Source organism: Vigna angularis, chromosome 4 (genome assembly GCF_016808095.1).
Source record: "Vigna angularis cultivar LongXiaoDou No.4 chromosome 4, ASM1680809v1, whole genome shotgun sequence".
NCBI lineage: Eukaryota > Viridiplantae > Streptophyta > Magnoliopsida > Fabales > Fabaceae > Vigna > Vigna angularis.
Window position 1 is genome coordinate 1,476,522 of NC_068973.1, and position 64,360 is coordinate 1,540,881.

At 31.5% G+C, this 64,360-nt stretch overlaps 3 protein-coding genes across 3 annotated transcripts; 2 read left to right on the top strand and 1 right to left on the bottom strand.

Moving 5' to 3' along the window:
• The first annotated feature begins 3,493 nt into the window (after window positions 1-3,493).
• LOC128196116 (uncharacterized) lies at window positions 3,494-5,899 on the top strand. The gene is made up of 2 exons (XM_052875956.1): window positions 3,494-4,591; window positions 4,703-5,899. Exons 1-2 carry the CDS (start codon window positions 3,494-3,496, stop codon window positions 5,897-5,899), a joined length of 2,295 nt encoding a protein of 764 aa, XP_052731916.1.
• An 18,151-nt stretch (window positions 5,900-24,050) lies between these two features.
• Window positions 24,051-25,229, top strand: LOC108321062 (uncharacterized). The gene has a single exon (XM_017552706.2). The coding sequence runs from the start codon at window positions 24,057-24,059 to the stop codon at window positions 25,110-25,112; it is 1,056 nt and encodes a 351-aa protein (XP_017408195.1). The 5' UTR covers window positions 24,051-24,056; the 3' UTR covers window positions 25,113-25,229.
• Window positions 25,230-39,731: 14,502 nt separating this feature from the next.
• Window positions 39,732-42,723, bottom strand: LOC108321149 (galactan beta-1,4-galactosyltransferase GALS3). The gene is made up of 2 exons (XM_017552815.2): window positions 41,457-42,723; window positions 39,732-40,239 (listed from the first exon to the last, which is right to left on the bottom strand). The coding sequence occupies exons 1-2, from the start codon at window positions 42,638-42,640 to the stop codon at window positions 39,894-39,896; spliced, it is 1,530 nt and encodes a 509-aa protein (XP_017408304.1). The 5' UTR covers window positions 42,641-42,723; the 3' UTR covers window positions 39,732-39,893.
• Between the last annotated feature and the right edge of the window lie 21,637 nt (window positions 42,724-64,360).

Consider the following 64,360-nt stretch of genomic DNA (forward strand, 5'->3'; position numbering starts at 1 on the left):
ACGCAATTAATTGATGAAGTAGTGATGTGCATTTGCATGATAGCGTAGTAATTACAATCATTCTCCAACATCTCATCCATATTGTTTCATTATCCATTAACCATTTTCCAATCTTTTAGCCTCTAAGACGTTCATTTTATCACTTATATTTGAATTGGAATTTTATTACACTTGAATCATACCAAAAGGATGTATTCTTAGTCTAAGTTAGTTAACTTATTATACGGTTTTAAAGTATTACACGAGTCTCTTGGGAAACGATATCCGGTCTTACCGGTTTTATTACTTTGAACGATTTGGTACACTTGCCAAAGAGTTAACAAGTTTTTGGCGCCGTTGCCGGGGATTCGGTGTTAGTACTTTACTGTTGTGTAATTCTTAACCAACTTAGGCTTTATTCTTTATATTCTTTATACTGTGAATAAAATTGTTTTAGTGATCTTAAAGTTAATCTTGTGCTCTAGTATTGTTGTTTTAGTGAATGCAGAGAAAAATTCGTACTAGAAGCACACCATCACTTGAACCTCTTCTATTGGATCCTGAAGTTGAAAAGACAGCAAGAAGAAACAATAGCCAAAGAAGGAGAGAAAACAGAACTTCGAGAGACATTTCTCCCGCACTTGTAATCTCTGAGCAACCAAACTCTTCCACAGCTAATCAGGAAATGGGGGATATGGGTGATGATATGAATGGCAATGGTGATAGACAAGCAAGGCGCACCTTGGAAGACTACTCTACTTTTGCAGGACCGCTCCACTTTAATAGTATTGCTCGACCACGGGTAAATGCTGTGAACATGGAAATGAAGCCTGCTCTCATCCATCTGGTGCAGAGTAATCAATTCAATGGCCTATCACACGAGAATCCTTATAATCATTTAGCAACTTTCTTGGAAATTTGCAACACTGTAAAGATCCATCAAGTGCCAGATGAGGCAATAAGGCTCAGTTTATTTCCATTCTCCTTGGGAGGTAATGCGAAGATGTGGCTGAATTCTTTCCCTGAAAATAGCTTCACTACGTGGGAGGATGTTGTGGCAAAATTCCTCAACAAATTCTTTCCACAGTCCAAGGTTAACAAAGGGAAACAGGAGATTTCATCTTTTCAGCAGGATGTCAATGAGACTCTGAGTCAAGCCTGAGACAGATTCAAAGGGCTACTGAGAAAGACACCCACTCATGGGTTTGATGAACCTACCGTTCTCAACATGTTTTTGGGAGGATTGAGATCCCAAACCAAATTGATGTTGGATGCCTCAACTGGAGGAAATATCCGTTGGAAGACACCAGAAGAAGCTCATGAGCTAATAGAAAACATGGCTGCAAATGACAGTGAATTGCAGAATGAAAGGGCTCAGCAAAAAGGAGTGTTTCAACTACAATCTCAGGATGCTCTATTAGCCCAAAACAAGATAATGACCCAACAGCTTGAAGCTCTCATGAACAAACTCTCGCAATTGCCAAAAGAACTCCAGAATGTTTCACAAGCCCAACATCAAGGGTGTGAATTGTGTGGTGGAGAACATGCTAATGGTCATTGTGCTATGCAGGTCAATACCCAAGAAGACGTGAATTATATGGGTAGTCAAAACCGTAACAATCACTTTAATCAAGGATGGAGACCGCACCCAAGCATGGGCCAAGGACAAGCTGGACCTTCAAACAGACCACCTCAACAACAATACCAACCACACCCCTCTTTATCAGACAGGACCTCTAAATTGGAGGACACTCTTCAACAATTCATGCAAGTATCCATCTCCAATCACAAAAGCACGGAAGCATCCATAAGGAATTTGGAGATACAAGTTGGCCAACTGGCCAAGAAGCTAGAAGAAAAACCTGATAAGAGTTTTGGAGCTAATACTGAAACCAACCCAAAGGAGGAGTGCAAGGCAATCACTACAAGAAGTGGTAAGTTGTTAGTGAGTGGAGAGAAAAAGAACTCAGAAGAGAGTGATGAAAGAAAAGATGAAAATGAGACAAAGAGTGAGAATAGAAAAGAAGAGAATGAGAGTAAAGAAAATGAGAATAGTGTTAGTGGAGAGAAAGAAAAAGAAGAAGAGGATGAGAGAAGAAAAAGAAAAGAAAAAGAAGTTGAGAGGCCCCTTCCCTATCCACAAATATATACAAGAAAGGATAAAGAAAAGCAGTTTGGACGGTTTATGGATATCTTCAAGCAATTGGAGATAAAAATACCATTCTCAGAAGCACTACAACAAATGCCGGCCTATGCAAAATTCATGAAGGAACTCCTCACTAAAAAGAGGAAATACATTGAGGAAGAGACCATTGAAGTTCAAGGTAACTGCAGTGCCATTATCCAGAAGCTCCTCCCTCCTAAATTCAAGGATCCTGGTAGCTTCACCATTCCCTGCACTATAGGTAAGCTAGCTATTGGAAAAGCATTGATCGATTTGGGTGCAAGCATCAATTTGATGCCTTTCTCTTTATTTGAGAAAATTGGAGAGCTTGAACTCAAACCTACTCGGATGAGCCTACAATTGGCAGACAGATCCATCAAGTATCCACTTGGTGTAGTGGAGGATGTTCTTGTACGAGTAGATAAATTTGTGTTTCCAGTGGATTTCGTTATCATGGAAATGGAGGCGGATGTGGAGGTACCACTCATCCTTGGAAGGCCATTCATGAAGACGGCAAGAGTACTCATCGATGTTGATGATGGTAAGCTCAAGGTGAGGGTGGAAGATGAAGAGGTGAATTTTAATGTTTTTGAAGCAATGTCTCACCCCAGTGATGAGGGAGCTTGCTTTCAAGTTGATGTGCTTGACGAAGCCTGCGTAACGGTAGAAAGGGAGATACATGTGTCGTCCCCGCTGATAAAAACACTCATAGATGCACGTGAATCTCTCAATGAAGAAGAAGAGAAAATGATTGAAGAACGTTTAACAGATTTGGATGTGCTGAAGGAGATCCCATCTAATGAGGTACAGATCGAAGATATAAAGACTGATGTCATGATGGAAGAGAAGAAGCTTGAACTAAAAATTTTACCCTCTCACTTAAAGTATGCTTTTCTAGATGAGGGTAACAACAAGCCTGTGATTATCAGCAGCTCCTTATCATCTGCTGAAGAGAAAAAGTTGATCGAAGTGTTGAAAAGAAACAAAGGAACTGTAGGATGGTCTATCTCTGATTTAAAGGGGATAAGTCCAACCTATTGCATGCACCGTATTTTTATGGAAGATGATTTTAAACCAGCAACTCAACCTCAAAGAAGGCTAAATCCAGTCATGAAAGAGGAGGTGAGAAAAGAGGTTCTCAAGCTTCTTGAGGCAGGGATCATTTATCCTATCTCTGATAGCACATGGGTAAGTCCTGTGCAAGTGGTCCCGAAGAAGGGCGGCATGACAGTTATATGTAATGAGAAAAATGAGTTTATACCTACACGAACTGTCACTGGTTGGAGAATGTGCATTGAGTACCGGAAGTTGAATTAGGCCACAAGAAAAGACCATTTTCCACTCCCCTTTATGGATCAAATGCTGGAGAGATTAGCAGGGCAAACTTTCTACTGCTTTTTGGACGGTTATTCTGGCTATAATCAAATAGCTGTAGATCCAAAAGATCAAGAAAAGACCGCATTCACGTGCCCCTTCGGTATATTCGCTTATAGAAAGATGCCTTTTGGGCTTTGCAATGCCCCTGCCACCTTTCAAAGATGCATGCAAGCTATATTCTCCGATCTTGTGGAGAAATGTATAGAAGTCTTCATGGACGACTTCTCAGTGTTTGGAAGCTCATTTGACTTATGTCTGGCTAATTTAGAAACGGTGTTGAAGAGATGCATCCAAACCAACCTCATTCTTAACTGGGAGAAATGTCACTTCATGGTAACAGAAGGGATTGTTTTGGGGCATAAAATTTCTTCCAAAGGAATTGAAGTGGACATAGCTAAAGTGGAAGTCATTGAAAAGCTTCCACCACCAACTAATGTGAAAGGAATTCAAAGCTTTCTTGGGCATGCTGGCTTTTATAGAAGATTCATTCAAGATTTCTCCAAGATTGCTAAGCCCTTAAGCAATCTCCTTGTAAAAGATACACCATTTGAACTGAATGAGGAATGTTTGAAGGCATTTGAAGCATTGAAAGCCAAGCTAATTTCCGCTCCGGTGATCATATCTCCTGATTGGAACAAAGATTTTGAATTAATGTGTGATGCTAGTGACTATGCTATTGGTGCAGTGCTTGGACAGAGAAGAGAGAAAGTGTTCCACACAATCTACTATGCAAGCAAGGTCTTGAATGGAGCTCAACTAAAGTATGCAACCACGGAAAAGGAGTTTCTTGCCATAGTGTATGCATTAGAGAAATTCAGACCCTATCTCATAGGTTCAAAGGTGATTATTTACACTGATCATGCTGCTATCAAGTATTTGCTTACCAAGCCTGATTCCAAACCAAGATTGATAAGATGGGTTCTTATGTTGCAAGAATTTGATTTGGAGATCAGAGATAAGAAAGGAAGCAAAAATGTCATTGCTGATCATCTCTCAAGACTTGTCAATGATGAAGTTACAACTAAAGAGAGAGAAATCCGTGAAGAGTTTTATGATGAGAACTTGATGATGGTCCAACAAAGGCCCTGGTTTGCTGACATAGCTAATTTCAAAGCTGCGGGAATCCTTCCAGATGATCTTTCATGGCAACAAAAGAAGAAATTCTTAAATGATGCTAAGCAGTTTGTTTGGGATGACCCCTATTTATTCAAACTAGGAGCTGACAATCTCTTGAGGCGGTGTGTTACTGAAGAAGAATCAGCAGGAATCTTGTGGCATTGCCATAATTCACCCTATGGAGGACACTTCAATGGTGAAAGAACAGCTGCCAAAGTCCTCCAATCTGGATTTTACTGGCCTACTATATTCAAGGATGCTTATGCCCACGCCAAGCGTTGTGATAAATGTCAAAGAGTGGGCACTATCTCAAGAAGGCATGAAATTCCACTACAAAGCATCCTGGAAGTTGAGGTTTTTGATTGCTGGGGTATTGATTTTGTCGGTCCCCTACCTTCATCTTATACTAATGAGTATATTCTGGTTGCAGTAGACTATGTTAGCAAATGGGTGGAAGCAGTAGCATGTCAGAAGAATGATGCAACCACTGTCATTAAATTCTTGAGGAAAAACATATTCTCAAGATTTGGGGTGCCAAGAATTCTTATCAGCGACGGAGGATCACATTTCTGCAACTATCAGCTTGAAAAGGTACTAAAAAACTATGAGGTGAAACATAAAGTTGCTTCCCCATATCATCCTCAAACCAATGGGCAAGCGGAAGTATCAAACAGAGAAATCAAGAGGATTCTAGAGAAAACTGTTTCTTCTTCCAGGAAGGATTGGTCATTAAAACTGGATGATGCTCTGTGGGCCTACAGGACTGCAATGAAAACACCTGTTGGGATGACTCCCTTTCAACTAGTCTATGGCAAATCTTGTCATTTACCGGTGGAGATGGAGCACAAAGCTTATTGGGCCCTGAAGTTCTTGAACTTTGATTCTACCTTGTCTGCAGAAAAGAGGAAGTTACAATTACAGGAGTTGGAGGAAATGAGATTGACAGCTTATGATAACTCCAAGAATTACAAAGAGAAGGTTAAGTTGTATCATGACAAAAAGCTCTTAATGAGAGAGTTTCAACCTGGCCAACAAGTTTTACTCTTCAATTCCAGATTCAAGATTCTTCAAGGCAAATTGAAATCAAAGTGGTCTGGACCGTTCATCATAAAGGAGGTAAAGCCCCATGGGGCTATTGAGTTGGTTAACCCTGCAACAGATGATCCAAACAGAAGTTGGGTGGTAAATGGACAAAGGCTGAAACAGTACCTAGGCGGTGAGATTCAGCGTCTCACAACAATCATTCACCTCTCAGATCCATGAGCATCAGTGTGTCAAGCTAATGACGTTAAACAAGCGCTTACTGGGAGGCAACCCAGCTTTCTAACCTTATTTCGGTGTTATTTTGTTATTTGTGTGTGTTGTTGATTGTTTGTTTGTGTTTTAGCACTTGTTAAAATTTTGTCTGTTAGGAAGTATGTTACTGTTTTGTGTAGCTTGAGATGTGAATGGTGTGATTGTGTTGTGTCTTGATTTTTAATTGCTTGTTTTGGAGAATGTTGAAAATTTGTGAAATTGAACACCTTCAAATTGATTCTTCAAGTGAATTTCCCTTATTGAAGATTTAAGCAAACGCGTTTGATAAAAATAAGGTGTTCTGGGGTGTTTTGAGAGCTAGAGAATGCAAAAATTAGAAAATGGTACTGTGAGTTGAGCCATTCTGCAGTCTGCTGAAATTCTGCAGAATTCACGCCCAAGCCCCCCTGACCAGGCGCGCCCAGGCGCGAGACAGCAGCGTGCTGGTCGCGCCCGGGCGCGAGAAAGAGGGCGCCCGGGCGCGACATGTGCAGGCCCAAATTTTTTCTGATTTTAAGTGCACAGGTCTGATGTCCCTCATTTTCAAACCCTAATTTCCAGCCCCCTCTCTCTCTCTCGTGCCTATTCTCTCAAAACTTCCACAACCACCATACCCTTCCATCTAAGCCATACAAACTACACCACTCAACAACCACCCCACTCACCATTGTGAACTCTCTCACTTAGTAAACCTATTCCCAACTCAACCCACCCACTCAACTTTATCACTTCCATTGTGAACTCTCACACCCACTCATTCTCATCACCAAAAATCTGTTTTCTTTGGGTAATCAAGGTCAAGCTCTCAACTCTCTCAAGATCCCCAAATTCAAATTCAAATTCAATTCTCCAAATCAAGTAGGTTTTGCTTTCGTTTGCTTGTTTTGAAAATCCTTTGCTTTCTTGTGTTGATTGTTGTTTGATTTAGAATAGGTTTGTTCAATTAAACTGTGTGAATGCGTGTTTGATCATGGAAAAGTGGAACCAAACCACTGCCACTGAGTTCTGCACTCTGCAGAAACTCGCGCCCGGGCGCCCCTTGCAGGTCGCGCCCAGGCGCGACTGGCTCGGCCAAGAATGTGGCCCATGCTTTGATCTTCAATTGTTTTTCCATTTTCTCTGTTTCATCCATGCTTTGACTGCTTTGTTTTAGTTAGTGTGTTTAATTGAATTGCGTGTATGTTGGCTTGCTTTCTAAAACCACAAAAATCACCAAAATAGGTAACCAAAAAGGCAAAATTCTGCAGAAAATTTCTTGCAGAAGTCGCGCCCGGGCGCCCCTAGCAGGTCGCGCCTGGGCGCGACTGGTTCGGCCAGAATTTGCCAATAGTTGAGCTTTTCATGCGTTTTGTTTATTTTTGTCTTTTGATTTCCTTGTAATTGTTTGTGATTGAGTGTCCTAATTGTTTGTGTTTGCTCGTGAGCCATGAATGCACAACCGATGCACAAACGTTACATATCACTTTGATTTTTCTGTGTCTCCTCCTCGCATTAACAATCCTTGCATGTTTGTGCAGAAATGGCCTCTGTTTCAGGAACAAAAAGAATCAAAACCACAGCAACAAAGAGGCAGAAGCAAAAGAAGAATTCCAAACCTCAAACCTTCCTCTCTCAGAGACATAAGAAAAATTTTGAGGAGTCTCAAAACAGACGGCTCCTTATGGAAAGAGTAGTAGAACAGCTACCTCGGGAGGAACCACAATTTGCCCAAGAGGTGTGGCGTCGACACTGGAGCAATCTTATCTCCTTCCCTGAACCGGCTAATATTGATGTAGTCCGGGAATTCTATGCTAATGCTCGCAGCTATTTAGACGAACCACAACCGTTTACAAGTTATGTGCGAGGGAGGCCAGTGGCTTTTGATGCAAATACAATCAACTCTTTCTTGAACACTCAGTGGCCAGGGGGCAATTCAACATGTCATTATTCAGACGCAAACAGAACAAATTTTGCAGGGATAGACTATGAGGAGGTGGAGAGGACCTTGTGCCTCCCAAGAGGACACTTTCATAGAAACAGACAGGGACAACCATTGCATATCAAGCGTTCCTTTCTTACACCTCTCTCCAAATATTGGATGGCATTCATACATGCCAACATCTCTCTGTGCTCCCATATGTCTGACCTCAATGTGAGTAGAGCACTCCTCCTTTTCTTTATATTGCAGGGTAAGCCAATCAATGTGGGTAACATTATTGCACTCCTCATTACTGCACTGAGCAACACTCCACTAGGCCACCCATCTCTGATCACTCACCTATGTGAGATTGCTGGGGTTGATACTTCACTGCCTCCATTTGAGAAACCAAGGAAAACCATTGATCGGTCCTATTACCTGCAATACTGCTTAATTGATGAGGACGGTCAGAACATTCCTGCACCCCAACCACCAAGAAGGCATCGGAGAAATCAGCCTGACCCACCTGCACAGCCTGAAGAAGACGGCCCACAAAACCCCTTCAATATGGCTGACCTCAATGCTAAGCTGGAAGCACTCCACAGGATGGGCCTTGCTCACGCAGACATGATGCGTCAGGTCTACGCCTCCTCTCACCCAGGTTTCATGACTTCTGAGGAGTATGCTGCAAGAGTAGCTTGGCCTGGGGACCAGACCTCTACTGATGGGGGAGCTGGAACATCTTCTGGAGCTCAAGCAATGGAAGAGGATCAATCTGAAGAGGAAGATGAGGAGGAGCAATCTGAAGAGGAAGAGGAGGAGGAGCAATCTGAAGAGGAAGAAGAAGTGGAGGACACTGAGAGTGATTCTTGAGGAGACAGAGGAGACAATGAGACGGGCAACTTTCATCTCTTTCATAAACAATTACTACTTTCATGCTTTAAATTCCGTAGTTAATTTTATTTCAGCACTCGTACTTTTGAACTTGGTTGAATGAACATGTTGATGAAAATGTTTCGAACTTGACTTGATTAGAAATCGCTTATGTTTGCTTTTACTCTGTGAGACTTTGAGAAATTAGGCTCGAGTTGGGTAGTTTCTTTTCACTGTGGTTACGCTCGACTGAATGAATTTCATGCGCTGTTCTTCTTGTGATTAATATGCATGGCATTGTGTTTGAAAACAAATTTGGAACCCTAAGTAACCTAGTGAGATTTTGTGCTCCAGAATTATTGTTGAATGATATCACTTTAGAAGCATAATTGAGTTTTGCCTGATTTTCTCTGAAGTGGATCATTTACTTGTTCAATACACATGATCAAGGTTGTTTTGTTCTCCCTTTGTTATCTTAAGTTCTTGAACTCAAAGCCTATTGTAACCTTATGTAGCCCATCCATGAACCTTAAAAAGCAATCCAAAAAATTTGTAATCCCTCTACCTTAAGCTAAGATGAGCATTCAAGTGGGGTACAGGAAAATGGTTCAAGTTTGGGGTATTTGAGGTGACATGAGAATAGACATTAAGAGTCAAAATAAAAAAAATAAAAAAAAATTATTTAAAATTAAAAGTATTACAAAAAGGGAAAAAGAAGTAAGATTTGCTTACAATTGGTGGAAGTACGCGAGACTTTGTTATCTTGTGCTAAAATGAATGCTCTCTTAGTATTAGTTTTGCCTAGAAAAACCAAAGCTCCTTCTTAACCTAACCCTTGTAAAGCCTTGAATGTTCTTGTACCTCAATTTTATAGGTAAATGTGTTCATTGTAAAGGAAATGAAAGGCAAAGTTCAATTGTGTGATATTGTGATGTTTGAGTGAGAGACACACATCCCCATACACCTATGAGAGTGAGTGAAACAGTTTCTTTTCAGAGGAAGGGTTCCATGTTAGTTAAGAAAATACTTTTGTCATGTGTGTTGGTCCCTCATAGAACATAGCTGTTGTTTAAATTCTGTAAGTTTGTGAGTACCACCAGTGAAAGTTTCACCTCTTGTGACAAAAATCTAGTCAACATGATGAGCAAGCATGATTGAATTTTATTCTTGTTTAGTGATGAAGCATTAGAGTTGTTTGTTTGTTCAAACCAGTTCATTTGTTTGTTTTTCTGCTTGAGGACAAGCAAGATTTCAAGTTTGGGGTTGTGATAACGGTAATTTTTACCATTATCTTTGAACCAATTCTTGTACCAAATCTACCCTTTTTAAGCTTGAAACATGTTTAATCCTCCCTTTTCATCTAAGTTTGCGAATAAGTCTAGCTTAAGCGTTACATACAAGTTTTCATCATTAATTCCTCAAATTTGTAGGCGAATTGCAAGCTGTTAGAGAAGTACTGTATTTACCAAGAATGGGAGCAAGAAAAGGATTCAAAAGCAGGATCTGATGGAGCAGGAAAGGAAGTTCACGCCTAAGAGCCCAAGAAGAAGGAAGCAGGATACATTTTCTGCGCAAGCCTCGCGCCTGGGCGCGGCCAAAAGGGCGCTTGGGCGCGACCATATGCGCGAGCTCCGCGCCTGGGCGCGACCAAGAGGGCGCCCGGGCGCGACCATCTGCGCGAGCTCCGCGCCTGGGCGCGAGAAAGAGGGCGCCCGGGCGCGACCTTCTGCGAGAGCTTCGCGCCTGGGCGCGACTGAGGAGGGGCGCCCGGGCGCGAACTATGCTGACCTGGAACCCTAGATCTATTTAAAGCATTCTGTAACTGAGGGTGGTATCTTCTTGGCGGCTGAAGCTTGGAACACCATTTTCGGACCTAAGGGAGCTGGTTTTGGGCAGTGGAAACTCTCCATCCTTCCTCCTTGGATCCCCATTCTTCCAATTTTCTCCATTGTAAGCTCAAGTTCTCCATGACTATGGAGAACTAATTTCATTTTGTTGGGGAATGATGTAGTTACGAAACTTTCATGTAAATGCACTTGAGTTTAATGAATTTAAGCTTCCTTCAATTGATTGTGAGTGTTTAATTTCCTTCTCTTAAAGCTTGTTGTGACTTGATCAACCATAACATGATTCTAAGATTTGCTAGATATTGGAAAGTATTGTGTGGATCTTGAACTGGAATTAACACCTAAAGGAGATTGTATCTAGGAATGGAGCTTGATGCTTTAGTTGTCTTAAACCTCTAATCGTAATGCAGATGAACTTTCTAGGTTACCAAGGAATTGGGACTGAAAGAAGTGAGTCTAGGCTTTTTCTACCAAGGAATTGGGTCTAAGTATAATAGGAAGGTTGACAAACGCAATTAATTGATGAAGTAGTGATGTGCATTTGCATGATAGCGTAGTAATTACAATCATTCTCCAACATCTCATCCATATTGTTTCATTATCCATTAACCATTTTCCAATCTTTTAGCCTCTAAGACGTTCATTTTATCACTTATATTTGAATTGGAATTTTATTACACTTGAATCATACCAAAAGGATGTATTCTTAGTCTAAGTTAGTTAACTTATTATACGGTTTTAAAGTATTACACGAGTCTCTTGGGAAACGATATCCGGTCTTACCGGTTTTATTACTTTGAACGATTTGGTACACTTGCCAAAGAGTTAACACACAGCGCACCCAGATCGCTATACGAGAGCTTAAACAGAGAGCACACCCCCAAACATCTTCGCTTTGCGCCCTTCTCGTCTTTCGAATTAAAATGGCAGTGACTCTAGGCCACCACCAGTCGCACAACGACTAAATTCGCTATGCGAATCACCAAACAGAGAGCAGCACCCTCCAGTCATTCGCACAGCGCACCAACTCGCACAGCGAATGACCCAGACAGTGAGCACTCTTTACAGGGACTCACTATGCGAGACAGCTTGCATAGCGACTCTGCATCATCTACAGAACACAAGTTCTGCAGAATTAGGCCCTCACACACCCCTCTACCATTTTTAGGCCATTTTGCCAACTTCTAAGACCTCTAATTCGTGATTTAGACCTAATTAAACTTGTCTAATTAATTATAAACATTCTCTACAACAATTCTAAAGAGATTTTGACTCAATTTCTACTTTAGAAATCCAAAATCAACAACTTAGTGACCCAAATTCAAGTTTTACTCCTAACAAGTCAAAATTGACCTATATGAGCTACCCAAATAGCCCTAACAGACACAAGATCTCCAATGCCCAAAATCGCTACCTCACTACCTCCAATTTGCCCCAAAATACTACAGTTTCACTTGACCCCTTATCTAATAACCTTCATAACATCTCTACCTCACCAATGAACTCAATCACAACAATACATTTTCCCCATATCAGTTTACAACATCAGTTCACAGTTCCACGTTTGCTCATATAGATGCATACAAAACAAGGTCACTTTAAACACAAACTTGTTCATCAAACAACAGAATATTACAGATTTTAGCACATGCATTGTTCATACAACCCATAGAAAAAATATCTATCTCCCCTTACCTCAGAGTTGAACAGTCCAGCTCACAACACTGCTTCCACAGTACCCTACTCGGTTAAGAACCTAACAGTACCCTACAACCACCGAAATGGTGATGGAAACAGCTCTTAGAGCTCGAAATTTAGCAGAGAACAGAAAAGGGAAAACACAAGACGCATGCAACCAACAAAGATTGCATGTGCTAGGTTTAAGAACGGAGAAGAGGTTGCATGCAGGGACTTACTAGCCTAGAACCCAAAACGAATCGGACGGTTGTGAAGCCCTCTACGTCGCGGACGGTCGTGAAGCCCTCTACATCGCGGGCGTTTGAGCGCCACCTAAACAGAAATCCAGTAGCTCAGTGAAGAGGACTAGAAGAGAGAAGACAAAGATGTGGTAGAAAGAAGGCAGAGAACTTGAGGAACTGAGTTTTTAGAGAGAGAATGGAAATAGGCTAATGAACCAGGCTGTTCAGAAATTCATATTTATATTAAAATACTAAATCTGGTTCTATTAATCTAATGCAGTAATCCACTCTTTTAAATCCCAAATTTTTTTTAGGTTCAAAATGAGATTTTCAAATTAGTTCAATTACTCAAAGAAAATAATATGAAGAATTTGAATAATATTGGGTTGATTTTAAATGTTAATAGAATGATATTTATATAAGAAATTAATTCAGGTTATAAATCTTTAAGATAAGACGTCATGATGTATGATTAAGTACTTTCATCTATACTTAACATATATATTTTAATTAAGTAGGTAAATTGAATAAAAACATTAAAATTAAAGGGTGAGAAGTTGAGAAAAATCTCTCTTATGTATATAAATGTTGAAGTTTGGATAAAGAATACCCTAAAATTACATTTACTATTAAGACTAATATGTAAATTTGAAAGTTTGAAGTAGCTCTCATATATTAATCTTTGATAAAATATATTTAACATATATGTATTTTATGTATGAAAATGTATTGAATTGTGTTATGATCTCGGCAAATGTACCGAATCGTATCAAGTAATAATAAATGGCAAGATCAAGTATCGTATTCCAGAATACTCACAACACTAAACAATCGTGTAATTACTTAACTAATTAAGACTGAAAAGCTATTTTGTTGGTGTTTAAATGCAAATGCAACAAAAGTAAATATGAATGCAAATTGAACAGTTGAGGCTTGACACAAGAATGAATGGTCTTAATAATATGAGATGATTATGTTGTTGGGGTTTAGATTTCACCTTCCTTACTTTCATGTATATAAGAATTCATCTTCTTCATTAAATTGTTAACGTCACTTTCTAAATTACTTAAAACCTGATCCCTCAACGTAAAAAGCCTATCCTTAATTATTTGACCACAATCTCTTGCATCTCTAATAATCAATTCTGCATTACGAACATAAGCTTAAGACAACCAAACATCTTATCCCTATCTCTAGACAATATTTCTTCTGGGTGAAATTCTCCAGATCAAAGTTTCTAGGTATTTCCCAATAACAAAGAAATCCAAACATCATGCTATGAGTGAACAAAACATAACAAGCATTAAGCAAAGGAAGAAATCACTAACAATTAATGAAAGAAGCATAAAATAATTCAAATCATATTCAAATACATGAAAGTTTAGAGGTTACATCTTCCCCAATAATAAATGAGTTTAGTTCTCCATCATCGTGGAGAACCTTGGTGTGCAATGGAATGAAAGTGAGATAAAAACCCTAGAAAACGAAGAGGAGAGCTCCCGCATCCAAATCTGCCTCTAAACGGTCGAAAATGGTGTTTTTGCGCTTCAGCCTTCCAAAGATGTGAACCCTAGGACGTGCAAATCCTTAAATAGATCAAAAATAAGTCCAAAGGCCCAACACGCTAGCGTTCAGCGCCCCTACTTAGGGCAATCGGGCGAGCTTACGAGATAAGTGACGCTAAGGGCCTTGGAAGGGGCAACCAGACGCCTTGCGGTACCTGAAGTCTGGCGCTCAGCGCCCCTCAACGGGCAAGCAGGCGCTGGTGCGTGATTGCTGGCGTTGAGGGACCCAGAAAAGGGCAACCAGGCATCTTACGACCTTCTGTAGCCTTCTCTTTTGGTGTTTTTTCTGTTCTTTCTATGTTTCAACTCCTTGATACTTTAACTCCTCTTCCAAATCATTCCAATAACCTACAAAATCAAGGGAATTAGTGATAAAAGTCATCAAGTATAACCTCAACTCTTTTATTCACACAATTAAACTCAAATCGAAAGATTAAACAAATTTCTAAGTCAAAAATGATTAATTTACTATCAAAATTGAATCACAGATAACGGTTAAATCAACCATTATCAAATTGTAGTATTATTAGAGAGCAGTTAAGAAGAGAAACGTTTTTTTTTTGTCATCATTTTCATATTGTTAGATAATGAATAATGATATTAAAACGTGGTTGTTGAAAAAAAAATGTACGGAAAAGGATAATTTCTATGTTTACTTGTTTTTACCGTACTTAAACTTAAATAATAATTTTGAATCCATAAAATAGTCTTGTTTCCATATTTTTTTAATCACTGATTCTTAAAAATGGTTGATTGGGAGAAAAATATGTTAAATATTTTAGACAAAGATAATTTTATCTAGCTTTTACTTTTATTTCTGATAGGCTTCATAAAATTTTCATAACTTTAATTACTTTTGTAATAGAGTAGTTGTTTTTCATGAATTAGTTATTTAATCAAATGGTAAATCCATTTTAAAAAAAATAAATAGTGCAACACTTTAATATAATTATTTCACACATTGAAACTAAAGAAACTAAATTTCAATTATTTATATATAAATTTAAAATTACATTTTTTTATTTATTACAAGAAAAACAAGTAATTTATCAACCGTTAAAATTTGTTAAAAATGTCAAAAATTTGTCCGTAATAATTGTTTTTTATGAAATTTTTACGGGTTAAAATCTTTTGGTAACAATGCAGTTGATAAAACATTCCTCAATGAATATCACACTCCGGTTCATCTTATTCCTCTTCTCTCCTTTTTCTTTTTCTTAGTTTTTCAACCAAAATCAAAATGCATCTTCATTTCAAAACCTAAACTAACAATCTGATTTACTGTAACGTATGAACCCTAATTGTTTCAGAAACTCTAAAATTAAAAAAATTCCCAATCTGTTTTTCGAGCTGCCTTCCTTTCTTCATCTTCAACGGCATACCACACCACACACCACGACCATGCCAATCAAGCGAATTCTAACCATGGGTCTTTTGTCCTCCTTGTAAGTTTTGATATTAATTTGTGGCCTTATGAACTACATTGTGGTCCATCAAGCATTGTTCAAATGGCTTAGCGAGAGCTCTTATGACTAAGCATAACCCAATATATCCCTAAAAAAATTGGATTACGTAGATTCTGATAAATTCTCCCGTGTAGTGACTGTATTATGAAATAATTATTACAACGCAAGGAAATTTATAAAAAATGTATCTTCAGATTTTATTTTATTTAATTATATTTGAAAATATCAATAGATAAAAATTACAAAGTGCTTCCAAATCTTTTTAACTCTCCACAACTACCAAAAAGATAAATGAAGATATCAAATTTATTTGGAAATATTTGGTAAAGATTACATCAATAGAAACTACGGTCAGCCTATGACCAAAAAGAGACTAGTTTTGGTGGATCAAGTGAGGAGCTCACACACCGTACGTAAGACAACTCCTTCATGTTTTCTTTCATTCTTTTACTTTATCATCCATTCTTGGTGTGTATAATGCCTAATTCATGTAGTGTCAATCATCTGTAGGTTTCTACTTTCTTAATGAATTCTGAGGTTAGATAAATAGTATTGGTTGTGCTTTTGATTTTTGTGTGGATTTAATTATATATATATTATCACTTAATCAAATAAAAGCAATGATTGTTAAATCTAAATCATAACTAGTTATATGAGTAAAAGGGTTTTCAAAATTAAATGAGAAGTCACTTTATTTAACTTTATAAACTTTACGTGATCGATTAAATAGATTTTAGCCAATAATTTAGAAGTTACTTGAATTGAAAACTTTAACTAAAATTAATTGATAAATTACTTTGATTAATTAATTTTTATTTCGTAAAAGAAATTAGAGAATAAATATGATATACTAACATTTAATTGAGAAGTTATTTTAAATTTGTTATGAATAATCTACAGAGTTTTTACTTTAATAAAAAAAGTTAATTTTAGTTAGTAGTGAGAATAAGAATAAATTAATTAAGAAGCTATGTTCATTATTTTGAAATATAAGACAAGAACTTGAATTAAAAATCCAACGATAGTAACGGCTATGAAATTAACCTATTTTCTTACGTTTGTTTCAAATCCTCTTTGTTTATTTGCTATATGTTTCTTATTTGATTTATCTTTTTGTTATTTAATTTAAATTTATTTGTTTATTTTTGCATTAAAAAAATTGAATCTTTGTAGTTTTATAGAATAGACAAATGCATGAGATTAATTAAGTGCATTATATAACCTTTTCGTTTGTCAACTTTGTTTTAGATAATTGCTTGCTTTTAATTATTATATAAGTTTGTTTTAATACATATAGCTTTTGAATATTATATAAACACTACAAAAAAATAGACATTATCAACCTTCAAAATTTGTCAAAAACATAAAAAATTTGTCTATAACAACTTTTTTCTGGAATTTCTGACGGATCAAAATCTGTTGATAAAAATGTAATCGATAATATTTATCGACATAAATTTATTTTTGTCGATAATTATCGAAGAAAAAAATTATTGATAAATTTCGTCAATATATACTACGATCTAGTTCATATTCTTCCTCCTTTCTCTTTCTTTTGCTTTTTCTTAGGCATCCGTTTTTTTTTTATTTGTGTATTTTCAAGACAATAAATCAAATCCGCCTAGCCCTACCATCATTCATTGTCTATTTTTTTGCATTTTCAAGTGGGTCGGTAGAAGAAGTTACTCTGTGCGCGAGTTGATGGTGAAGTTGATGATTATGTGGTGTGCAAACTGGTTATAGTGTTGGATATGCAAATGGATATTGCTTGAATGGTGGTAAAGGACGTGGATCTGCATTCGTGTTTGCGTGATTTCGAGGTCTACCAGTTTCGTGGTGGCTTTTGTTTGTGTCGTAGTGCATGATGCACGATCTACTCACATTTTGGGTTACTCATATGCTGACGCGAGAGCTACCAACTTCTGGTTGAGCTTCAATTTGCATTGCTAATGGTGGTTAGAGGTGTTGCAAGTTGTGGCCATACGAGGAGATCCAATAAGATTCACGGTGATTGCATGAGTGATTGTTCTTGATAGGACAATTTCAAAAGTGATGGATTGATGCCATGTAATTGGACGCAATATTTCGATGAGAACTGTGCTGCTCTTTCTGTCGATAATAAATTTGTTAATAAAATTTGTTAATAATTAAAGTTTTAAAATCTGTCAGTAAAATTCATCGATAATTAAATTTATCGACATATTTATTTTTGTTAATAAAATTTCATCGATAATTTCATGAATATTTGTAGTGAAAGGATACACAAAAATTAGTTTAATTAATTAGGCAATTCAAATATTTAATTTGCTTACTTTGGATGTTATGTATGTTATGTTGTTTAATTTAGTCTTTTAGTTTATTTTTGTTTCTAGCTTTTATTTAGTGTTTCTACTTTTAACTTCTTTTGTCATTACTATTGTAATTACTTAACTCGTTAATGTAAGTCTATAAGAACTAATCTAATTAGAAATTAGTTTTGTGTTTGTTGAAAAATAATTTTGATGTCACCTAACCCATACTAGTCTTTTGGATTACTTTGTTAGCAAAAAGAAGAAGATAAACATCTTTATTCAATAAAGAGTTTTGATGATGATGATGATTTATGGAGAAATGTTAAAGATTTAAAGAATGTTTGGATTCAAGATATATATTGAAGACTTAAGAATTTAGTTGTTAAAGTTTATGTATTTTATTTAAAATTAGTAGATCGATATTGACTACCGTTCTACTAATAGGAAGAACCCAAGCAACTGAGCACTCAGGAAATGTTTTATTACTCTAAACACCTTTAGAATAATTTATTGTCACTTATTATAATTGATTATCACAAAGAGAAAATAATTTTTGAAATAGTTTTTGGAATAACTGATTAACACTTATGATAATCAATTATCAGTGACAGATATGAAATGGACTCTTCAGTTTCTAACCTGATTTTCAAAATATGAGTCTATAAATATTTAACTTAAACCTCATTTCAAAATGACAACAAGGAGATTGAGCGAAGGAAAGATAAGTTGTAATGGAACAAAAAATAGTGGTGCTGGAATGCAAAACAAAAAAGGGTTGCAGATAGTGGTGAACTAAAAATGGGAAATGGCGAGTGGAACGAAAAAAAGGAAGAGAAGGGAGACGAGCAGTTGCAAACAATGATGAACATAACATTTGCAAAAAGTGGCAAATGGAGTAGAGAATGTCCGAAAAAAAATGACGTTGCATAGATCGAATAATGATGAGTTCGTAAAAATGAGTTGCGAATAGTGGTGAAGGAAACAACGGATAGTGGTGGCAGAATCCAAAAAAAGGGGTTGTGGATAATGGGGAATGAAAAATGGGAAATAGGGGAGTGGAACGAAAAATAGAAGGGAAGAGAGACTAGAGTAGTTTCAAATAGTGGTGAATGGAGCAGTTGCAAATAGTGGTAAATGAATTAGAAGATGCTTAAAAATGGTGTTGCAAAGACCAAACAATGATGAGTTCGTAAAAGTGGGTTGCAGATAGTGCTGACAGAAACAACGAACAGTGGTAACGGAATGGAGAACGAAAAAGGATTGTGAACAATGTTGAATGAAAAATGGAAAATGGGAGAGTGAAATGAAAAAGGGAAGGGAAAAAAAGATGAGAGTAGTTTCAAATAGTGGTGAATAAAGCAGTTGCAAATAGTGGTGAACGGAGTAGAGAATGATCGAAAACGGCGTTGCAGAGACAAAACAATAATGAGTTTATAAAAATTACGCCTAAATTTACCCTAGGCAAACTTTTGGCTTCGGTTATTCATAAAATTGAAGCAATAATACCTCTATGGCTTCAGTTCTATTAAAAATTGAAGCCTAATGTCCCAATTAAAATAAAAAAGGACTTTTTTTTGCCTCAGGTCTCAAAAAATCAGAAGTCATAGAGATATATGACATTGGTTCTCTTGAAACCAAAGCCAAAAGTCATAGAGGTACATGGCTTTGGTTCTATTGCAACTTAATCCAAATCCTTTTTCTAGATAAAATATTTAAATAAAAAGAGTGACAATTTTTAAAATTTTATTTAAATTTTTTGTTTCAAGTTTAGAAACTATAAAGTCATAGATATATATAGTCTCGATTATCTTGGCAAAATATCCTTTATTAGATAATATATTTAAATAAATAACGGGATTTTGAAAATTTCCAAAAAATTACGCAGCTTTCAACCTCGATTCTGCTGTAACCAAAACTTATATATATATATATATATATATATATATATATATATATATATATATATATATATATATATATATATATATATATATATATATATATTGCTTCAGTTTCTTTGCAATCCAAACCTACAAGTTCCTAATGTTTTTAAAATTATTACTGCATCTTTATATATTTTTTTCAAAACCAAAACATATTACATGAATTAAAAAACCAAATCTACACTAATAGTATTAAGTGACCCAAAATTTGTATCTCAATAAATACATAATTTATTTATAATTATATTAATTATTATAAACATACACTATCACGTTAGGCAATTACAATAATAATAACAAAAGAAGTTAAAAGCATAAACTTTAAATAAAAAGTTGAAAAATTGACCATATACACTCTAACAAATAACTTGTTCGCTCGTGATTTATTTATGGTTGATCCGACCAAGTTCATCTAATTAACTTGTATTTATCATAATTAATCATTTAAAAAAGTATTCTATTCAATCATTTATATATTTGTTCTTGTTTCCCGTGAGAGTATGAAATATCTCACCCTAATTAACCACAATCTCAACACATATCTTTCACTTTTTCTAGTAACCTAAACCATTTCCTTTCGAAGATACTTTTCTTTTTCACAAAATCTTCTATCTGTAATTATGGTGATTTTTTTTAGTAATTTATTAAATGAGTATTAATTAATTTTTTCTTATTTTCAGAGTTTTTTTTAGGATAATAAAATGGATTGGCCAACAGATGAAATTAAGTGTTTCAACTACCTTCATATATGCCTCTCTTTAAAAAATTAAGAGTCTTGTAAATGTTTGTTTACATTTATTGTTCATATTCTCTGACGTAGATGTTTTTGTATGCTTTGACATATCACTTTTTTTTTTCAATTAATGTCACCACGTATAAAGTTTAACTTTGTGATATAACCTATTTATAATATAAATTTTTAATTAAACATGGACCATGACTTTGATATATAATAAAATTTATTTTTTCTTTAGACATTAATATCTTAATGCTTGTTGTGCCACAAAAATAATCCAATTCTTCAATTCCTTATGTTCTCTTAACAAAATTATAGTCAATAACTCGAAACTTATATTTTCCAAGTTCCCATGAAATTATTTGTTACTTTCTACGAAATAAATATCAGTCACCCAAAAAAAATAGTTTTAAACTTACTTCAATTTATTTAATACATTTTGTTTTCATACTAAACAATATTTGTGTACTATGATTTTGGATGTAAGTGTCAGTTATCTTTTTAATAAAAAAATTTTATTTAACAACTAGGGAAAATTAAAGGATTAAGATAACTGAACAATTAGGAAATTCATACATTTGTAAATTATATTTGTATTTTTTTTTTATAAGAAGTGTACTATATCAACCTCTCTCTATATATATTTCAAATTGATGTTGAAAGAAACTGATGAGTGTTGATTAGATAATAATCTAATTAAGTTAAACACGTTATAATAATTAAGTTTAATAGAATTAGATTGTGATTCAAAAATTCATATGAAACCTATAAATACAAGTTAAATATATGATTGTTAAAATGTTAAATCAATCAAACACAAATTAACTTAAATATCATAATATTTTTAACAAGATCAATTGATGTATCCAGAAAAAAAAAATGAAGCTAAAAAAGTAAGGAAGATTTCTTGAAATGAATGCTGGACTGATATATCTGAAAGAGAAGTATTATGATTAAGGAGGATAATAATTTAGTATGTATAGAACATATATTGTTCCTATTGAAAATGTTGAAAAAATACATGACAGCCGAGTTTTACATAGGGAAAAACTAACCATTAACTATACACAAAGATGATATATATATATATATATATATATATATATATATATATATATATATATATATATATATATATATATATATATATATATATATATATATATATATATATATATATATATATATATATATATATATATATATATATATATATATATATATATAAGGTGATTAAAATCAAAGAGAATGAAATTTATATTTAAATCATATGTTTATTCATATTGTGATATGCTCTTATCGAAAAATCATTGAAACAAACTTTAAGAACTAAATACTCTCACGATATTTAGGGTGGGCAAATAGAACTGAACTGCACTGTACTACTAAAATCTGGACTGAACTAAAAACTAATTTGTCTAAACTGAACTGTAAAACAGTTCAGACAAACTGAACTGAACTGTTTTTTGTTTTATCAAACTGGACTGAACTGAACTATACTAAATTGTACTAAAACTACAATATAAACTAAACTGAACTACTAACTATACTAATTTTAAACTGAATTCTACTAGTTTATAAACTGAATTGTACTAGTTTTTAAACTGAATAGTATAACAATACTTATTCTTTTTAATTGAAATTTATTTTAATATTTATTTTATTTTATTCATAAGTGTCTTACAAATTAACTTTTTAATTATTTGATATTATTATTTTCTATTTTATTTATATTTCTTTTATTATTATATGTGTATGAAAATTATTTTATTATTTATTTATTTTTATTTTATTTTATTTTTTATTTTTTTACTTATATTTATTTTGTCATGAATATTATTTTAATTTTATATTTATTTTTTTAATTTTTTATTTATATTTTTTTGTTTTATATGTGTATATAATTTATTTTATCTTTTTATCTACTTATTTTATTTTAAAATAATTTTTTATTTATATTTATTTTGTTCCCTCGTAAAATTGTTTTATTAATCAATTATTTATTATTTATATTTTATTATGTAAAAATTAAACTAATATTTATTAATTATTATAATATAATAAAAGATGATACTAGAAAAATTACTTTTAATAAACGTTTGTTAATTTTTTTGTCATTTGATATTTCTATAATATTAATTATTTTTGCTACATTACTATTTTTTTATGATATTTCATTATATATTCATTTAATAAAATTTAACGTTAAAAAATATATTTTAGTTTTAGTATGTAAAATACTATCATTTAAAAATAATAATATTGATATTTATTTTAAAATAAGTTGATTTTTAAAATAAATAATTATTTTAGTGTGTGCGCTTACACACATTTTAATATCATTAAAAGTTTTCTTAACATATTTTTACATATTTAATAATATGTTAAAGAATATAATATATTTAAAGTATTATTTTTTTTATATAATCTTTTTTTTTATGATTTATATTACTTAATCATTTAATAAAATTAAATTTAAAAAAATATATTTTACTTTTATTACTTAAAATAATATTATTTAAAAAATAATATATGTTTATTGATAAAAGAATATAAAAATTTGTGATAAAAAAATTTTGTCTTAAAAAATTTATTATTAATTTTTTATTTGAACGGTTTCTTTTATTAATATTAACGTTTTTTTAACAAAACGGAGCAATTGAACGGAACTAGAGAAGAGAAGTGAGTAGATACAGTTCTCACAGTTAAGTGAACCGTTAACTATAGTACAGTACAGATCAGTTATTTTTGTCTAGCCTTAACGATATCGATATATCTGTCATCTTATATCTTTATTTATGGACCGATAAATTGATTAACTAAATTTTGTATTCTGTATATTACCACGAAATAATTAAAATATTTTTCACATATTTTTCTACAATCATTTAAAGATTTATCTCGTTAAAAACATTTTATCGGATATGTTTGGACAACAATCTACATAGCATTTTTTATTTAGAGAAAAATATTAAAGAAAGAAAAATAAAATACATTTTTCCTTAAACTAAAATTAGATGGATAAAATTAAAAATAATAATTTAAAAAATTATACGAAATTACTTCTACATATTAGCTCAAAGTTAATTTTAGCTCAAATTAATTTTAATTTATAAAAATTATTCATTAATATTTATACATTTCTTTTTTGTTAAATGTTTAGAAATTATTTTATCCATATATATATATACTTGCGAATTATTTTCTTGAGACGGTGATGTGTGTTTGTATCTATAGTTTACTTTTTTTTTTTTCAAACAATGCATGTGCTACAACTTATACAACTAAAGGCACGGTTGACCATTATTATTATCATCATCAGTTTCTCAAAATAAAATTCTCATTTTACATGAAAAGTCAACTGATACACATGACAATATATATATATATATATATATATATATATATATATATAACAAGCAAAGGTTGAGAACATGTCATCACGACCATGATGTTGATGAAAACATGCAGGCACGCTAACACATTCTTCACATTCTACGCCTCACATCTTTATAAGTAATGAACTACTCTTGTGGTTTTTCACAAATCAATGTTGAGTTTCTGACCCAGAAAAGAGAAAGAAAAACATGGCTTATGTGCAAGTAGATAAAACCAACATAGAAGGTGATGATTTCCTCGTAAGAGAGATTGAGAAACTCAAAAACTCAATCATGGAGAGCTTGCAAGATGAGAAGCAGATTATGGTGGATCCACTTTCATTGAAAGATTCTCCTACTAAACAAGGCTACCTTGAGACTACCACCATGCTTCCAACTATCATCACAACTTCATCATCCATCATTCTGCACCCTCCACCCCTTCAACCTCCAAAGCCAAGATTCTTGAGCAGGAGTCTCCCAAATTCTGCAACTTCATCACCTCGCTTTGCTTCCAAGAAGAAACCAAAAGGAGAGAGCCCGGAATCACAATGTCAAGCTGGTAACTTGACTCACAAGCTTCAGCATTTCCCTGAAAAGGTGCATTTAAAGAAGAGCAATTCATTTGGTGAAGCAACAGCACATGCTCCCTCAGATGAATTTGATCACTGGTTGAGTAAACTGAGTGCATTGGAGCATGACAAGTGGTACCATGACAACTTCTTCAAAACTGAAGTTCTCAAAGACAGTCCCAAGAGTGTTAAGCTTAAGCACGTGAAAACCCCAGATGATGGATTCAAATGCAGTGCTCTTTGCCTTTACCTACCAGGCTTTGGAGCTGGTAAAGAAAAGCTGGTTAAGACAAAGAGGGAAGAATCATACAAAGGTGGTAAAACAATGTCTAGGGCAGTTTCCTTGGAAAATTTTGAGTGTGGTTCATGGTCTTCCGCAGCAATACCTAATGAGATTGAAGGAGACTGCACCAACTCTTACTTTGATCTTCCAATAGAGCTGATCAAATGCGGTTCCAGTGAAGTGTATTCTCCCATTGCTTCACCTTTTGTTCTTGAAAGAGACCTTAAAGGGATTCTGAAGAACGGTTCATGTAGAGGTAGTGTTAGAAAATCCGATGCATCACCTCGCCATGTTCGGTTTTCTACTTCTTCTGCATCACAACCTTCCTCTCCAGTAACCTGCATCTCTCCTCGTTTGAGAAAAGCTAGAGAAGATTTTAATGCATTCTTAGCATCAGCACAAAGGGCATGATTTATCCTAGGGATATATATAATGTGAAATAAATATATATACTCAGAGAGCTTCATTTGTAGCTGCTTCTGTTGCCTTTCTATTCACCTGTGTTAGCTAGTTATTTTATGGGAAAAATGGAAGGTATTTTTACGTGTGATGGAAATGATCATCTTTACTATTCATCATTCATAATCTATATAGACTAAACTCAAGTATGTTTGACGAACTTCTTTTGGTACTAAAATAGGATTTAAATTTCCATGTAACATAAAGGAAACTTATACATATCCAGACTTCCAATCATTTTCACATATGATGTGGGAAGATTTGAAACTAATGAATCGTGAGAGAACTTATACAAAAGATTTTATACTATCTGCAACCAAAAGTTTTAGAACATCATATTTAGAAGCTTTTGTCTATATATACCGCACAAGATTTGATGTTACAACATTATAAGACATGTTAAATAAGGTAATGTTGGAAGAACAAATAGATTAAAAGGCATCATCTAGAATCCTACAAACATCTGCAATAATATGACAAATTCAACGGAAAATCAACATGTTGATTGGCAACTGTCATCGTCTCACAAGAGTTATAAATACAAGAGTTTTCTTTCCTTTGTAACTAACAATGTTTGGAAATTCAAATATAAATCTAATTCTCACATTGACTAATAATGAAAAAATGAATGAAATCCAATACATTTATTATTGAAAGTGGTATTAATTGTTTACGTATGAGTTGAATTTATATTGTATCTCTAGTAATCTTTTCCTATAAGATCCATCAATATCAAGAGGGATGGTTAGTATTAATGTAATTACGGATGTGAAGTTATATAAGTGGCTTTTCTCAGTCAAAGAGGGCTCAGTTGGAATCTGTATATGAAGGGGAGTCATTGGCAAGTGTGATGGCAGCACACTATCTAAAGGGCAGAGCCACTTTATTATTCATATGGATCAGAAAAGTCTCAGATTTCTAAGTGATCAACGGTTATGAACATCTAGGTTGTTGGGTTTGACTTTGAAGTGAAATATAAACCAGATTTTGAAAATGGAGCAGCAGATGCTCTACCTAGGAAAATGACAAATGCGGGCATCTCCACTGTTCAATTTCAAGATTTCATTAATACTGTCTGAATCTCATAATTTAACAACCCGTGATTTTTCAGAAGGTAGAAGAGAATTTCATGCCTTTGTCCATTGGAATGTTATGACGAAGGATGTTCATCAGCATGTTGCAGAGTGAGGTTTGCCAACAGAGTAAATATCAAAAGTTATTCCCTGCAAGTCTATTAGAGCCCTGCCAGTATCATACTTGCTTACTCAAATATTTCTATGGATTTTCTGGAAGTGAAACAGGTTTCTTATCAACCACAACCACCTAATGAAAGCAGAATCAGAACCCATCCAGATTGTTATTCATGAAGAAACAACTTTTTAAAGTTTCTGTATTCTATATGCTTCTGTATCTAATATAATATTAGATTTTCATAAATTTTGTCTTGAAGATTTGAATAGGCCAGATACATGCATATTGTAAACTATCCAAAAGAGTCTTGTCCAATATTACCGAGATAGATATATCAAGCAAATTAAAATAGTGGAATTAACCTAACTCAATTTTACAACATCATGAATGTGAGATTTACAATAGATATAACTTGAAAAAGAGAATAATTTTATTATTTTCTTTCATGATAATTACATTCTCCTTACTTTATTTCTATTTGTAGAAATCTAATCTTCTGAAAAAAAAAAAATATACTAAAAAATAATCTAGAAGATCATACATCTATTTTCTCTAGGAAGATTCTATAAATATTTTCTCTAATTAAGAAGATTTTATATATTTCCTCTAATTACAACACTCCCCCTTAAATTGGTAAATAAATATTAATCATTTTCAACTTGCCTATAATATCTTGAAATCTATCCAAAGAAAGTCCTTTTGTAAAAATACATGTTATCAGAAATTCTATAGGAATATGAGTTGTAATCACAAAGTCTCTCTCTAGATTATTTTTGATGAAATGTCTGTCAATTTCAATGTGTTTGGTCCTATCATGTTTTACTGGATTATAGACTATGCTCATGGCAAACTTATTATCATACTATAGTTGCACATGCAGGTAGAGGAGGCGCGCAACCACCACTGACAGCGAGATGGTAGGAACCTGCGAACAAGGCACTCGTGACAATAAACGAGTGTGCTAGCAACGGCTCGAGCTAGGGCTCAAGTGAGTCGCAAGAAGGAACGAAGGAAAATGAATTGAAAGAATTAGAGAAGACCCTAAGTGAATCACAAGAGATGAATGAAAAAGATAAGCTTTGTCATTGACCCGAAATCAAAAAACCTAATCCAGTGAGCCAAAAACGACTTCCTTTTATATTTTTTAATTTTCTTCACAAATTTTCCAAATCAGAGGTATATGTATCTTGAACATGAGACTGGATATTAATAAGCGGTTCAATAGCAATCTGTTATAGCTGATGGAATAATAAACCCAAAAAACAACAAAATTCGTTATAATAGACTCTAACCTCACACTCTAATACTATGTTAAAAAATAAACTTTAAACTTAACTCAACTCTACAAAATAATTTTATAAAGATGAGTTAAATTTAAAATTCACTTTCTTTGACACCTAAAAGCTTATTTCTTTAAACAAGTAATTAATCCTTATATTATAATGGGATAGATGAACGAGTATATAAGAATCAAGACCTGAATTTGTTATTAGCAAACTAAACGGGTCTATGCTTGCTCCTATTGAAATGTAATTAGAGCAGTTTGTTGTTCCTCAGTTTCATACCTAGCTAGCAAATTAATGATGCCATTAGTCATTCCTTGTCTTTTGTCCAAGATTCTATGATTTGTCTGGTTCTGACCATGAATTAGATAGTTACACGTTTTATTTATGGTTTACTTTGCTACTTATTTAAGAATGTCGTGTATGCATCATATCATATATTCCGCAATCACTATATATTAGAAGAAAGTCAATCAACATTCACAATCAATGCAAATACAAATATAAAATTAGAAAATAGAAATGTTGCCGGCTTCCTCATTCATCTCTTTGAAGTCTCAATCATCCAATCCAAGCACAAAGCCGGCTAGAAATTTACAATGTGATGATGAATGTCCAAAAAGTCAACTGATCCTTGGAGTCAAAAGCACATGATGCCATAGAGGAAAACAACACCAACACCAACATCTTTTTCTGTCAATAAACCAGTTCTCTTTATATAAATACACAACTCAAGGACCTTCAAGTTTCTAACACAGTTTGAAGGCAAGCTGAAGCAGACAAATTTCTTTCCCTTCTGAAAATGATGGAAAAGTCCAACATGAAGTTGCACAAAGACATGCATGTTGAGAAGAACGAGAATCTTCAGTGGATGAACATGTCACAAAGACATGCAATGGAACTGGAACGTGTAAAAGGGCATCAAGAAAGCTTCTCCAAAAGTGAAGAAAGAAACAAAGGATCCAAATGTAGTGTTCTTTGCATGTGTCTTCCATGCTTTGGCTTTGGTAGAGCAAATGCAGTTAAAGCAAGAAAAGGAGTTAACAAAATGAATGATCCAGTGAATCATGTAATGTCTAGCACATTTTCTTTAGAACACTTTGAACTTGATTCCGGGGTTGCACATGGGAAAGGGATAATAATACAGGAAAATAATCATGAAGATGAATCCTTCAGTTCCTACTTTGACTTGCCTTCTATAATTCTTAAATGCACTGCTGATGATGATGCTTAATTTCCTATCACAGAACCCTTATCTTCAGCAGGAATTAAAGGGCTCGATTGTTTTTGCAGACACTGTCGATAGTTTTCTGGTTTTATTGATTTGGTGAGAAAATATTGAAAACACTGATGTTCCTTGTTCTTCAATATTGAAAATATATGTCTGTGTACATGTGATTGTTTAGAACATTAATTGTTTTAATAAAAGATGTTTATTCTATTAATTACAATAAAATGGCTCATTTTTTATAGCCAGTGAGAGAAGAAAAAAACTCTGTTAAACCAGTTCATGTTTAAATAAATAACCTGATTTGAACCTAATTGTTCAAAAATAAAAATCATTGTAAAAATACTTAAAACATTGCATAAACAAGATATTTTTTCCAAATAAAATTGAATTGGTGAATAAGCTAACATAGTGTAGTGTGTAAACAAAGAAAAATACACCACAAAAATTGTCATATATAATCTATAGGTGTTTGATGTTAAGTATTTAAATGTGAATTAGAATAGTTTAACATTTGGTATAAATTAATAAAATAACCAATATATAAGAGAAAAAACCACAAACATGTTACTTTTAAAATTTTAGATATTTTATTTAGAATTATTTATGACGCATTCATATTAAATCTTTCGGCCTATATAAGTATTAACACTGACAAATTTCACACTTAACGAAAAGTTCACTTGAAAAAGAAGATAATTTAAAATGTAAATATAAATTGAAAGTTTTACGTTTTAAAATAATCATATATAAAAAGTTATTCACAAACATATTATTTTTAAGATTGTAGGTTAAAAATTATGGTTAGTGTCTTTTATAAATATGTATAGTCATTAGCTCGATATGTTATCAAATTATTTAGTATTTCCTTTCAAATATATATCTGAAAACTAAATTTTTTATTTTATTTTTTCCAATATACAAATTTTGGAGATTTTGTGTGTTTTACAGGAAGGATGGGTCAAATATAGAGGTGGGCCTAGCCCGAAAAGGACAGCATATAAGAAATCTCATGCTCATACTTTTCTTCTATTTGAATTTATGATATCAAGGACTCAAAAATTTCATTTTTCATTTTTAATATATTAAAATACAACAAATATATACATTTTTCATTTCAAGTTTTAAAGACTTCATGAAACGTTACTTTCACAAAATCTGGAAATAAATAACTGAACGTAGAAAAAGAAGGGTATTTGGAGAATAAAATAAAGGTTGAGGTGTAAGGTCAAGAAAGTGACTGTTAAAAAGTAAGGGCCTCCAAATAAATCCTCGGATTTTATTTCTTATACCCCACATTTACTAAATGCACCTGTAATAACATTAAAAAACCTAAAAGATCCTCTCTCACTACATCATATAATAACAATAGGTTGTATTAGACATGAATGGTATTTACTCCCATTCCGAAATGCAATAAAAATATTCACTCGTTACTTGATATTATCACAAATATTTGTTTAAAAAATATATGTAAGTATTTTAAAACTTATATGCATCTGTTGCAAATATTTAAAAAAAAAATTTATAAATTTTAAAATAAAATCTGAATAAAATTACAAAAAGTATATAAAATATAATATAAATTAAAATATTATTTTAATTAAATTAAATTTAATAAAATATAAATTCATTAAATTAAATTTAATAAAATATAAATTACTTTTTTTATTTTTATTTTTTATCGATAACATGTACACACAGATACGAATAGAATAATATCTACATCTAACCCGTTTATAAATAATTATTAAAATACTTGTTATCTATTATCCATAAATAATGGATACTTACGGATACTAATTATTTATCGCGAATTTTATTTGAAAGTACAAAATATTTTTATTATCTCTAATTATATAAGAATTATTGATGTCATTACGCAAGAAAAAGAACGAAGAGGGGAAATGATAACTTACATAAAAAGCTCATTCCAAAAATATTGTTCTGAAAATTTCATTATGTAAATCACATTCTGTAAATCATATTTCAAAAATTCTAGAAAGTCTTTTCGTCAAAATTTTCAGAACAAGTAACCCAGAAGTCGCTCTCACGCGATTTTGAAAATTATGGAGGTGCGGAAAGAAAAACTAAAATGGACTTTGTTAGACACCAAAGGCTATGCATGCATTATCGGGCAAAGCCCAAACTCATTTTTAACTCGTATGCTGTAAGCAAGCCTAAAAAATACAAACAAGAAAATTTGAATGAAGAAGAAACACTGAATTTCATTAATATTTCTGATTTTTCTTGGAATTATATATAACGTTTTTTAACATAATTATTCTTATTATACACACTGATATAATCCAAAGAATTAAAAGAAACTAAAGTAATTCACCAATGGTATCAATGTTGACCCGTTTTGCCCCACAAAGATTAGAATGCATAAGCTGCAAATCACCACATTGCCCATTTGAAACAATTTAAAATGATTTTTTAGAAATAAAAATTTAAATAATGTGATTTAAAATTTATAAAAAATAAAAATAGAAAAGTATCCATCAGTATCTATAAATACCTCTAAGTATGAAATAGTTTGCAAGAATTATACAAGGGGATATCTACAAATGAAATACACTATTTTGACAAGACATATAATAAATACTTATTTACATTGAATTATATTTATTTTTTAAAACATAAACACTTTATTAATTAATATATTTTTTTATTTTTTTTCAACTGATAATGATGATAGTCCATATATTTCAGTTTTAAGTTAAGACATCAACTTTTACATGAAATCTTATGTTATAGAAAACGAGGACGACAAGGTTAAAACTATTTATCCCTATTAGTAAGGTCACGATAAATAAAATATTTCATACCTTAAATGACTATTAAAAAAAATTCAAAAAATAATTATTATATGTCATACTTCAATATTTATGTTGTCTAATTCGAATACATCTTCTTTAAATTATGTTACATGAATTTTTTAATTATTAATGAAAAGTTGATTCAATTTATCTTCTAAAAATAATAAATGACGAAATTTACTTCTGTCAATAGTAATAAAGTTATATTATCAATAATTATTTATATAACAATTTTTTTATAAATATAAAATAAATAATTTTTAATATTAATAATGGTTAATTTTCTAAAAACATAGACTTATTTAAAATAATTAATTTTTATTTAATAATTAAATATTCGAGTACTTTATATATTATTAATATCAAAATTATATTGACATTATATAATTAAAAATGAGTTTCTATCCTAAAATTAATACCAATAATAATATTATTTTTTATTAACAATTAAACTATTAAACTTAAATTTAGCATTCATTTTTTAGATTTATTAATTGTTTTAACATCAATTTAATCTAATATTATTATTATTATTAATTTTTAAATTGTAAACTGATAATTTAATAATTTTTAATAAACTATAATAATACAATCTTTTACATAATATAAATACTTTCCCATCAACATTTCTAAATTTATTTTAATTTTTCCTACAAAAATACATATCTTTTTAAAATATCTTGGTTAATTAGAATTTGAATTACGAAGAACCAAATATACATTTAAAAAAAATGTTTTTTCAAAACAATTTGCACTGGTTGACAACTTACTTTTTGAAGTATTATTTTCATTGAAAAGGTTAACTTTTGTATTTGTAAAGAAAGAGATTGAAAGATGAAATAAGAACCACCATCGAAATGAATTTGAGAAAGCAACCACTTCTATTATTGTGGCTGCAAAGTGTTAAAATACGCACTTTATTATAGCAGACAAAATGGAAAAAGATAGGATTATATGGTAGGTCACACGAATTATTTATTCCATTAATCAACATATTGTCTATATCTCTTTTCCAAAATTATATTTATTTTTTAAAATCATATGTATATTTATATTTTCCAATGACAATAATAAAACTCTGTCGTATAAGCAACAAGTCCTTTTATAAATACTCTTTGGTTCAATCATTAATTAATATTCGAGGTCTTAAGTGGGAAGGTATCATCCAAGTTTTGGTTACTGTTTTAACTCTTGTCATGTTCTATTAGATTATTAGAAAAAGAACCTCGATCAGTGTGATTTATTTTATTTATATATAGCTGTCTCAGCTTATTATAGTAATATATGATTTTAGTTCTTTAAATTTAAAAGATTAGATAAATCCAGATTAATCACAGAACTTCCATCACTCTGTTTTTGCTGCCTTCTTCCATGGTGATAGAAAACTAAACCTTAGGGTTTCTTTTGTTATAGCTCGGATACCATAACAGAAATAAATGAGAAAATCATCTTACTTATTTATTTATCTCAAACTTTTCACTAATTCCTATCTACAAATCTGCTTAAGAATAATTACTCCATAAGTGGATTACATAATTCTCGACTAAGCACACATAAATTCTTAATATATTTATCTGTTAGAAAATTTGACACCCACCTTGATCTTTTTTAATATTTCTTTAGTGTATTTTCATTTTAGATAAACCTTATAATTTAAAAGCAAACATTTGACATTTCACTTCTATGTTCTAATATTTTCATTTATTACAATAACACAGTCATATGATCGTTAGAAATTTCACATCGACCCCAGAATTAAGGTCAATTTATAATATATAAGTAGATGTAAACATTATTTTATAAGTCAGTTTTGTGAGATTGAGTTAGATTTAGAGTCTAATTCTTAACACTAATAACCATAAATAGTTAAAACATAATAAAGTAACTTTTTCACTTTGTTTTTCTCAATACAATGATAATTGTCACTTATAATATATTTGATAACTAAATTTAAATTTATTTTTACAATATCATCAATCATATAATTTTTCAATATATCAGCAATCAACTATAACCATCAATCCAAGATATTTACTATTAGTCTAACACTATATAAGAAAAAACTAATAAATTTATTATTTTAAAATGTTAGATTAAAAAAATCTTCAATTTGTTATAAATGATTCATATCTTTCTTATGATTCTTATTTCTCAAAGAATTCCTTAGTCTAGTGTTACCTAAGTACTTACAAACTATTGATCGAGGTTGACAGCAACAATTTTGATCAGAATGACAGACCCACCCAGACAATTAATTTTTTGTACATAACTAGTACATATGCAGGAGAGTGGGATCAAGCAGCTATGAACTGTTCTTGAAGAACTGTCCCAGCATAGTGCAGTAGGTAGAACCTCATTTACATGTAAACCATTGATTTTTCATCTTACTGAAAAGACAGATAAAGAAAGAATGAATTTCATTTACTAAGTAGCATTGGTACATCTAGAGACTGGACCATTAAATTTTCACAGCTCTCATCTTAAGTGAACATAAAATCGTGTGATGTGTCAGAGTCATTTACTCCTCTATCCACGTTTCCAGTCCTTTGCATCTACATGAACCCAAACAAATAGGAGGTTTATGGCAAAAAGTCAGTAGCTGTGGAATTTGGTTGCAGATTAAAGCCAAGTACTGACCTAGGGCAACATCAGTAATAAAATATTGCTGCAATGAACGGTGCATTATTTAATGCTTTGATGCTGAATCATGTACATAAATATGAAACTAATTAAGCTGTAACTTGTTGTACTTCTCTAAGAAAAAAAACTCAGTTTAACATGATAGGGAAGGTCATATCTAGCACCCACTTTAACCAATATTTTATTGTATGTGTGTGGTTTGATATGTAGAAGTGAATACAAGGCAACATATAGCTCAGAGGGTCACTAATCAAAGTGAGGAATCAAATTAATATATAGCATGTGATGCAAGATAATAGAAAGTATTTTTTATTGGAACAGGTATGGATAAAAATGAAAATGTAAAATATAAAAGTAAATAATCTATTAACTCAAATTTTGATTATAGAATCATGTCAATCTTTTATGTAATTGTAGTCAAATTTTATTGGTATTGCGTCTTCTCAGTGTATCTCTTCTTCTATAGACCGACAGGTAGATGGTTTTGATTAGCAACGTAGGTACATTTGATATGCTTATACTAAACAAATATTCTGTGTTGAGTTGATGTGGCTGTTATTGAGTGATGTAGAACATATGAAGGCTATAAATGAGAATTTATAAACGATGGAACTTTCCCATCATTAATTGATTCTTCAATGCCCCTTTCCTTTGTTTGGGTGTGTGGACTATGAATGAATGATCTGGTCTTTTACTTTTTGCTTCTCCGGAAGACAGACTAGAGAACGAAAAAGAAAAAGAAAGAAAAAATCAGATTTTTGAACACTCCCAACAAAACCATTTGATGTATTATTGTTAAATGGTTCCTCCATTTCTATTTTGCCAGCTCTTTTCCATGACGTGCCACCACTGCAAGTTAGGGTCCATTCATTTGTCCCTTTCCTTGTAACATTTTGTCTTCTTCTGCTGTTTTCTTCCTTCGGTGAAAACAACCCTAAACTAACTGATGTTGCAAGCTTTATTTTGTTACTGATAGAAGCTTCGGTTACACATAATTTCTAGCATTAACTACACAACTTTTCTCTTATATTTAGCATTGTTATTTATTCATAATGCAATGATGAAAGTAAGAGATGGATGGAGAAGGTAAAAACAGGAAGAGTGTAGTTGAAGTATACCATCATTGAAAAGAAAGTGAAGGAAGAAAGATGTTGACTAATTTTGAAGGGTGATTTTGGATAGTATATATATATATATATATATATATATATATATATATATATATATATATATATATATATATATATGTGTGTGTGTGTGTGTGTATGCATTATATATATGTATGTGCATGTGTCGGCTGGGTGAGAATTTGATATTGGATACCCTACAACCTGCCCTTCAAAATAGTCACAGCAAGACTTTCCAACCATGAAACAAAGCATAGTAATAGTCTTGTAGGACCTTGCCTTTTCTTCTCATGTGGACCACATTATCGTTTACCAGACCATGCTTTTCGATTTACACACTTTCAATGTCTGTCTCAAATCTTTCTGTTTTGTGTTAATAAACAACAGACGGAAATAATTTAATCACCATTGTGTTCTGAAGCCATTCATCATCCTACCGACAACTCAACACGGTACTTCTTCCAATAATGCTGAGATTCGGCTAAAGCCACGTATTAAATTTATTTAGTTATTTAAAACAAATGAATATGTTTAGCAGATAATTAAATAATTCTAATCATTATAGTAATTTTGGAATTATGAGTCCATTCAATTGAGATGAAAGTCAACCTACACATGGATTGGTCCAAATTATTTTTTACGTGAACTTCTGCTAAACAGGTGGTGTTTCACCTTACCATTAATGTATTTTTTTTAGTGTACTTTTAAACTATAAGAAATAGAGTAATATTCAGTTGAAACGCTGTCTATTTGAGTGATATCCCCTAATAATTTAAAGATGTAATGATAGAATAAATAAATAAAATCTTATTGGTATGTAAATAATCTCGATATTTTCCTTCAAAAATTCGCCTTATTTTATAAATATTTGTTATTATAACTTATGATTACTTAATTAAGTGATTAAGTAACTGAAATTAAACAATTCAGATACGTCTATTATTAATTCTCATACTCACTATTTTTAAGTTAATTTTAATAACGTTTTAAAATTTGTAAGTTGTCAATTAACTTCCACTAAATATAGCAATTTAGTTCTATTTTAGTGAATTTTAATATAAGAATTTAATTGACGATATTCAATAATAAATAAATAAATAACTATTTTTTTTTACGTTTTTTTTTAATTTATACTAGCCTCTGAAAAGTGTTTCAGTGTGAAGAAATACTTTGTTAATCTTACTAAAAACGAATTGTATTTGGAAGATATTTGATTTGTAAATAATTATATATATGGAACTCGTATATTATACAAATAAAACTTTACAAAGATTATAAAATGAAAATAAAATTTAAAGACCAACAAGTTAAAGATAAATGAAACTGAAGTTTGTAACTTATTAAAGTAAAAATGAATCAAGATCAATATAGAAAAAGTCTTAAAAACATTTAAATAAAAGTTTTGAGAAAAAAAGAAATTGTATCCATATGGAAGTGACTCTCTTGAAAAAAAAATGGTTAGAAATCTAATGAAAATCTATAAATTTATTATCTTATAAAGTTTGTGGTTGAGAGTAATGTAAATTCTTTATGTGATTAAACTCCATTGTCATTTTTGTATCGTGTCTTTCCTATCCATCTTCTCTTAATAAATCCAACATGATAATTGATGGTTTGATCTTTAAAAAATTTGGTTCAAACTTTTTTTTTTCTCTTTCGGTGGTTGAATTAGTCAATACAATATTAAGGAAAGAAGAGATACTCATTATTTCTATATTAATTCATTTTATCACATACATTATATATAATTTTTGGTCAAGTAGTCAAGTTTAACTAGATACACTAGCCTTATGAATTATAAGCAAATATTTTTTCATCGGACTCCTTTTAATTTAATAAAGTATTCTTCCAACAATTCATTTTTATTTTGATCAAATATTTTTTTCAATAAATCACTTTTTATTTAACTTTGTATTTTTTTCGACTGATAATAATTTATGATTGATATAATTTAAATACTATTTTTACAAATTATTTTTGCCTTGACTAAATATTCTTTTAATAGTCACTCCCAACTTAAACAAATAAAATATTTGAGTAATTAAAATACCACATTTTTCTCACTAGAAAAAAGTAATATCATTCGTCTCATATAATTATTATGCTCTTTCTATTAATTTTTGCTAAGATGAACATTGTTGTTACAACGTTATAACAAGGAAAATATTGAATAAAGTTTGACCCATGCAATAATAATTTTCTTCACATTTCATTCAAACAGTGTCTTTTTATATAAGCTTATAAAAAAAAAGTGACCATTATATATTGAGAAACTTAAACTCACATAAATGTGTTATTCTTCTTTGTGTCATCTATGAAAATTTTGACATATTCTTTATTTTGTTATTCTTTTATCTTCTTATTCTATTATGACTCATAATAAATTCATTTTAAATTGATTAAACACCATGAAGAAGGTGAAAATGTAATAAATATGTTGTTGAGGTGCTACACAATTTGAAACATCAAAGCAACATATTTATGGTATATTCATTATCTTGATGGTGCTTTGGTCCATTTAAAAAAAACTATATTTTACATATTTGAAAATAGTCAGACCTAAATCACAAATTTTAAAATTATATATATTAAAATTAAATTAAAAATGATGCGACGAAATATATTAAAAAGAAAATGTTAGGTCCCTTAGTAGAGGTCCTGGACATCATAACTAGTAACTAAGAAGAAAAAAAATCTATTAATATTCATGTTAGGGTTTGTGGTATTTTCTTTGAATTTATCATCTTAAGTAGGTTTTGTTTTTCTTCTTATTTTTTTAATTTCTTGAATTCAGATGCAGAATTTATGTATAAATATTTGAAACTTCTTCTTAAACAGACACACGCCATAAAGACACATTTGACTTATTAGGGACTGCATATAGATATTACACCATTCTCAATATGTAAATGAATTCACTATATTATTAAAGAAAATTCAAAATTAGAACAGTTTTTAAAATTTTATATTGTCCACAATCACCTGCTGAAATTGTTCCTTTTGATGAATTTTAATTAGTATCTATATGTATAGACTAATGGGTCAATTTTAATATATTAATTTTACTTTAGAAATTGACTATTCTCAATCCGATTCTTCTCTAGTAACGGAAGGGTTCCACGAAGACTCAATAAAAAAATGTTTCAATTTAGTAAAATATATCCTATTATATATAAGCATAAGTAGCACCATTAACTACAAGATTAATTTAAAATTAAAAAATTATATATATATATATATATATATATATATATATATATATATATATATATATATATATATATTAAATCTATTGAAGTATTATTGAATAAAAATATAAAGTTTAAGAAGAGTAATAATAAATCGAATAAAAATCGAGTCTTGAAGCGCGTTTTGTTAATTTTAAGCGCGTTTTAAAAATCTATTTACCTACATCAGATGCAGAATTTACGTGGCTTTATATCATTTTCAGATCGTCTTTTGTTGTTTCCCATCAAAATCGATATGGAAGTATTTTTGCGTCCAAATGAATGAAAAACGCGGAAGCTACAAAGGAAACGTCAAACTGTTTGGCATGTTGAATTTGGAATTGCCATTGCTGCTAATTTCTTCTTATTTTTTTTTTAAAAAAGTGTTTGATTTCCTTAATCATTTTCCTAAATAATGGTGCTAAATTTAATTTTGTCCAAATTCATTGTCCAAAACACAATTATGATTAGTTAAAAATAATTAGTTACAGGAGACCAATGGTTGAATGATGTTGTTTTTGACTTCTCCAAAAGCTAACCCATTTCATCAATCGCTTCCTCCCAAACAAAACACGTTCAGATTTTTCAACAACTTTAATATAAAAGTCTATATGGACTCCACAAATATGCTTGGAATTAGAATTACGTAGCTTTCTTTCTCTGCAAAAGGGACGTTTACGAAATTTCTTAAAATTAATTATCATCATCATTCGATTCAGCTCCTGTTTTTAACATAAGTCATGATTAAATCAAATTTAAAGAGCAATTAACAAAAATTAATGGAACTAAAAATGGAATAAACCACCTACTATACCACTTTTAGAGATGAAGAATCTTAAGCAGAATAATTTAAAGAAAATAAAAAATAAAAAGATGCATGAATACCAGCAAAGCAACAGGAGCAAATTAGGCACCCTCCATATGGAGCCACTGTAGGTGGGATGCCATCATGTCCCACACCGACAACATAATTGAACCATTCATCTTTATTCATTATTTTTTACAAAATGTAAAAAGGGAAAGAATAAAAAAAAATAGGGAACACAAGAACTATTAAAAATGAAACAAAGATCATATACCCATCTGTAAATATACCACATAAAAAAATCAAAAGAAAAACTATCAAACAGAAAAGAAAGAACTGCTCAATGAATTCCTATTTTCTAACACAAGTTAAATTATTATAATTAAAAAAAAAAAAAAGTGTTGGCAGTGTCATTGCCGTGTCTTCTGTAGCCTATTTCCAATCATCTTGAGCTCAAATTTCTTGATCACACCAGCAATGTCTCTCATGGTGGTGTCCAACACATAGGGGGTTTTCTCGTATGTGATTTCCGTTGAATTTATAAGCATTTTACAAGATTCTCTCCTTTCAGCTATGGTTCCATGGTAGTGGTAGTACATTATTTTGCCCTCTGTCTTGTGAGTTGTCTTCCCTGCAAGGTTCTGTGACATGTGAACACCCGTTGCAAACAAACTCCTAGGTTGTACTGCATATTTTCTATCCCTCCTAATCCCTTTCTTTGAATCTTTATACACCAGCTTCTCAAACCCCCATTTCCTGCAATGCAAATTTCACACCACAACATGTGAGACCACACAACTACAATGGTTGACAACTGTGGGAAATGTAGTTGTCATCCCAACTGTAAAGGCAAAACAAGACATTCCTTCCAACAGTATAAACCAGCTTTCTTCTACATTCAGCGTATGGTACAAAAAGCCAACCCATAAACACTTACATTAGAGAAAAACAACTAGATCTAACTGTTAAATGGAAAACAGTAACAGTAACTTTCATGAATGTAAAAAAAGTTGAGTGCACCCCAACAAAACCGTCGCAATCACAGGTCTGGTGGACCAGATAACACGCGTCTCGTTCCAAAACCATAATCAATACAACGTTCAGTAAAATAATCATCATCATCATCACTTGTTAGCACGCCATACTGAATTACCGGAACTAACAAAAGGACATGTTTGTGATTGAATTAAAGAACCCTTATGAATTCTCAGTGTCACATTAAAATACTCTCCAAAGGGACAACACCAGCTTGCTTTTTTTAATACTTAAAACTAACCAGCTAATAAATTAGGAATAATAAATAAATAAATCACTCTCCTGGAAAGTTCAGAGACACCACCACACACTCTTCACCTGTCCACACAGGAATGGGCTAATTCACGCTTGTACAGTACAAGCCAAATCAATCGCCACCTTCCACGCTGGGTGTAATGAAACACCACGCAACCACTCAAGATCTGCGACATTACCGAGCACCGAAACAAAACAACAAAACACAAATGACATCACATTTGTTCCTCAAAACGAACCACCCCAGTTAATGCTCATTAAACTCCATACAACCATCCATCATTCGCTTTACTCGAACTAAAACCCCTGACCAATCCACTTCGAAAAACTCCACAGATCCACCTCCAAATCTCACAATTCCTCGATCCACCAAAATTCACAACCGACACACAAAAATCAACTTTTGCAACACACAAACACCCAAATTAACTCACCCAAATCTAAAACTAAAACGTAAAACATGGAAAAATAGAAACTTTTGGCATGCCCGTTATGAGTTATTGCTACAGAACTACCAAGATTCTTTCTTTGATACGATCATTCTAGAGTCGGCTAAAAATACTATCTTTTTAAGGCGGTTGGATACTTAAACTTCTTACTTGAAACTACTGATTAAGTTAGCAAAACCCCATTAGAGAGAAACGACAATTATGAAAAAAGCAAGAAGTTTGAGGAGAATGTACCTATAGGTTTTGCCGTAATCGGCAGTGAGGCAGAGCTTGCTACTCATTGGCATCTGTTCGATGGTGAATTGAGAGTACTCGGAGAGTGAATCAAGCACGGACTTGATGGTGCTCTTGGGTGGCACATAGATGTATTCATCCACATCAAAGAAGAACATCCACTTAGTCATGAACTTATACCTATGTAAGCAATCATTCACCACCATGAACTGGTTATGGTAGTATCCATCAAACCGCTCCTGGTCCGTTATATCCTGCAACGTCACATACCCCAAATCAATCCACGGCTGGAGCACCTCCCGCACCTGCGCGTGCACGCCACCGGCGTCGTGAATCACAAAATGCGACCTCGGCCCGAAGAACTTCACATGGTACGCGATCCACTCCCTCACGCGCTGCGCGTTCAGGTTCCCGTAGAGAGAGGAACCGCAGTACAGGTAATCGTACTTCGGCTTCGACGTGAACAACGTAGTGTCGAGTGCGCCGGGTTGTTCCGTGAGAGCTTCTATGGTGTCGGTGATGTTGAAGCTGGCGTCGCCGCCGCCGGAGGTAGAGGCGGAGAGGACGAGCTTCCCTCCGGAGTTGTCAGCATTGAGTGAAGCCGGGAAGGTACAGTTCACTATAACGACGGTGTAGACGCGGCCGTAGCCCCAGTCGGGGAGGATCTTGTAGCCAACGGTGGTGGAGAGTTTCTTGCCGGCGAGTGAGTGCCACGCGCACTCGTACGTCGGTTTAGCGTAAACGTGAAGAGGCTTGGACGCGAGGCCAATGATGGCGAACGTGTTGAGGCCACCACGGTAAGAGCCCATGGTGATGAAGTTGTAGGCTGCAGAGCCATAAGGGTTGAACACACGCTTGACGATGCCTCCGGGGAGGACTTGCTCCGACGGTGGTGGTGGAGGTGGTGACGGCGGCGGTGGGGGTGGTGAGGCTTGAGATAATGATACTTTTAGTGGGTATGAGGAGGTAGCATTTGTTGTGTTGGAAAGTATGGGTGTTGTTTGCGTGACACGTGAGATGCAGACTCGGAGATCGGAGGCTGAGATGGTGAAGCGGGAAGGGAGGAACTGAAGAAGCGTGGCGACGACGCAGAGGAGAAGCAGTGTTGTGAGGAGAAGCTTGAGTTCTGCAGCGTAGTTTCCGAGCACTGCCACGTAGAGCTTCTTCTCTCTCTCTTTGGCCATTGCTGAGAAAGAAGAAGAAGATGTGAGAAGCAGTGTGTGATTTGTGTTATGAAGAGGTGTTTGAGGTGGCTTATAAACAAACTGTGTTTACGAGGAGGAATATTTATGTCATGATATTATAAATCGACGTATTATGGTGATTGTTGTTGATTGAAGGTTCTGTTTGAACTGTGAAACGATGCCGTTCATCTATAGGGGATTTCTTTATTTTACTTTCAATTAGACAACCTTAACCTACGTTTTCAACTGTGCGTACTTTTAATCAGAAAACCTTAATATTATAGTTTTTTTTTTTTGAAAATTCACCTTCATTTTATTTTAATTTAGATGGAAGAACAATATTAGAAGTACAAGTAACTTTCATTTTTAATATATACTAATGTTTTTATTTTCTTTTGCAATAGGTGCTAGAATTCAGTCGCAATACTATTTTTGTCTCTATACGTACTTTCTTGGTTCGAAATTATCTAGCGTCCTCTTAGTCGTATTACATTTTTCTATATGACAATCACAATAAATTAAATAAATTAAATAAAAAGTAAATGTAAAATTTGGTTATGATTGGGGAAAACCAAGGTGAGATTATTTTTTATGTTGTTTTTTGGCTTTTGCTTTAATTGAGTTTAAAGGAGCATAATTAAAGGGGGAAGAGGGGAGAGGTGGCATGGGGAAAAGGATTTATGAAAAAGGAGAGAAAGAATTTATCGTTGGGAAGAGAGAAAGGAGGGATTAGCCTATTGATATGAGAAAAGTTATAGTTATTAGAGCCACTACCCTAAAAGATGTGTGGGACCAATGAGAGGGGCCTACCTAGGTTATTGAAGATTTATTATTATCCATATTATTTTACTATTTGTAAATAATTAAGAAAAGAGGAGAGAGAAAGCAGGGAGAAGGAGAGAGAAAGAGTGTTTGTGTTTGTTTTGTTGGAAATGTTACCGTTAACATAATTCGTGGCTATGAGTGTCTAGTGTTTGGGGGTCAAGTGTTACCATTGTTTACTATTTACACTGCTTTTTCATATTTCTTACCATAACAGTTTTAGCATATTTTCACGAAGTTACACTGTTCGGAAACGATGATGTCATGAGTAAGAGATACTTGTAAAGTTCTTTCCTCTTGGTAATGTATTTTTCTGTCAAAGAACGATTCAAAGGAAATGAACATTGTGTACCTAATGTCTATTTCTTAAGCTTTTACAATGTGAAAAATCTAGGGATACAAGAGAAACTCTGGATGTAAGATTTAATATTTAGTCGATGTAAAATGTGGGAAAAACTAAAAGATGTTGCTAATATATTATATGGTTAAAATATTTTTCTTTTATATACTTTTTTTTTAAAATTAAACATAAATATATGGATATATCTAATGTTTTAATTTTTATCAAACATCATATAAAATTATTTCGCTTTTTGTTCTACAAAACAATTACAATTTTCAGCAAGTTTAAACTAACAGTAAAGAAGACTACTAAATAAATGTGTTAAAAAATTATTCTGTCAAAGAAACTTATTTAAAATGTCATGTCTTTATTATTATTTGAAAGACTACTAAATAAAAGTTTATTTTTTGTAGTTTTACTAATTTAACGGTTCGTTTTATTTAATAATTTAAAGTTCACCGTACAATTTATTGACCTTCAGTTTTTAATTAACTTATTCACTAATTTTACTAACCACGATGTTTATGACAAGAAATTTTAATTGAAAAATGCATTTTCCAATTACGTGTCAGTAACACATTTCTTCTTGTCGGATAGAAAATAGAAAAAGGAAATACAAACAATCATGGCTACTATAGTTTTTATCACCAAAAAGGAAATGTCATTTCGCAATTGGGAATATTTTTTTCTAAGCAGTGTTTAACTATTTACAAAATAATGGATTGGCAAATAAATTAATATTTATAGATATCTTTTCAAAATTATTTTAGTGTTGATGAAAAATATTTGAAATACGTTGAGAGTTTCATTCTTATATATATGTTTAAATGACTAAAATAATTAGATTTATTTAGTATTTTATTTTAAAGTTTAAAGAATTATATTTTTATTTATATTTTATAATAAAAATTATAGTACGTGTATTAAATTTTTAATAATACAATATTTATTTCATTTAATTTTTTTAACCATAAAATTATATAATAAATATTTAAATATAAATATAATCATGATTAAATATGTTTTTAATTTCTTAATTTTTAATAAAATTTTAGATTAATTTAGTTTTCCATCTATCTAATTTATTAATTTAGTTTTTTTAATCAATTTTTATTAAATTTATTTAAATTTAATTGTATTTTTCAATTAACACTAAAAAAATATACTAAACTCGTTTAATAATTCAAATTTCATATGTGAAATATAAACAAACTTAACAAAGACATTAAATAAACTTAATAAAATTTAATTACAATATCTATATTTATAATTGGGAAACTAAACGGAACCAAAATTAAAAAAAGAACAATTTCAATTTTCAAAAAGATAAAAATAAAAGCAAGACTTGCATTCTGTTACCATTTACATATTTAAAATAAAAAATATAATTTTTCACTTAAAAATAGAACAGATATAACTAAACTCTGCACTTCTTACCACTATCCCTAATTAAAATATATAGGAAATGACTGATAATTTGGCAAATGACAAAATCACATGAATAGATATTGATTATGATCCAGAACTTACCCTATTTTTCCTCAATCACAATTTTATTTTTCTTTTTGTTTTTTTTTTAAAATATTATCTAGGAAAAATAGATAATGCATGTAATACAATGAATGAAATAATTATGAATTGTGCTGCTAAAGCAGCTGTAGCAGACTAGCAGCCATAAATGTCACATAAATAATATAAAGGAAATTAATTTTGTAATCACTTTTATCTTTATAGGTTGGATATATTTGTCTGATATGATCATATGACGACCTTCATTAAAGTGTTTAAAAAGTAAACGCATAATTATACTATGATATACACATCGGGACCTAGAAATAGGTAAACATTACCATGTTTAAACATTTATCTAATCATTTTTAGTTTTAATTGCATTTTTAATTAAATTTAAAATTAAAGTATATGTTTTGGTTTTTATTTCCGTGTGAGTAACTTTTGATTTTGAAGTATATGTAAAAGGAAAGAAAACAAAAGCAAAAATGGAGATAAAAAACTTCCAAAAACAGAAGAAGAAAAAACGTAATAATTTTGAGCATGGAAAAAAGAAACACAGTTTGCAATCGCGCTAGTGTTCAGCTATTGACCGCAACATTGGAAATTGACTTATGACAGAAATCACTTATAAAAACAACTTCTCTTAAACATCAAGTTCTTAAAATTGCTTTGGCTTACATATTAAGGTTTTAATCTTTTTTGTTTTAATTTAGCATAAACTTATTAAATATTAATTAAAATACCATAATTAAACTCTTTTAGATACATATCATTTAATTAAATATATTTTTAGTTTTTTGTATAAGTAAGGTAATTACATGTAACTTTTTTATAACTTTAATATATTATAATCAGTGTGTTCATTGTTTTTAAAATTGTTCGCGAAGTTCCATAAATAATTTACCTTTAATGTTTTATTTAAACAATTATAATTTATTTATATGTTAAAGTTTACTTTTAATATATTACTTTTATAATGTGACTATAATTTTGAATGATTATAATGTAGTTTAATTTTTAATATACAAACATCATTTGTCTCCAAAAAGAGTATTAAATGTTTATTTTGGAATTTAAATTATGAATAATGATCTTTTTCAAAGATTCACAATCACCATTTCAATGTTTACTTCCACTAAAAAACGCAATTAAGAGTTTACTATGAATGCTCCTTAGCTGAATACTTAAGAGTCTGAATATTAGCACAGACACTTTGTGGATTAATTTGGAAGTCTTTTTGATAATTGTATCCTACATGAATAAATTCAATATATAAGCATGGGTTTTTAGTTTATTAACTGAAAAGTTAAAATATGAGAAAAAAAAGTAAAAATAAATGGAAATAAAAATAATCATTAATTGTATTGCCATTGGAAACACTGCCTGTAACATAAAATGTATTCAAATAATAAGATGTGTGTATATCATCTTTGTAAGGATTGAGGTTTAAGAGCTATGGAATCAATTAATAATCTTGTTATTAAATAATTGAAAAATATTATTACGTTTTAAATGTTGTTTTTAATTGAAAAAAAGATGCAATAAATTTTTTTGAAAAAACTAATTAAATAAAATGGCTAGGTAGTGAGATTTCTTTTTGCTATCTCATATATTTTATTTAAATTTTCTTTCTTATGATAAATATGCATTTTTTTAAATTTAATCAATATCAAATTTCTTATCCACAATTTTTTATTTCCTAATTATAAACCATGATTTTTTTAGTCAAATTAATTGGTATTTGATAATGTTATGTTGTATGATTTATTGATGTTAGGTTTTGTGAATAAAATGAATTTTTTTTAGTTTTATTTTGGTCAATCTTTAAGTTTATTTTATTTTTGCATTGTTTCGTATTTTAATTGATTTATGTTTGTTTACCTTTCATTTCCATTCTGAGGGTGTGAAATAAATTAATAGGAAGTAATTATGATGAATGAAAACAAGCTAGCACTCAAAAGAAACATGATTGGATAAGAAAAAATGATTTTTTAAGCAAATACTCAACACTGCAAACATGAAGAAAGGACTCGTTTGTAGAGTTATACTATCATGGACTGTCCTTTGACGACAAAAACCACCACTAGGTGTCAGGCTGATGAAAATACAGCTTGTCCAACGAGTTACAAGTTAGATAACATTGATTTTTCGATCTCATTAGACAAGAATGAAGTTGTTAGGCTGGGTTGTTATCCTAATACGTGAAAGTGAATATTTAATCATGTTGTCGTGAGAGTTTTGGACAAGTATTCCTCATATTTACAAGAATAAGGTCACTTAGGGTGCTTGGGATATATTTTTGAAGACTGTTTAAAGTTTTGGGAGGCTCTCTCTTCCTTGGGTTTCCTCCTTCATCCATACTGGTTTTTCCCCTTTTGGGGCTGAAGAGGAATATGGGATGTAGATTGGAAATGCAAAATAGCTCTCAAATACCTTAAGAAAGGACCTTCATCTTTTTCATGGTTTTAATTCTCTATATCTCTTCAATTTTTAAACCCTAGGTTCTCCACCACTAAGAGCTATTCTTTTTTGTTGAGATTAGTCGTAAAATACTAAATTATTGTGTAAAATTGTGTTGTTAATATACATATGGTTTTTCAATTGAAGTTAGTGTTTGATTTCCATGCTTAATGTTTGATGTGGATCGTTTCATGTTTGATTTACGATTTTTTAAGTGTTGAGAAATATTCTTAAAATCTAAACTTGAAATTGAATGCATAATGGATGTTTGCATATACGAATAAATTTGGTTCATTAGTAATCATATACTCTTGAAATGAATGCATGATTTCCCTTGTTAATGATTCAAGGCATTAAAACTTGACGAGTGATCATAGGTTCAAAGGCTTTAGGATTATGATTTGAGTATTTTGGTGAGTTGATTTTTGACTCAAATATGAAATTGAGATGTTTATGAATGCATGAGAATCAAGTCGTTGAAATTTAATCTTGACAATTGTAAATAATATATGTTAAATTTTTTGTTACACACCAAATGTTTGATAAAAATACAAAAAAAGTTTTCATTGTGTTTTTGTGAACTTTGTGATGTAATTGAATTGTTGAGTGTAAGAGTTGTCAAGTGTTGCACATGTTTTTTAAGAGATAACGATATTTATCACTTGTTATGTGCAATCGATGCACTTGTCATGTAGTTGGTTTTTCACTAACAAATGTACCTTTATAACTTTTTTAGTATTTCTGTTTACTTTTAAAAATTATATATAATCATTTTACAAAATATTAAAACAGAGGTTCGGGTGAAATTATTTTTGTATGTAATTATTATGCAACATAAAGAATCTACAAATCCATACTTAGTAACTCAACTTTTACGCATAAACAAATTTGATTCGTTATGAAGTTATTAAAATATTGTTAAGGAGATTCTATGATATCTTTGTAAGAATGAAATCTTATGTTTAATTAATCATAAATCCAACTTAAAAATAAATTGTTATTTTTTTAATTAAAAAATTTGTAATGGATCAAACTAAGTTTAAAATTTTTTTCGACTCGTTAATAAGTAAAATGAATTGAATTGATTTACTAAATGACCAATCCATATTGAGTCTTCAATACTCGGTGTCTTCATCTTTAACACAAAAAAATCAAATTATAATATATATATAAGTGTATAATTTTTAATTTATTAAATTCATTTTATATAATCTAGTCAAACTTATAAACTTGTTATTATAAATTGTACATATTTAATGTTTGAAAAATGATTCTTTGACACACCTAAATTTTTTACATTTATTTGACACTATTTTATTTACTTTTTTTTCTCTTTTTTCTTGAAAAAAATACAAAAATTTTTATTTTTGTAACCATTTTATTCTTATATTCTATATCAAATGAATGTAAAAGTGTGTTAAAATATCATTTTTTTATTTTCAATTTTGTCTCTCAGTAAATCTAAAGTATCAGTAAAATTGGTTAAATTCTTTTGTTTCCTTGTTCTTTTTCGTTATTGACCAGTTATTAATAGCCCCCGACACTTCACGTGAATAGAAAGTTGAACGATTTTGGGGTAAATGGTTTTAATGAATTATCTCACTCGGATGTGAACTTGACCGTGTTTGAAAATTATCTGTCATTTTTTCATTGATATTCATGATCATTTTCTAAGATTACGTAAACCAATCCTTTAAAACATAATCTCAATTAAAAATATATTACGTGTAAAATTGCATAATAAAATATTAAAATAAATAAATTTAACTTTTAAAAGACAAGTTCAAATGAATTGTACTGCAAGATACAAGATTTGGAAATAATAATTTCCTTACGATCAACTTTAATTTTATAAATCTACAAAATTAAATTTTAAACCATTTTAAACTGTTAATAACTTTATTTTATCACCTAAATGTATAAAAAAAATTGAATAAGATCATAATGTCTACTCTACTCACAAAATAGTAATTAAAATACATATTTTTAGTATCTAATAACATATATACTATACTAATTGTAACATCCCGATTATATAATAACCAATATTATATAATAAAGACGTTAACATCCAAATATAGAGAACAGTCGGAGTATGACGTGTAATTAAATATGAAATTACAGTCATTCACCAATAACAGAAGCTGAAAATTTAAACTTGAACAGTTGAAAGGATTAAACACTACAAGTGTTTAATCAAGAAATTCTAAGAAGACTACTCCGCAATATCAACAACCTCCAGCTCTTGCTCCAAGGGAATCTCCTCGACAACGTCTGCTCCCATCCAAGTGGATGATCATCGCCAAAGAAACATACCCAAACAGCACATAACAAAAACAATGCAAGGGTGAGCTAGATATAAAAGCATGTTATACATATAGCATAGGTAATTCATATAATCATACTTAGCTTCGTATAAAAGAACAATTAGAGCATACTCATTAAACCACAATTCACCCACTTACACGACATGCAAAAGTCATTCAAACATGGTAGACTAACATCACAATACTTGTTACTTTATACCCCGACTTGTTACTTTATAGACCGACTCGTCCGGACTAGAATGTATGTAGAGCTGGGGCGGGTTGTGCACTTGTGATGGCCTCTACTGCTTTGCAAAGCCATTGCCGAGGGGTTCCACCCGACCATACACAAGGCTAGTCCGTTACCGCGGAATAGACCTCCAGTGATAGCGTCTACCCTAGGACCTCCCACTACTCCCACCACACGCGTCAATCCTCTCTAAGTGAGAATGAAAGACCGTTGGAGTGTTAGGGATAACCCCCCATATGGAAGCCTCTTACATTCATTCAATACACTAACCGATCCCACCGAGAGATCTTAATTTCCGATTAAATCCTACCATTTTAAATCTCATGATATTTCTTTTGGATCAACAATGTACATCATAAACCATTTATAACCATACACTTTCAACCAATCTGGATCACATGAAGATGCATTCATAAATTGTAACCGAAATATTTAATTAACATAACTTACTGGATGAGAGAAAACATAACAGAAAATATCACCACAGTAAATCCAACCTATCTCTTCCATTCACGTAAATCACATCACAGTATATATTCCAAACATTCCTCATACCTGACAATCTGTTAAGCAAACAACAATAATCAATCCAATACACCTTACCAGACAATAACAGTCCTAAAAGAACCACTAAACAATACAAAACCCCGTAACTCATACTTAGACAAAGAAAATGGCTTTGAAACCATCACCAACAGTTCCGGAAGGGTTCAAAACCTCCAAAACGACTTAAGAAACGTCCAAAACGGACATCCGGAACCCCAGAAACTATCAAAAACAAAGACGAAACAATTTTCTGCGAACACCTCGCGCCCGAGCGCCATAAGAGGGGCGCCGGGCGCGACTTTCTGCGAGACTCTCGCGCCTGGGCGCCACCGGGGGCGCTGGGCGCGAACGAGAAGTCGTCCAGCCCCATACCAGTTGACAGCAACCATTTTGCACCTGTTTTGATCAATTTGATAACTCTAACAAGTCACAAATGACTTACCTAAGATATCCCAATAGCCCAAATGTACTCAAAATCCTTACTTCCCAAAATCACTACCTCACTTCCTCTCAAAGTGACCTAAAACTCTATCAGCTTGTTCAAAACAGTGTATACTTTCCTTACCTTCCACTTGATCACCCCTCCAACAGAATACATACATCAACATACCAATCTCAAATATCATTTCAACCCAACCACATCCACAGTCACGAATTTCCAGCATACAGTTCATACAAAGATCAACACATGTATTGTTCATACAACTCATAGAAAAGATCTAGCTCCCCTTACCTCTTGAAGACTTCCTTGCAAACCTTGAATCAATCTCTTCATTGTGTTCCTCCTCTGCCGTTTCAACCCCTTGCCACAGTGTCCAGCTCTTCCTCCCTTCTTCTTCTTTTCTCCTTCAAGAATCTCTAAAATGAAGAAGTGAATCTCCTTTCTTTGCAGTGGCTTGCCCGTAACCGTCCAATACTCCCTCCAGTTATTTTATTGTGCCTCCATTCCCTCCATTCTCTCTCGGTCTCTCCTTTTCTCCTTCTCAGCAGCTTCCAACTTCTCCTTTCCACCTCTTCAACAGCTGCCCCGTGAAGCCCTTCCCTACCATATCAATCATCAAAGGATGCCCCCACCACCTCAATTATCAACATCCCCTTAAAATATTTAGGTCCTTACACTAATACTCATAACAAATTTTATATATGTATAGAAATAAGATTTTCATCACACCGGAAGAATTAAATTTTTAAATGTAGAATTTGTTAGAAGTAGACTATAAGTCTAATTCAACCTCACAAAATCGATTTGTAGAGTAAGATTTGCACCTACTTATCTCTAGTCGATGTGAGACTTCTACCACACCCCTCTCACGTCAAGGTATATATATCTTGAGCGTGGGATTAGACATTTTTTAACGGGTGGTCCGATAGCGGGTGGAACAATATGTCCAGTAAACAACAATTATCGTTTTGATACCATGTTAGAGGTGGACTTTAAGCATAATTCAACCCCACAAAATCGGCTTATAGGATGAGGTTTGCACCACTTATAAACTATGAATTGGTCTTATCTCTTAGTCGATGTGAGACTTCCAACAAATTAAAACAATATAATAGTAAATAAAATAATTAACTGAAGAAACTTAAATAAAATAAATTTAAATAATTGTAATATTATTTTAAAAAATAAAATTTAAATTAAGTGAATTTCATAGAACCAACAACTGTAAATGTAAATATAAATATAAATAAATAAATATATATATATATATATATATATATATATATATATATATATATATATATATATATATATATATATATATATATATATATATATATATATATATATATAAGTGAGTGAAAAGTGGTGTATGGGCATTTGGCAGAGATATAAGAGAAATAAGTGTAGGTGAAGGAGAGAATAAGAAGGTGGTGGAGTATTGTAAATAGGAGTGCCACGTGGCGGAGTGTGGGGATTATGACCAATTGTAAGAGACAGTCATTGCTTCCGCTTCTATTTGTCTCTATCTCTATCTATGGATGTCCACACTTTTTTAACAAATCATCTTATACATCTAATATTTTTATAATTTCATTCATATTCTTCCCTTCATTTCCTTAGTCAATACTTGTTAAGTGATAGGATATAGATTATTTTGAAAGAATAACAATAGAAAATAGTTGATATAGATGATTTAGGGGTTTTTTATTTATTTATTGAGGAAAGACAAATCTTGTATAAAAAAAATATTTTTTTATTAATATATGACATTTCTTGTTCTTTTAAAAAAAATTAAATACATATAAAATGACACCATACCGATGAAACATCTCGAACAAGGTTAACAAGAACATAAAAAATATTTATATATTTATCTTTGTTTTTATATTTAATTTAAAAACTTTAATATTACAATTTAAAAAATTTAATATTATGAATATTAATAGCGGTGACTAGTCAATACTGAAATCTTTGATATAAAACAAAAAGGAATTAGAATTATACATGCAAGAACGAATTTATTTATCAATACAATTCATAACTAATGTATATTTGAAGGAGAAATTTAAAATAAACTCACACTTACATATTGTAGTCACTAAATCTAAATCTTGGCATTCACTTTTCATGTCGGCTCAGCATATGGGAAACCATTTCGAAGTCGGTTTGATCAATTATTGTAAATAAAAAAAAGTAGGTGAAGTCAGTCACAAACTTAAAAATTAAATTAGTGTATATTTTACATGCATAACTCACTTAAAATTAAAGAAAAATGCTTATAAAATGTAAAAAATATTTATATAAATCATTTTCCACTATTGATTTTAAATAATATAGGATCCACATCAAAATAATATTTTGTATTCAGAAATAATTATAACTAAAAATATTCTTTTTTATATGTTCTCGTCTAAATAAAATTGGCTGTATATTTTATTATTAAGGAAGTACACTATTTTTTAAAGAAGAAAAGAAAAAAGTGATTTGACAGAAAGAAATAAAAAAATATTATTGTACGAATTGTTAAATATTTGATAAAATTTTCACCTTTTACAAAAACCTGAGTTCAAATATTTTAAATAAATGTTTTCTATAATATATATTGTAAACACATGCATGTGTTTACTTTCTTTTATAACAAAAATAAAATAAAATTACAATTATAAAAATAATGTATAGGTAATTTTACAATATAATTATGGATAATTTTTATTTATTTAATTTTAAAAAAATTAAATTTAAGAAAGCTATTATAAAATAAAGTTTATATTTATTTATATATTTTAAATTATTTTTTATTTTTAATTGATATGAAACTTTTAATTTTATATCATATTAAAAATTAAATTTTAAACTTAAATTAATCTCACAATAACTGAAAAACTGTCTGGTAAAATAAAATTTATGTTCCTTTAAATATTTTAAATTAATTTTATCCTTAATTGATATAGAGATTTTAATAAAATTAAAAATAGAAAAAAAGTTAAAACAAAAAAAAAATCTTGCAATAGATTACATAATGAAAAATGAATAGCATTGTTAATTTAAAAATACAGAAAATAGAATATCAAAGTTGATAACTGTTTTAAAATAATGAAACCAAGTATTTTAAAGTTAAAATAATTCGATAATATAAATAGAATTTCTTAAACTCGTCTCATTATTTAAAACACAAACCATATGTCTAAAAACTCTTCCTCTTCTTTCTCTTTCACTTCTTCCTAAGATATCTGACTCTTCGATCATCTGTTTGACGATCAGGAAGTTCTTAGGATATGAGTAATCTCCATTTCTATCAGATCAATTTCTGGTATAGAGCAAGTAAGTTTCGATTCATTTTTCTTTTTCATTATTAGTTCTAGATCATTCGCAATGATCCTTCATCGAATGTGTTTCACAACCTCTTTTCCTAATTCTTTGTTAATCTGAGATCCTATATCACTATTTGGTGATTTGTAGGTGTTTCTAAAGTTCCTTGTGCGGGAAATAAAGGGTATGTGTTCTTAAAAGAAGCTAGTTTAATTAAAGTTTGCTTGATAAATAGGTCATAATCTATGATTGTATGAGAATAATGTGATTGAATTGAGAATTTTAGTATATTGAGTTACTTGAAAATACTGTGTATTGAAGTGAAAATTTATGAAAGTTGGTGTGTAATTCTTATGTTGAGATGTAATGTTATTTTTGGTAACCTAAAATGATGGTTTGAGTGTATTTTAAGTTGTTAAACTATTATAGATCGTTGAGTGGTATTAATTAGAAGCAAGGAGTGTAACATCCCAATTATATAATAATCAATATTATATAATAAGGACATTGACATTCAAATATAGAGAACAGTCGGAATTTTGACGTATAATTAAATGTAATAAATTACAGTCATCCAAATAAAAGGAGTAATAATTTAAACTTAAACAATTGAAAGGATTAAACACTACAAGTGTTCAATCAAGAAATTCTAAGAAGACTATTCTGCAAAATCAATAACCTCCAGCTCTTGCTCCAAGTGAAACTCCGCGACAACATCTGCTCCCATCCAAGTGGATGATCATCGCCAAAGAAACATACCCAAACAGCACATAACAAAAACAATGCAAGGGTGAGCTAGATATAAAAAGCATATTATACAGATAGAACAGTTAAATTCAATGTTATCATACTTAGATTCGTATAAAAGAGCAATTATAGCATGTTCATTAACCATAATTCCACCCACTTACACGACATGCAAAAGTCATCCAAACATGGTAAATTGTCATCTAAAGACTTGTTACTCAACATACCACAATTCCTACTAGACACTCATCCGGATGATACGTTGATGAGCGGTCACGGGAGGTTATGCACTTGTGATGACTTCTACTTTTCCTTACAAATACACTTCCAAAATACTTCATACCATTCACAAGGTTAGTCCCCTCACTATGTCCACACCGGAACATAGACCAGGACTTCCTGCTCCTCTCACCACATAATTCATCCTTCTCTACATGAGACTGGATGATTATTAGAGTATCAGGATAACCTCCAACTACGGGACCCTCAACATCAACATACACACTAATATTATAATTTTATAGAATCTCTCCATGAGATTCATGCCATGCTCATATTCCTCAACTCACATTACACCTCTATGTAACTCTCCCCGTAATAATCATTTCGTGATCAAATGCACAATTTCATATCAACATAAAATACATTTATCACAGTAATCTTATTACATCTCATGCATTCACATATTTTTGTTTTACATGAATTTACCTCAGAGTATATATATATATATATATATATATATATATATATATATATATATATATATATATATATATAAAACACATTGCACACTTAAAATAATAGCAAAAATAACCATGGAACCGAACCCTGTTTACCGAACCCTATTTGGACGATCACTATTCACTGGACACTATTGGACGAACGCTCACTCAAACTGAAGGACGAACGCTACACTTCTATATCCAGGACGAACGCTCAAAGATTAAAACCGAACGCTACACTCACCAGAACGAACGCTCAACAATTTGGACGAACGCTCAACAATTGGACGAACGCTCAACTATTTGGACGAACGTTCAACTATTTGGACGAACGCCAACTATTTGGACGAACGATCATTTATTTGGACGAACGTTCAACTATTTGGACGAACGCCAACTATTTGGACAAACGCCAACTATTTGGACGAACGCCAACTATTTGGACGAACGCCAACTATTTGGACGAACGCCAACTATTTGGACGAACGCTCACTGGGACGAACGCTCACTGGACGAACGCTCGTTGGACGAACGCTCGCTCACACTCGCTCAAAGGCCGAACGCTCAACACTGAATTTAAGGTCGATCGCTAACGGGCACATCCTGGACGTACGCTCACTGCTGAGCAGTCTGGACGAACGCTCGTAGTCTGGACGAACGCTGACGAACGCGGACGAGCGCACAGTTGGACGAACGCGCAAATTAAGGACGAACGCTCGCTCACTGAAATTTAAGGCCGAACGCTCAAGCTGAAGTTAAGGACGAACGCTCGACTTCAGAATTTAAGGCCGAACGCTCAAGCTGAAGTTAAGGACGAATGCTCGACTTCAGAATTTAAGGCCGAACGCTTAGTCGAGCAAATTGGACGAACGTCCAATTTGGTTCGGACGAACGCGCTCCGCAGCCTCTCGCGCTCGAGTGCGACATGGGAGCGGCGTTTCCAGTGCCACTTGCGCCTGGGCGCGACAGTGGGGCGCCCGGCGCGACCTGATGCAGAATGCAGAATTCTGCAGATTTGAGGTCAGAACCTCTCTTACCATTTTCAACCCTTTTGAATTAACTTCTAACACCCTTAATTCATGTTTTATACTAGATTGGACTTACCTAATTGATTATAACCGTTCCTTATTCAATTCTTAAGGGATTCATACTCAATTTCAACTATAAAACACCAATTTTCATAACTTTGATACTCAAAATCCAATTCTACTACTTTACCCTATTTTGATAAATTTGATGGTTCTAACAAGTCATAATACAGTGGGTGAAACTGTTCCAAAGGCTCAATAACACTCTAGACCCCAAATGCTCAAAATCACTAACTCACTTCCTCTCCAAATGACTAAAAAGCTATGAAATTCCAGTTTCCTTCAATTCCAAAGCATACAAGATCACATACATGAATCAACACATCAATTTCAATCCAACCATACATATAACCACAATTTTCCAGCATCCTACTCATGCAACCACTATCAACCTCCAGAAAATCCAACTCCCTTTACCTCTTGAAGACCTCCTTGAATCACTTCCAGAGAGTTTGATCTTCTTCCAAATCTTTAAGAGTTCTTCATTTCTTCTCCCTGCAAGGACTCCCCTCTCACCAGATGTACATCCCAGCTCCTCCTCTTTGCCCTTCTGAATTTGGTGCAACTTCCACGGTGCTCTTTGTACGGCTGGACGGCTGGAAAAATGGAGGGAGGAAGGCTCCCTTCCCTTTTGCTGCTGCCTCTCCCTCACGGCTCTCTCGCTCTGACTCTCACTCCTCTCCCCCTCACTGCCCAAAAAGAACGAAACACACCCCCTCTCCCCCAAAATGATACCCAGCCGCCCCCCCCCTCTCTTTTCTCCCCTTCCTCTCCTGGTCCAATAATGCACCCTTCCCCCCAATCAAACACCCGTGTTTTAAGGAAATGGTGGGTGACCACCGTGTCCCCACCACTCCTGAAATTAAGGGTCTTACAATGAGCATATCTTTGTTATAGATAGTTGAGAATCAACTGATATGTAGTTTAGAATAAAATGTTAGTCATTACTATATATTTGCAATGTTGTTTCAAAGGTATTTTTGGAGGTTTTATAGGTGAAAATCTAAAGGAAGCAAGTCTAATATAAAACAAAACTTTTAGGTCATTTAAAACTTGTTTGAACTTTAAGAATGGTAGAAATATGATGCAAGACTATTTGATAGTTGATAGATTGATTTTAGCTTGGTTTGGAGCTAGTTTTTGGAGTTTTGACTAGTGAAATTTTAAATTAGAAGGTCTGAGTTAAAAGAGATGGTTTGGGGTCTCTTGTTGAGTCATTTATGACTTGTTCAAACCTTTAGTGGCATAATTTGGTGATTTGAAGGTGTAGAATTGAGTTTAGATAGTTAGATTGTTCAAGTTGGCTTGGGGTAGCTATTTTGAGTCAGAAAGGTGTTTTCAAATGTTTCACAATTTCTAGAGGGTCCTAAGAATAAGTTAAACATGTGTAGGAAGTTTTAAAGTTAAGTTTTAGGTGTATCAAGTTCTGATATGGCGTTGAGCGCCTCTGTCGAGGCACCTGAGCACCACTTTCCACTAGCCCTGGCGTTGAGCGCCAATCTTGGGGCACTAAGCGACGAATTCCAGTAGCTAGAGCATGAGTGTCACTTCCTGGACGCTTGAGCGTTACCCTGTAGGTGTTTTATGTGAAGTTTTTGTGATGTTTTGAGATTCCTTGGTGAGTGGTTTCTTATTTTTGATGAATGTTTATTAATTCATATAAATTCTATAAGATGTTTTATGAGGTTTTATTTATGAAGGAAAAGTTGTGAAAAAGAGTTCCATGGAGGAAATTCTTTTTGGTGGTTTCAAGTATCATAAGTATGAATGTAGGAAGGTCAATCTTGGGGTTCATCTTAACACTCTAATGATCATTCATTCTCAAGTAAAGAGGGGTAGACATGTGGTGAAAGTAGCATGAAGTCTTAACCTAGGGGCTTTACCTTAGCCTAAGGTGTTGGTTAACAAATTAACCTTGTGTGGTAACTTGAAATGGGCCAGCTATATCACCACTAAAGTGCATGAGCTGTCATAGATTGACATTCATACTATACTTAAATGATCAGGTTTATGCTTGTGGTGTGATTCTTGAATGTGTGAAGTTCTTGGTTTGAGATGTGTTATATGTTAGAATTTAATTATTATGTGTTTTTTCTATTTATACTAGCTTACTATTTTCTTTATGTTTTGTTGATATTCTTACTTTGATGTATTGACTATAATCATCAAGTGAAGTAAGGAGATGATGACGAAATATTTGTGGAGGAGGTTTTGGAGAGAGGAGCAACAACTAGTGTATATAATTTTGTTCTAGTTGATTTATGTATAAAATTTAATTTATAGTTATATTTTGCATAGATAAAATTTATTTAAACGTGTGATAGCTTTAAATTTGTGAATTTATTTATATATTATAGGCTCCATCAAAATATAATTTTTATATGATATATTAGGTCTGCATTTCTTTCTTTTCCTCTTTGTATGTTGAGAAAGAATTGACGTTAACCAATGTTACTTTTTTTCTATTAAGCTCTTGATAGCTTGTTCGAATTTATTTTAAAACAAAGTTACTTATATTATCTAGAAGAATTTTTAAAAGTATTTAATGATATATTTACAGTTTATTTTAATAATTTGTAACGTTATTCATAAAAGAAATATATAATTTATACTGATTAAAAATAACACATAAAATAATTGCTTAATAAATTAAGTTGTAATATAAAAATACTGAATAATATAATACTGCGGTAGACTCGAGTACCTATCATTATACGGTGTCGTGTTGGGTCCATGTTTCTTTCTTTTCAATCTTTCTACGGTTCTACATTTGGCGAGTCTCTATTATTGTTCTGCCACGTATCATGGCTTGACAAATGTCACGCGAAGGATTGCACACGTGTAACATCTATTCCATCAATCATTATTTTAGTGGGACCTTGTTTAGATTATTACCTTTGATTTTCTTTTGCTTATAATGATTCTTACTACTTTTGTTTTGGTCTGTCACCCACGAACGTGGGAATTTTCTTACACATTTTGCGCATCTTTCGGATTCAATAATCCTAAGATGACACCATGTTTTTGGTTTTGTTGTTGCTAAATATGAATATACTTTTTTTCATAATTTTAAAAATTAAATTAAATTAATTTCTTGTCCTAGATTTAATTAGTGGACATCACATTTTCCTTGAATTTTCATTAATTTTTGTAAATTTAGATATTCACTTTTGAGTATTAGAAGAAAAAGAAAACAGAGCAAACCGCCTTAGACATTGCATATGATATATTTTATCCGTTTTTGGGATAAGTCTAACTTGTTGAGCGTAAACATCTCATACGAACATTCAATTATGTACAAATTTTGTTGTTTTTGAAAATTGTTGCATCAGATCATGTGCTTCCAAGTAGTTAAAACTTAGCTTCTCTTTTAAGGGACATTACATAGATTCATGCTTTTTACACATGCCATGCAGCGTTAGGAATTTTAGGTGATTTAATAGTTTTATATTGAATGTAAAAATTAATAAGTATAAATATCCATGTATTTATTGTTTTAATGTTTTTTATTTGAAAGTGATATTCTAATTTTTTATATAGATTTATTAGTGTCAATTTTTTATTTTATAAAAACTCAATAATATTAAATTTTAAGGGTAAATTGGATTATGCCAATTCTTTCTCAGGGCCTTGGGGAAGAAATAAAGGGCTAAATGTTAGGGAGGACATCACTCTATTGCTTCCTGCACCACCATATTTTTTAAATATTTTTAAATTACTTTTTATATTTTAAAATATCTTACATTCCATATCTTTTTTTAATGATGGTCGATATTCGTTAAAAAAAAAATACTTCAACAAATATGTCCGTTAATGTTTTTCTCTTTTAATTTTTAGTTTATTAATTTATTGTATTTTAAATTAATATATAAATATTATTTAATTTTTTTAAAATTTATTACATAATTATATATAAATTAATTTTATTTTATTTAATAAAATAATTTTTATTAATATAATTTATATAGTATTTTTAATTAATTAATATAATATTTTTTATATTATTAATTGAACGGATAATGTGTTTTTTTTAGTTTATTAATTTATTATATTTTAAATTAATACATTAATATTATTTAATTTTATTTTAAATTTATTACATAATTATATATAAATTAATTTTATTTTATTTAATAAAATAATAATTATTAATTTAATTTATATATTATTATTTAATTAATTATTATAATATTTTTCATATTATTAGTTAAACGGATGTGACCACATCCGTTAAGGTTTTTTTATTTTTTTTTATTTTCTAGTTTACGGATGTGGTCACTCCATTGACGGATATCAACATCCGTTGAAAGTGAAACAGATGTTGACATCTATTGAAGGTGAAACGGATGTTGATATTCATTCTATTAAAAGAAAAAATTAGGTATGAAACGGTGCATGAAACATTTGGTGGTGGTAGAGTGAGCAACACTCAAGGTTGGTTGGAAAAATGGATTGAGCCATTGTTTGTTCAATATGTTCTTTTTACACCCCCGTAATTTCTTAATCTTCCTGTTGAAATATACGTAATTATGGCCATCTCAGCACCTAGTTGTCAATTGTTTTTGTGCCCAAATTCCTATGTTTTTGTAGCTTATAAAGTTATCAAAATGGGCTCTTTGTTTTGTTGTCTAAAGGAAACTTCTTAATACACCTCCCTTTTACTTCCTGCATCCCGTAAATTATAATATTCCGATTTCATTGTTTATTAAAAATCTTAAATTTTCTTCTTCATTTATTTTCTGAGCGCCGGACTGACCTGCACTTCCTTCCATCCACGCTTTGTAGTTGGCCTTATGAAATTGCAGAATGTTAAGAAATGAAGGGAAAATTTGCTCCATTTTGTTCAAGTTATTTATAAACGAAATTTGGATTCAATGTTAGATTTTATAGTTGAGTTTACTTTTTGAGTTGAATGCTTTGTTCACAAATTTTTCTCTCCTAATCCTAACTCTATGCTCTAAATGATTTCACAATAATTCACGTTTATTTATCATGTTTTCCCTTTGTAGATAATGTTTCTTTTTTCTTCTTCTAACACTTTTCTTTTCATGTAATATTTAAGATTTTTGTTTCCAAGGATTAGAGTTTTATGTAAGATTTTTTAATGTAAGTGTTACTATGAGCTCATTGCCGACCGAACGGTAAAGGTACAGGAGAGTTTCTACGTTACTTTGGGCTCATATACTACCGGTCGATTAGGATAACATACGACCCTAAGGAACCGAATGGTCAACATGCAAGAAAGAACCTCTCAGTCGTTCGGTTCTGACAACCGTTTAGCAGAGTTAATGCACAAATAAATGTGATAATGACTACTGTTAAACAATTAAGGTTTGCATTAATGACCATTAAGAGGTAAATTAATTGGTAAGATTCTTTTAAACTCTATAAAGAAGAGTTTAATTTTTTATTTAACAGACAAGTTTTGTTTTCTCCTATGGATATTTTACATAGTGATATAGCTAATGATTCTTCTTTAGATTAATTTAAGTGCCATTATATTGTGTCTTGTATTCAAGAAATCACATAATAGTCATCTTAAAGAGAAATATTGTATATGTAACACTTAATAGTTCGTATGAACTTCTGATGAAAGTTTTGCCAAAGAAATCACTTGTATGCAAGGAAATGAATAATTCAAGAATCTATTTACGTGAAAAATTCTCTTAATCTTATAGAGAAAATATTAAGTATTTATTCATTTTTTTAGTCCACACTGGTTTAAAATTATATATATTTTATTTATTTACGTGAGTAGTCATAAGATTTTTTCTTTTAAGATATTTTATAAAAGAATACAAATAAAAAATAAGATTTTGCATCTCAAGTATCGAAAGTGGTTATAACATTAAATTTGAAAATGTAGATTTCATAATATTAGGTGAGAATAGTTATATTTTTCGTAACTTTTTTTATATGAACATTTCAACAATGTAAAAGTTTGAACAAAATGAGATAGTTTAAAAGAAAAAGAAAAGTCTACAAATTACGACATTGTTGAATGAAAACTTTATCAAAATAGTATCAAGCAAAGACAATAAACATTATTTATCCACTAAAAATATTCATGTTAGTAAAATGTAACCGGCATCTCAAAAATCGGATATAATCTCATGTATAGACAAACCATTATTTATTTAACTTTATTTTTTAATCTATGCAACTAACTTGAAGTGTATTTGTATTATTTATCCAAGTCACAAGGTTTTCAATATCTTCTTTTATCCACATTTTTCATCGTTTAATATCAGTCGTTAAAGTCTAAGTTTAACCTTTTTAATCATCTTCGTAAGAGTTTTATAAAGACACAAACTTAAACTTATTATTATTATTATTATTATTATTTATGTTTTCTCTTGTCTTACATTCCTATCGATTGCACCATTCGTATTCTGATTTACATCCTAGACTTGATATATAGGAAAACACTTTATTCCCAGCTATAAATTACTATATTTCAAATGCATCCTTTTTCTTTGGATTATTGCCCCAATAGGTATGAAGTGACAATATTTCCTAATAATGGTTCAATGCCACCAACCTTCTCTAATTACAACCAAATCCTTTGCCAAACCCAAAATCAATAACAGCAATACAAATTTGATAAATTTATATGAATAAAAAAAAACTATTTCAATGTATATCTCGTAAATAAATATTAAACAATTACTTATTTTAAAATTACTTTTTCAATTTTAACGAACCACATTCGTAGTAGGATTCATTAATATTTTTTAAGAAATATTCATTAAATATGTTCTAAATTTAAATTTAACATTATATTTTAAACGTTAATAAGTGATGGGAAGGAGAAATAAAAAAAAAAACTTATAAGTAGTACAATTACTATTTTTAAAATTAATGTCTTTAAAGATGACAGTAGTTAACAAGAATGTTTTTATAGGAAAAAAAGTTGGAATGTTTTTTGGGGTAACAATGAATCATTATTGGTCTGTGGGGTTGAGCTGTTTTCAAAAGCAAGAAAGGTTGACAAGGGTCGGATTTTGTAGTCAGAGATTTTCCATAAACGTATACGCTTATCAAATGATTTTAAATTAATGCTAATCTAACTTAACCATTTTTAATTAGCAGCTAGTTTAAGAAAGAGCTTGTAGATTTAAAAATTGAAAACAGAAAATTGAAAACTAGTTGTAATTATGTTTGGTAGTA

Bases quoted from the DNA above. Each gene is read 5' to 3' on its own strand.
- LOC128196116 (XM_052875956.1), top strand. From the start codon at position 3,494: ATGGATCAAATGCTGGAGAGATTAGCAGGGCAAACTTTCTACTGCTTT. The intron at 4,592-4,702 runs GTCCAACAAAGG...GATGCTAAGCAG, and splicing joins ATGATGAGAACTTGATGATG to TTTGTTTGGGATGACCCCTA.
- LOC108321062 (XM_017552706.2), top strand. From the start codon at position 24,057: ATGGCTTATGTGCAAGTAGATAAAACCAACATAGAAGGTGATGATTTC.
- LOC108321149 (XM_017552815.2), bottom strand. From the start codon at position 42,640: ATGGCCAAAGAGAGAGAGAAGAAGCTCTACGTGGCAGTGCTCGGAAAC. The intron at 40,240-41,456 runs GTACATTCTCCT...TTTGCATTGCAG, and splicing joins GATTACGGCAAAACCTATAG to GAAATGGGGGTTTGAGAAGC.